General features: G+C 41.3%; 1 protein-coding gene across 2 annotated transcripts; it reads right to left on the bottom strand.

Moving 5' to 3' along the window:
* Positions 1-3,005: 3,005 nt before the first annotated feature.
* On the bottom strand, positions 3,006-41,070 carry LOC124110534 (sterol O-acyltransferase 1-like). Of its 2 annotated transcripts, XM_046469909.2 has the most exons (15): positions 41,002-41,070; positions 36,589-36,650; positions 32,991-33,118; positions 32,123-32,155; positions 22,506-22,568; positions 20,026-20,133; positions 17,327-17,475; positions 14,441-14,568; positions 13,507-13,597; positions 12,664-12,757; positions 10,817-11,013; positions 8,797-8,972; positions 8,057-8,192; positions 6,112-6,254; positions 3,006-4,441 (listed from the first exon to the last, which is right to left on the bottom strand). In XM_046469909.2, the coding sequence occupies exons 1-15, from the start codon at positions 41,057-41,059 to the stop codon at positions 4,391-4,393; spliced, it is 1,617 nt and encodes a 538-aa protein (XP_046325865.1). In that variant the 5' UTR covers positions 41,060-41,070; the 3' UTR covers positions 3,006-4,390. The 2 variants fall into 2 exon arrangements, with proteins under 2 accessions (XP_046325865.1, XP_046325866.1); XM_046469910.2 differs by lacking the exon at positions 32,123-32,155.
* Between the last annotated feature and the right edge of the window lie 19,878 nt (positions 41,071-60,948).

Genomic DNA, 60,948 nt, shown 5'->3' with positions numbered 1-60,948 from the left:
ACTAAGACTCAGCGTCTTAGACAATCCAGGTATTATATCTCCTCTCTATCAGGATTTATAAACCTCCAGTGACGTCATCCTATTGTTCTCGAGTCGGGTTAAATCTCATAAAAAGGGATGGTACAATATCCCGGGGATTTTATTAATACAACTTCCGTTACATTGTAACATATGAATGTTTCTCTTAGAATTTTATTTTGCATTTGAACAGAACGTGATGAAATGTAAAATCCAATGACAAATGTTTTCTTTATATTCCCGAGGATCAAACACACAGCCTTCGTATCTGTAGCCCAGTGAGTGTACCACTAGGCTACAGATGCGTTTTTCAAGTACCGTACGCCAGCAACAGATATTCTACGACTGATTCCTAAGGTTCATGGAAAGTATGTTTGAAACATAAAAATGTTGATAAAAGTTGGTTTAAGTTGCTTTTCTTGGTTTCTACGTTAGATAAAACAAGCCCTTCGGTTTTATCACTTGGATTCAGGTAATACATCTAAAAATCCTTTGACTTCACATCTATCCTGGACCCCCTGGCTACCAAACTGTCATGTTAGATGGGAGGAGTTTCCATATGTGTTACCAGCTGTTCAGCAACGTCTGCAAGGGTGTCCACGAGCCTACATCAAAGTCTATATGCAGTGGACACTTGTCTCAGGAAGATGGATTAACACAGTATTTTTCATGATTTTGATTGGATGCCTTTAACCTCAATTCTACTCAAAAGAAAGCCATGGGGAGGAATGAAGTCAATGGGAGAAGGTTTTATCACATTGGGGAATAATTTTCCACAGTGGTGGGAAAAACTAAGATACAAAGACTTTTTATTATTTCACGTTGGAATAAAAATTCATAACCGGCAGATGGAAAACATAGAAAAGCATATGGATAGCCTTATAATTTAAAGTGTTATCGATGCGATAAACCAATCCCAAAACTTGGCATCATGATCCGATAAATATGCAAGGAACTACTTGGAGTTAGTGAGTGAGTTGGGTCAGAGACCATATACCGATATATCAGTATATGGTCTCTGGTTGGGTTTAACGCCGCTTTTAACAGTATTCCAGTTATATCGCGGCGTGTCAGCTTAATGTGGGAGGAAAGCCCAAGTGATGCAGGTCTCAGACGTTTACCACTACCCAGCACGGGTATGTTGCTGACAAACCTAGAAACATAATCGGGGCAAACCGGGATAAGAACCCACGATCATTGGTTTCTCGTGTGCCCAAGGAACGCAACTTTGCACAGCAAATCACGGCACCTTAGACGACTGGGCCACCCGTGCCCCCTAAAGTACTTAGTTCCCTCCATTGATGCAATGTCTGCTTGGTCATTTTAAACATAAAACTCATGTTACCAACAAGTTTAGGTACCAGTTTCCCGACGTGTGGGTCAGTGTTCCCGACGTGTGGGTCAGTGTTCCCGACGTGTGAGTCAGTGTTCCCGCTGACTTTTGAAAATGCCAGTCCCAGTGGAATGGCAACGCTAAACTTACCAGCCCCTCCCCAATTTTTGTCAGTCCCAACTTTGAACAAAAAACCCAAAAACATATGAAAATTACCTGGTTTTACTTCTGTCAACATCATGTTCAATGTAGTCTGTCTTACAGTCCCTGATACAAATATATATCAAATAGAGCCCATACAAGTCTATAATGTTTGGCAAGGCTAGATCACTGCAGTATCTGAAAATGAAGAGAGTCACTGGGCTCCTTTTTATTATATTTTTATTAAGATAACTGAACAACTGTTTTTTTATGTACGATATGTTCATTTCAGAGACTAGATGTTAGTCTATATAAACATGAAAATGACCTGGTTTTAATTCTGTCAACATCATGTTCAATGCAGTGTATGTTGATGGCTGACATCTTGAATGATGTCATCCCTGAGGTAATTTAGTCAGATCTACACATCATTGACACAAAGTTCAGTCACAAGGTTCTCTTTTCCCCCCGGAATATTTCACTTTGGTTTAAGACCAAGTCTCTGCAAAATGGATATTTATTTAAACCTTGAAGAAAAACGAAATGCTATTTCCTTGCACTAAACAGACAACAGGCTTTTATTCAACAGTCCACAGGGACTGGCATTCACATGAATTAATGGTACAAGCCAAATATTACCGGTAAAAAACTGGTAATTATCGGTCAATGGGAACACTGGTCGGTGATCATGTAGACAAGAAACCCTGCAAATCACGTGGCCTATATGTCAAATAGGGCGATTCACTCAAACATTGTATTCATACACAGTTTTGAAAGTAGAGCGTGACATCACATATCTTAAACATCAATTATATTTAGAAATCATGTATCATGTTCACCACAGACTTGCATAATACAATTGTATTCCTAATACCTGATATTTATGGTACGGAAACCCATAGCTTATATTATCTATTCATAGAATAGGGATATAACAGAACAGAGATATAATACCCTGCATAAATGAGGATGAGTCATCAAAAGAGCATCAATTTTCCAACAAATTAAAGACCTAATTGTGATTGATCCCATATAAAGTGGAGTGTTTATCAAATGCTTCTACCCAAACTAAGATTGTCTGTTGCAATACTGGTGATAGTTACTGGTGAGAGTTACAAGTGTTAGTTACAAATATTGCATACGGGTAAACAAATGCCCTGGTTTTACATTGGAAGTGAAAATGCTCCGTATGTGTTATGTAATCTCCGTATGTAGGTACATGCATTTGAACTTGAATTATGTATGCTGCTATACACACAGATCATGACGTCATGATATACAGATTATACCACACGATACCATGCATATGTATACTTATGTAATCATATACCACACATCCTGTACAACACTGACATTGTATCCTGTCTATATACCTATATACATTACATGACATGGACTATACACATATATCACATGTACGATATCAGATGCTATACACAAATAACATTGGAGGCCTGACTTGTCATATTTCTTAGGTATTTTGTTTTTGTTTTTGTTTTTGGGTTTTTTTGGGGGGGTGAAATAACCTGGTTTGTTTGTGAAAAAAGACAATAAGGATGTCATTTCAGGTGTATTTATGTCAAGGTCAAGGACAGTTCAAGGGTGGGTCAAGGACAGGTCAAGGGTGGGTTAAGGGCGGGTCAAGGACAGTTTAAGGGTGGGTTAAGGGCGGGTCAAGGACAGGTCAATGGTGGGTTAAGGGCGGGTCAAGGGCAGTTCAAGGGTGGGTTAAGGGCGGGTCAAGGACAGGTCAATGGTGGGTTAAGGGTGGGTCAAGGGCAGGTCAAGGGTTGGTCAAGGGCAGGTCAAGAGTGGGTCAAGGGCAGTTCAAGGGTGGATCAAGGGCAGGTCAAGGGAAGGTCATATTAGGCCCTGATGGTGGCACATATAATTGGTGGACATATGCACACTGCTGGTCACACTATCTGCTGGCCTATCTTACTCCAAGTTATATGTAACAGTTAACTGAAATATCCAACATTTTATTTCATCATTTGGCATTTCTTCTGAAACATATTTTAATAAATGTAAAAAAAATAATCCAAACAATTTTTCTTTCTTTCTGAAGGACCTTTGAAACTTTTACTCCAATAAGCAAGTCTTTCATATATTTGTTTTAATGTTAAAAAGAAACCTGTTTTTCCAATTGTATTTTCATTTCAACCCCAAACCAATGGATGAAAAGAAATCAATATATTCTGAAAACAACATGATCATAATAAAAATACATTATTTGGAAAAATGTATGAATGACAGGTAGAATACATATTTACAAGGAGCGCAAACTGAGTGAGTGAGTGAGTAGAGAGTTTTACACCTCTTGAACAGTATTCCACTTATATCATGGAGTGTCAGCATAATGTGGGAGGAAAGCCTGAAGTGATGCAGGTCTCAGATGTTTACCACTTTGACAAAACCGAGGAACACAGGTATGGTGCAGCAATAAGGATGAAGAGGTACTTGAAGCCCCGATCATAGGTTCCTGGTCTGCCAAGGGAGACAACTCTGCTAAGCAAATTGTGGCACCTTAGACGACTTGAAAACTCATGCTCCATGATCAATGAAGAAAGAGAAACTAAAATCTTTCACACAAATTATTAAGATAAGACATTTACATAGTGAATTATGACAACATGATACAATCACATTGATAATCAGAAAACACATGAACATCGCAAAACTGAGACAGACATGATGAGTTGGACAAGAAAGACTTGATTGAAATGTATATTTATATCACAATGGTACGGTCTGACATCCTGTCATGACATTCATGGAGCAATGGTCAATGGTTCTCTACAATGGGGGTGGGGGTTCGTTGATGGGGCACGTTGATGATGATGTGAATGTCGTCGACACATTGCGCGGACATAGTTGCGCCTCTTGCACTGGCGATACTCATATCATGCACGTCCATGACCTTGGGATCAGGTAGTCGATGAAACTGTCCTGAAACAACAACAAACATAATCAGTTGGTCGTGTTTCTGGGACATCCTATTCAGTATGTTGTTTAACATTGCACTCAGCACTAATCCAGCCATATGATAGCGGCCTGTAAATAATCAAGTCAGGACATGGCAGTCCTGTGATTGATATTATGAGCAATGATCCATGCCATTGGAATACAGTGACAGGAAATCAATCAAATTAATAAGCTTGACCAAACCGTGACCAGTTGTTTGATACATCCATCAAAGGTTGCTTGGGACCTCTTCTAATCCAGAATCCCCACTGAGTTGACAGGACAGTAGACCTGTACTTACTGAGTTTGCAGGACAGTAGACCTGTACTTACTGAGTTGACAGGACAGTAGACCTGTACTTACTGAGTTTGCAGGACAGTAGACCTGTACTTACTGAGTTGACAGGACAGTAGATGTGTACTTACTGAGTTTGCAGGATAGTAGACGTGTACTTACTGAGTTGACAGGACAGTAGATGTGTACTTACTGAGTTTGCAGGATAGTAGACCTGTACTTACTGAGTTTGCAGGACAGTAGACCTGTACTTACTGAGTTGACAGGACAGTAGATGTGTACTTACTGAGTTTGCAGGACAGTAGACCTGTACTTACTGAGTTGACAGGACAGTAGATGTGTACTTACTGAGTTGACAGTACAGTAGACGTGTACTTACTGAGTTGACAGGACAGTAGATGTGTACTTACTGAGTTTGCAGGATAGTAGACCTGTACTTACTGAGTTTGCAGGACAGTAGACCTGTACTTACTGAGTTGACAGGGCAGTAGATGTGTACTTACTGAGTTTGCAGGACAGTAGATGTGTACTTACTGAGTTGACAGGACAGTAGGCAGGACAGTAGACGTGTACTTACTGAGTTGACAGGACAGTAGATGTGTACTTACAGAGTTGACAGGACAGTAGAGACAGTAGATGTGTACTTACTGAGTTGACAGGACAGTAGATGTGTACTTACAGAGTTGACAGGACAGTAGATGTGTACTTACAGAGTTGACAGGACAGTAGATGTGTACTTACTGAGTTGACAGGACAATAGACGTGTACTTACTGAGTTGACAGGACAGTAGATGTGTACTTACTGAGTTGACAGGACAGTAGACGTGTACTTACTGAGTTGACAGTACAGTAGATGTGTACTTACTGAGTTGACAGGACAGTAGATGTGTACTTACTGAGTTGACAGGACAATAGACGTGTACTTACTGAGTTGACAGGACAGTAGATGTGTACTTACTGAGTTGACAGTACAGTAGACGTGTACTTACTGAGTTGACAGGACAGTAGATGTGTACTTACTGAGTTTGCAGGATAGTAGACCTGTACTTACTGAGTTTGCAGGACAGTAGACCTGTACTTACTGAGTTGACAGTACAGTAGACGTGTACTTACTGAGTTTGCAGGACAGTAGACCTGTACTTACTGAGTTGACAGGACAGTAGATGTGTACTTACTGAGTTTGCAGGACAATAGACGTGTACTTACTGAGTAGACAGGACAGTAGATGTGTACTTACTGAGTTGACAGGACAGTAGACGTGTACTTACTGAGTTGACAGTACAATAGACGTGTACTTACTGAGTTGACAGGACAGCAGATATGTACTCACAGAGTTGACAGGACAGTAGATGTGTACTTACTGAGTTGACAGGGCAGTTCCTCCTGGCATACCACTCCATGCTGTACAAACACATAAGTAGACCGTTGCCAATGAACAGCGCCACCCACAGAAACACGTTCCAGCTCCGAGAGGACCCCTTGTCCGTCAGAAAAATAAAACCAACTGCAACAAAGATTGGAAGGTTTCTATTTATGTTGACAAAACCAATGGAATTGGAAAGGATACGATTTGTGAGAATGCTCCATAGTCATCTTTAACTGGGTCCTTAAAGGCCGTACACATCTTTAACTTAAGTATGATGGCTTACCTTCTAGTGAGTCTGTGAACATATTATGTTGCTTTTGTTTTAGCCGCATCAGCAGTATTGCAGCTATTTACGGCTAGTTACCTTCAAGGGTGATGCACTTCTCATCTTTAACTTCATCTTTAAAGGCAGTACAGACATTTTATTCAAGTACAACTGTCATCTTTAACTCAGATTTACTGGTAAGGGTAGTAGACTGTCATCTTTAACTCTGATTTACTGGTAAGGGTAGTAGACTGTCATCTTTAACTCTGATTTACTGGTAAGGGTAGTAGACTTTCATCTTCAACTCAGATTTACTGGTAAGGGTAGTAGACTGTCATCTTTAACTCAGATTTACTGGTAAGGGTAGTAGACTGTCATCTTCAACTCAGATTTACTGGTAAGGGTAGTAGACTGTCATCTTTAACTCAGATTTACTGGTAAGGGTAGTAGGGTCATGTTTAATCTGGTTTACTGGTAAGGGTAGTAGGGTCATGTTTAACTCTGGTTTATTGGTAAGGGTAGTAGGGTCATGTTTAACTCTGGTTTACTGGTAAGGGTAGTAGGGTCATGTTTAACTCTGGTTTACTGGTAAGGGTAGTAGGGTCATGTTTAACTCTGGTTTACTGGTAAGGGTAGTAGGGTCATGTTTAACTCTGGTTTACTGGTAAGGGTAGTAGGGTCATGTTTAATCTGGTTTACTGGTAAGGGTAGTAGGGTCATGTTTAACTCTGGTTTATTGGTAAGGGTAGTAGGGTCATGTTTAACTCTGGTTTACTGGTAAGGGTAGTAGGGTCATGTTTAATCTGGTTTACTGGTAAGGGTAGTAGGGTCATGTTTAACTCTGGTTTATTGGTAAGGGTAGTAGGGTCATGTTTAACTCTGGTTTACTGGTAAGGGTAGTAGGGTCATGTTTAACTCTGGTTTACTGGTAAGGGTAGTAGGGTCATGTTTAACTCTGGTTTACTGGTAAGGGTAGTAGGGTCATGTTTAACTCTGGTTTACTGGTAAGGGTAGTAGGGTCATGTTTAACTCTGGTTTACTGGTAAGGGTAGTAGGGTCATGTTTAACTCTGGTTTACTGGTAAGGGTAGTAGGGTCATGTTTAACTCTGGTTTACTGGTAAGGGTAGTAGGGTCATGTTTAACTCTGGTTTACTGGTAAGGGTAGTAGGGTCATGTTTAACTCTGGTTTACTGGTAAGGGTAGTAGGGTCATGTTTAACTCTGGTTTACTGGTAAGGGTAGTAGGGTCATGTTTAACTCTGGTTTACTGGTAGGGTAGTAGGGTCATGTTTAACTCTGGTTTATTGGTAAGGGTAGTAGGGTCATGTTTAACTCTGGTTTACTGGTAAGGGTAGTAGGGTCATGTTTAACTCTGGTTTACTGGTAAGGGTAGTAGGGTCATGTTTAACTCAGATCTACTGGTAAGGGTAGTAGGGTCATGTTTAACTCTGGTTTACTGGTAAGGGTAGTAGGGTCATGTTTAACTCAGATCTACTGGTAAGGGTAGTAGGGTCATGTTTAACTCTGGTTTACTGGTAAGGGTAGTAGGGTCATGTTTAACTCTGGTTTACTGGTAAGGGTAGTAGGGTCATGTTTAACTCTGGTTTACTGGTAAGGGTAGTAGGGTCATGTTTATGCTGGCAGTAAACAGGTGGAGGTTTCATGGACTACTCACATCCTGCTCCAGCAAACATGACAAAGAGGACAGGGTAGAAGAAGCCGAAGGAGATGATGAGGACATATTCGTGGAAGACAGCAGAGATGAGAAACACCAACGCCATCGCCGCAGCTCGGTTCTGGTGGCCGAACAGCTGCAACAAACATCACAATACCGTAACAATCATATTGGAGCTGAGTGAGTGAGTGAGTGAGTGAGTGAGTGAGTGAGTGAGTGAGTGAGTGAGTGAGTGAGTGAGTGAGTGTTGCACTCAGCAATATTTCAGCTGTATGACGGTGGTCTATAAATAATCGAAGTGATTTGACATCATGATTGGGATACGATGACATGCAACAGCGAGCCTGACCACCCGATCCTGTTAATCGCCTCTTACAACAAGCATAGTTGCCTTTTACGGCAAGCATGGGTTGCTGAAGATCTATTCTACCTGGATCTTCACGGGTTCAGTAAGTGTGAAAGTGATAGTGGCATGTACTTAAGGACTATTTGCTGAGAAAAAAGTTCCTTCTTACATTCCTGTGGATAACTCAAGTGTGTGAAAATCTAGCCTGTACAGATTCAGCCACAGAAAGGACCAAATCTGCTTTACCAAATTGTTCATGTTTGGTGAGTTTAAGTAAAATAAAATTTTTTGTGAACCACAGTCATAGAACAAGGAAATGATACTGGGGAAGTATTACAGCCACGAATCTCCATATCACAACCCTACTAGAGAAAGCATGGACTGCTCTACCTACCCTGCAAAAGTCCTTGTAGATGTAGGTGTAGAGCCAGTCGTGTACGACGACGTTCCAGGTGCGGTAGTAGTTGGAGAAGGTAGTGGAGTTCCACCAGTCCTTGTAGAAGAGACGATCCCCGAAGCGCAGCATCTCAGCAAATGCATTCAACCACGAGTGCAGGATGGCGAAGAAACCTGAGAATGAAAAGGCAAGTGAGTGAGTGAGTCAGAGATTAGAGAGCCCATGTTAGTTTATGACAGTCAGCAATATTCCACAGTGGCCATTAAATAATCAAGTTCGGGCCATGCAAACCGGTGCTTGTTATAATGATTGGTTAGTTGGTTGGTTTGTTGTTTTACGCCGCACTCAGCAATATTCCAGATATATGACGGCAGTCTGTAAATAATCGAGTGTGGACTAGACAATCCAGTGATTGACATCATAAGCATCGATCCACACAATTGGGATCTATGACATTCATCAACCAAGTCAGCAAGCCTGACCACCCGATCCCGTTAGTCGCCTCTTACGACAAGCATAGTCGCCTAATACACCCAGTATGGGTTGCTGAAGACCTATTCTACTCCACATCTTCACGGGTCTGGATATAATTAACAACATCCAACACCAACATCCCAGCCATGAGTGGAGGAAGAAACCTACCTGGAAAAGGTGAGTATGTCACAGATACTGAGTAGGTATTGTTTTACGCCGCTTTTAGCAATATTCCAGCAACATCATGGCGGGGGACACCAGAAATGGGCTTCACACATTTTACCCATGAATGGAATCGAACTTGGGTCTTTAGTGTGACGAGCGAACACTTTAACCACTAGGCTACCCAACCACCGGACAGATACTCCTGAGTGCATGCTGCCCTACTCCACAGTTAGAGGCTGTGGAGTCTTGTCATGGTGGCCTGGAAAACAATCTGTGCCAGAGGTTGATATTAGTAGGAACCTACAAGTCACCTAGCCTGACCACCAAACAACAAACAATGGAGTGCTGGGGACCTGTAAGTATTGCTCAGAATACCAAGAGTGAGTGAGTGAGAGCGGTTTTACTCCACTTTTATCGATATTCCAACAGTATCACGGGGGGGGGGGGGCACCAGAAATAGGCTTCACACATTGTACACAAGATGGGGAGTGAACTTGGGCCTTCCAATAAATAGCACCAGTGTTCTTGGCAACAAAGTTTACCGATAAATAGCACCAGTGTTCTTGGCAACATGGCTTGCCAATGAATTGCACCAGTGTTCTTGGCAACATGGCTTACCAATTAATAGCACCAGTGTTCTTGGCAACATGGCTTACCAATAAATAGCACCAGTGTTCCAGGCAACATGGCTTACCAATAAATAGCACCAGTGTTCCAGGCAACATGGCTTACTTAAAAATAGCACCATTGTTCTTGGCAACATGGCTTACCAATAAATAGCACCAGTGTTCCAGGCAACATGGCTTACCAATAAATAGCACCAGTGTTCTTGGCAACATAGCTTACCAATAAATAGCACCAGTGTTCCAGGCAACATAGCTTACCAATAAATAGCACCAGTGTTCCAGGCAACATGGCTTACCAATAAACAGCACCAGTGTTCCAGGCAACATGGCTTACCAATAAATAGCACCAGTGTTCCAGGCAACACAGCTTACCAATAAACAGCACCAGTGTTCCAGGCAACATAGCTTACCAATAAATAGCACCAGTGTTCCAGGCAACATAGCTTACCAATAAATAGCACCAGTGTTCCAGGCAACATGGCTTACCAATAAACAGCACCAGTGTTCTTGGCAACATAGCTTACCAATAAATAGCACCAGTGTTCCAGGCAACATAGCTTACCAATAAATAGCACCAGTGTTCCAGGCAACATAGCTTACCAATAAATAGAACCAGTGTTCCAGGCAACATAGCTTACCAATAAATAGCACCTGTGTTCCAGGCAACATAGCTTACCAATAAATAGAACCAGTGTTCCAGGCAACATAGCTTACCAATAAATAGAACCAGTGTTCCAGGCAACATAGCTTACCAATAAATAGCACCAGTGTTCCAGGCAACATGCAGCCGAAAGCTGACAGCATCAGGGCCTTAGGGGTGACATGGTCCTTGTTGAACTTGCGGAAATAAGGGATGCAGAATCTCTCGAAGATGTAGTATGTGTACATGAGACAGGCGAACACCTGGGTGAAGTTGCTCACCACATATTTCCATCGAATACTGTGGGTTCTGAAACATGTTCAAATACAGATTTGATCATTATGAATCTCCATCTATTACTGTGGGTTCTGAAACATGTTCAAATACAGATTTGATCATTATGAATCTCCATCTATTAAAGTGAACATTATGAATCCCCATAAAATATTGTGGGTTCTGAAGCATGTTCAAATACGATTTGATCATCATGAATCTCATTCTAATAAAGTGATCATTATGAATCTCCATCTACTACTGTGGGTTCTGAAACATGTTCACATACAGACTTGATCATCATAAATCACAATCTTATATTGTGGGTTCTGAAACATGTTCACATACAGACTTGATCATCATGAATCACAATCTTATATTGTGGGTTCTCAAACATGTTCACATACAGACTTGATCATCACAGGGTGGGTCTGTAAGTGGTGAAAGCTCGATAGATCCAACGTTATAACCATTCGGGACATAACCATCATCTTACAAGACAATATCTACCGTATTTTCTTGAGTATAGTGCGCACCCATGTATAATGCGCACCCCCCTCTAGCGGGTTTAATATTTTGGAAAAAAAGAAATTTGAATATTATGCGCAGAAAAAAATTACACCGTACCCTTTCAGCGAAGTCCGGCAAACGAACGGGTGATGAGAAACTTCGTCAGTACAAATTCGAAATTTGAGATATAATCACCAGACATGTTTATTTACCAATTAAAAAGTATTTATTGTTCTGCTAGGCATTGTTTTATATCTAGGGATTAAGATTACCTTGTGTATTGTCTCGTAAACAAAGCCGGAAACGGCAATCAGCTGTACACACATTTTCTTGGAATGGACCGGTGATTCGGTCAAGACACACCCAATGATATAACTTTATAGGATTTTTAATGCAAGGATCGGCAACAATTGTATCTGAAACTATTTTTTTTTATCAGGATCAATATAGTCCATTATTTTCTTAATTATATGCAGCCTTTACTAAACATATTTCAAATAATAATAACCCTAAGCGAAGCAGCTGATCGCTATTCCCGGGTATTATTTTTTACATGGAACCAGTCTGACCAGTCACCGTCAAGGCTCACGCGCACGTGATCGCGAGAATTTCATGTTGACATCGAACCGTCAAACAAAAACAAATATGACTTTTAAGGAGTCAAAGTATGTCATTTATGATATATGTATCCATTCTCTGTCAACTAAAGTTCGTTTCAAGGCGTCAATAGCGGTATTCTGACCGTGTTTGCTGTTAATAACGGTGAGTTGTGCGATCTTCCGATCGCTTCACACACGATTTCGCCGAAATTAATAAAAACAATATTAAAAAGAATTTTGAATAAAATTAATGAAATAAGTTACAAATATAAGTCCAGATATACAAAGAACACTTTTTATAGCCAGACAGTGTAATTACATGATTATTTTGCGTACTTCAGTATGGATTTGTTGACATGGTATTTCCGGTGTTCCGTGCTCACGGTAATGTCTTTCCATGGGGGAAAAAAACATCCAAACTCATAATACGTGTATAATGCGCACCCCCTTCTACACAGCTGTGTTTTTTCGAAAAAAAGTGTGCACTATACTCAAGAAAATACGGTAATTTCTTTATTCAATCATGGAGCTTCCAGGGTGGTCTGCAGGTGTGTCTTGTAACCATGGTAACACATACCTGGGGTAGGAGTCTCTGTAGATGAGGGTGGGGGCGAAGAGGAAGTACAGGTACTTGGAGAACCCCGGGCACCGACTCTCCGTCGTCTCCCCTCCTGACATACAAGGCAGGTTTCAGTTACATGTATAACTGTTCAGAAATATAACTTACACACATATCCTTTGCTGTTCAAATATAATTACAAGAATTCAGTTTTAAGTGATCTGTAAAGTATGGTTGGTGGGATGAACGAGAAGATCCTGAAAGAGTTTGGTGAGAACACTGTCAACAGGACAAGCGAGTCATTGTTTCAGATGCAGTAACCAAACCAAGGATCATAATTGACATTAATCCTGAATTCAAACCCACGGCTTATTTTTCCACTACCTAATCCAGATCATATCAAATCTGTACAGCAATCACATCTTATTTGATCTCAAGAGGAAAATTAACATGTTTTGATTTTTCTCTATTCAATTTTACATGTCTTAAGATATTGTTGAAATGTGTCAAATAATATTAGGCAAATGGTTGGTTGGTTGATTTGTTGTTTAACGCTGCACTCAGCAATATTCTAGCTATATGGCGGCGGTCTGTAAATAATCAAGTCTGGACCAGACAATCCAGTGATTGATATCATGAGCTTCGATCCACGCAATTTGGATTGATGACATGAGCCTGACCACCCAATCCTGTTAGTCACCTTTTACGACAAGCATAGTCGCCTTTTACGGCAAGCATGCGTTGCTGAAGACCTATTCTACCCCGGATCTTCACTGTTATTAGGCAAATGGAGTTACTTGTGGCACCATAGACAAGTCGACAGAACCTGCCATCAGTGCACATCTCCTCTCCTCCACATACCCTCATGTTCCTTGCTGTCATCCTTCTTGTGGTTCAGCAAGCGCACCATGTTTGTACGGACAAAGGCATGAGTCTTCATACACAGGCGCAACTGCAGGGCAGAGAAACAGAAGAACATAACATACGACAAGCATGGGTTGCTGAAGACCTATGGTGTTACATGCTCACGGTAATGTCTTTGCGTTTGGGGAAAAAACCATCAAAACTCATTATGGCGTGTATAATGCGCACCCCCTTCTACATAGCTGTGTTGGTTTTTTTAAAAATGTGTGCACTATTCTCAAGAAAATACGGTACACTCTACCCGGATCTTTATGGGTCTAATACGACAAGCACTATAAAATTGGCATCATACTTTCTGTATCATAGGGAAATACTGTCAGGAGCTGTAGTGACGAAGTCAAGCAGTTTTCTTATCGCGACGTTCATTGGCCAGATTGTATGTATTAATCCAATTATGAAGGGTATTGCATTGATCTGTTGTTATGGTTCGTATGGTGTTGATTTGTGAGCAGATGGCAATTCTCGTGTTTGTGTATTGGAGTGAGTGAGTGAGTTGGGTTCAACGCCTCTTTTAACAGTATTCCAGTTTTATCACAGCATGTCAGCTTAATGTGGGAGGAAAGCCTGAAGTGATGCAGGTCTCAGACATTTACCACTTTGGTGAAACCCACGAGCACGGGTATGGTGCTGACAAACCTAGAAACATAATTGAGGCGAAACAGGATTCAAACCCACAATCATAGGTTTCTGGCTTCCCCAAGGGACGCAAAACTGCACAGTGAATCACACTAACTAGGCCACTCATGCCCCCTGTTTGTGTATTTGATGGATTGATTTTTGCCATTGACTTCTTACATTTTTCAGGTCCAAGTCATTGATCTATATGCAGCTTTTGGGTCCCAATCACTGGCCAAGGGCCAGCAACACTCACCTGTTCACAGGCGATAATGAGGGTGGATGCAGGTGGCAGTTCATTCTCTGCGACGTATTTGATGGGCAGCACCAGGAACAGGCACTCATACAAGATGTACAACACCAGCCAGATGTAGTCCATCAGCCCTGAAACAACATGTACACTAGAATCGTGTTTCATTACATGCAAAACAGAGGCAGATCCGTACCCACCATCCCTGAATGCCTCGTAACGTTCCTACCATACTGACTTCACCACATCAGAGTGAGTGAGTGAGTGAGTGAGTGAGTGAGTGAGCGAGCGAGAGCTAAACACATTGTACCCATGTTGGGAATAGAACCCAAATTTTCGACGTGACGAGTGAACACTTTAATCACTAGGCTGCCTCATACCCAAAACCAGTGAGTGAGAGAGTGAGAGAGTGAGAGAGTGAGTGAGTGAGTGAGTGAGTGAGTGAGTGAGTGAGTGAGTGAGTGAGTGAGAGCTACACACATTGTACCCATGTTGGGAAACGAACCCAAATTTTCGACGTGACGAGTGAACACTTTAATCACTAGGCTGCCTCACACCCAAAACCAGTGAGTGAGAGAGTGAGAGAGTGAGAGAGTGAGTGAGTGAGTGAGTGAGTGAGTGAGTGAGTGAGAGCTACACACATTGTACCCATGTTGGGAATAGAACCCAAATTTTCGACGTGACGAGTGAACACTTTAATCACTAGGCTGCCTCACACCCAAAACCAGTGAGTGAGAGAGTGAGAGAGTGAGAGAGTGAGTGAGTGAGTGAGTGAGTGAGTGAGTGAGAGCTACACACATTGTACCCATGTTGGGAATAGAACCCAAATTTTCGACGTGACGAGTGAACACTTTAATCACTAGGCTGCCTCACACCCAAAACCAGTGAGTGAGTGAGTGAGTGGACTTCATACATTGTACCCATGTGGGGAATAGAACCCAGGTCTTCGACGTGACGAGTGAGCCCTTCAACCACTAGGCTGCCCAACACCCCTCACCACATCAGTGACAGGTGACCTAACACATGCCCAATATACAAGCAATCTTTGAAACAGAAAAGACTACGTCTCTAAATATCTTAATAACAAAGCTATTAGCACTTCCGGTTCAAGGGCATCACTTCTGGTTTTTGTTGATTTGTGAGCAGATGGCACAAGCAATGTTTGTGCAATGTTTGTGTATTGGAGTGAGTGAGTTGGGTTTAATGCTGCTTTTAACAGTATTCCATTTATATCACGGCATGTCAGCTTAATGTGGGAGGAAAGCCTGAAGTGATGCAGGTCTCAGACGTTTACCACTACGGTGAAACCAACGAGCATGGTTATGGTGCTGACAAACCTAGAAACATAATTGGGGGAAGTGGGATTCGAACCCACAATCATAGGTGTCTGGCATGCCCAAGGGACACAGCGAATCGCGGCGCCTTAGACGACTGGGCCACCCGTGCCCCCTCTGGTTTTGGAAACACACGCCTAATGCAGTACATGTTTGAAACAGAAAGTCTTATGCCACTTTTACCTTAATAACAAAGCTATGAGCACGTCCTGGGTTAAATGACCTTGACCTACAGTATCAGCCATGAACTGCCAAGAGATCATGGATATTAAGTTTCAGCAACATCCAATCACAAATGCTCTAGATATTGTGTATACACACTTCCAACGGAGTGACCCTGACCTTCAATGTCATCCAATCACATGTGAGAACATTGCTTGTTGCAAAACTATGGTTGTTTTACTTATTATTCTCACACTGAGATACACTAGGGTTGGGTTCTTGAGGAAGGCAATACATCAGGGGAGACAACCGTGTTTTTTCTCAAATTATCTCCCCTTTGACTATCATTGTGTAGGTTGGGAACATTTCAACTGTAACTGACCAGGGAAAACCTGCTGATCACCATCTGGCTAAGTATGTACTGACACAAAGTACACCAGTGATTTTATGTGTGTCGGTGTTGGTTTCAACCGTATTTTGGGTCGTGGGGTAGCCTAGTGGTAAAAGCATCACGCTCAAGCTCATCACGCCGGCATGTGAAGCCCATTTCTGATGTCCCCTGCTGTGATATTGCTGGAATATTGCTAAAAATGGTGTAAAACTATACTCGCTCACCGACTCACTCACAGTATTTCTGTGTTATCAACATTCCAGCTCAATCTGGGAGGAAAACCATGTTGATTTCAATATACAATCTACAGTTTCCAAAAACATTCTTAGTTTAAAGATTTCCCCAAAACCATATGGTTGGAGGTCAAATAATAATAATAATAAACAAATTCTGGAAACATTGTTCTTTAATGTGATCTCAAGAAGAAACTGTCAAGCAGTTGAAAAGTTTGTGAGCTAGAGATACTTCCCTTTTCACTGACCTATTTTAAGTTTATCAAAATTAGTGAACAAATTTGATGGGAAGGAAAAACATATTTTGGGTCAACAGATAAGAACTGAAAAATATTGTTAACGAGCTGCCACAAAATTTGGTGTCACTTTCAGCCATTATCAACAAGCTTGAAATACTTATATCCCTCACCAATATGAAAATCTCCGGCTATGTGCAAGGCAAGAAATAGAGTACGATTTTCAAGATTTGCTCTGGAAACGAGCACTAAAGCCATTTTCAGTCTAGGTCCAAGTCATTGCTATGGAAACTTGAAAAATAAATTAGAAAAAATCACAAACTTTCAAAAGGCACCAGTTCACCACTAGACCTATCTATGTGCCAAGTTTGGTTGGGATATCTGTCATGGTTATTGAATTCTGCTCCAGAAATGAAACGTGACGGACGGACAGACAGCACCCATTCCTATATGCCCGTTCCACTTCATGGCGGGGTATAATAACATCAATATCAGAAGATGCAAGTGGAGGAGTAATCTCCCCTAGTTTGACTCACGTGGCTTGCCAGGGACCCTGTTGGTTGACCAGTAGTAGAAGGCTGGGTACACCACCAGCAGCGTGCTCAGCTTCATGCACACCCACAACGCCATCACCTTTGGCAACTTGCCCAGGCCCCATTGTATCAGGTCAAAGTCCAGGACGAGTCTGGAGAAAATAGTACATAATAACACTGTAATAGAAAATGAGTGAGTCAGGTTTAATGTCACTTTTTGAACAGTACTGCAGTCATAACATGGCGTGTCAGACTGATTTGGGAGGAAAGCCTGAAGTGATGCAGGTCTCCGACATTGCTTGGTGCTGAGAAAACAAGAAACATTTTCACGGTGAATCCAGGAAAGTAGGTTCCTGGCACAAACATTTTACATCCCATGACCTTGACCTTCAATTAAACGTTCAATCAGGACAAAGCTCTGGATGGTCATTTACTCTTAGTGAAACAGAACTGACATGTTACATTGTTAGTCAAATCCATTTTTTTAGCCTCTGAGCTACAATAGTCATTAATCAAAACACTAAATATCTACAGCTGATCAAGTCTTCCCTGGTTGGCCCGCGCAGAAGCTTGTAGCAGTAACACGTTCAACTAACTCAAGACACAGTGTTGGTGAATGGATGACAGCCCATGGATACCATGTGGGAAAGTAAACATATATTTGTAAATTAAAAATTAAATAAAAACGCTGAATGAGCAAAGCTTAACACCGCACTCAACAATAAACCAGCCATATGTCAGTGGAATCAAGTGATGGATATAATGAGCATCGATCCACGCTGTCAGGGTACACTGCCACGCAATCAGCCAAGTTACTGACCATGATGACCCCATGCACTAGTTGCCTACTACAACCAGCATAGAGTGGTAGAAACCACGCAATCAGCCAAGTCAGCGAACATGATGACCCCATGCACTAGTCGCCTACTACACCCAGCATAGAGTGTTAGAAACTACGCATCAGCCAAGTCAGCGAACATGATGACCCTATGCACTAGTCGCCTACTACACCCAGCATAGAGTGTTAGAAAACTACGCATCAGCCAAGTCAGCGAACATGATGACCCCATGCACTAGTCGCCTATCACAACCAGCATAGAGTGGTAGAAACCACGCATATCAGCCAAGTCAGCGAACATGATGACCCCATGCACTAGTCGCCTACTACAACCAGCATAGAGTGGTAGAAACCACGCATATCAGCCAAGTCAGCGAACATGATGACCCCATGCACTAGTCGCCTACTACAACCAGCATAGAGTGGTAGAAACAACGCAATCAGCCAAGTCACTGACCATGATGACCCCATGCACTAGTCGCCTACTACATCCAGCATAGAGTGGTAGAAACTACGCAATCAGCCAAGTCAGCGAACATGATGACCCCATGCACTAGTCGCCTACTACACCCAGCATAGAGTGGTAGAAACTACGCAATCAGCCAAGTCAGCGAACATGATGACCCCATGCACTAGTCGCCTACTACACCCAGCATAGAGTGGTAGAAACTACGCATCAGCCAAGTCAGCGAACATGATGACCCTATGCACTAGTCGCCTACTACAACCAGCATAGAGTGGTAGAAACCATGCAATCAGCCAAGTCAGCGAACATGATGACCCTATGTACTAGTCGCCTACTACAACCAGCATAGAGTGGTAGAAACCATGCAATCAGCCAAGTCAGCTAACATGATGACCCTATGTACTAGTCGCCTACTACAACCAGCATAGAGTGGTAGAAACCATGCAATCAGCCAAGTCAGCGAACATGATGACCCTATGTACTAGTCGCCTACTACAACCAGCATAGAGTGGTAGAAACCACGCAATCAGCCAAGTCAGCGAACATGATGACCCTATGCACTAGTCGCCTACTACAACCAGCATAGAGTGGTAAAAACCACGCAATCAGCCAAGTCAGCGAACATGATGACCCCATGCACTAGTCGCCTACTACAACCAGCATAGAGTGTTAGAAACTACGCAATCAGCCAAGTCAGCGAACATGATGACCCTATGCACTAGTCGCCTACTACACCCAGCATAGAGTGGTAGAAACTACGCAATCAGCCAAGTCAGCGAACATGATGACCCTATGCACTAGTCGCCTACTACAACCAGCATAGAGTGTTAGAAACTACGCAATCAGACAAGTCAGCGAACATGATGATCCCATGCACGAACATGATGACCCCATGCACTAGTCGCCTACTACACCCAGCACAGAGTGTTAGAAACTATTCTATCCCGGAATACAGACAGGATGCCCAGGACGCAATCAGCCAAGTCAGCGAACATGATGACCCCATGCACTAGTCGCCTACTACACCCAGCATAGAGTGTTAGAAACTACGCATCAGCCAAGTCAGCGAACATGATGACCCCATGCACTAGTCGCCTACTACAACCAGCATAGAGTGGTAGAAACCACGCAATCAGCCAAGTCAGCGAACATGATGACCCCATGCACTAGTCGCCTACTACAACCAGCATAGAGTGTTAGAAACCACGCAATCAGCCAAGTCAGCGAACATGATGACCCCATGCACTAGTCACCTACTACAACCAGCATATAGTGGTAGAAACTATTCTATCCCAGAATACAGACAGGATGCCCAGGGAATATTTCCTTATTTCGCCTGACAATTATTGTGAATACTTCGCATTACAAAATGGCCCGATCCACATGCCCAGTACTTACCTGCCTTGCTCCACCCAGTCGAAGATGATGGTATTGAGACTAAAAACGACGAGTATTGCTACAAATATATGGTAGATTGTTCTTATATGGTTGATCTCAAACAATTCCCTGAAAAGACAAAGACACATGTTTTACCATAAATATATATGCATATAGAGAATCTCACCCGAGTGTCTGCTGATATAAAATATATCAACTCTCCTGCAAAAACTCCGAGGATTGCCGAGGGGTGTTTCCATTTTTATCAACAAGTGTTGATATATTAGATAACAAAATACATGAGGGTGAGATTTTATTTATCATCCAACATCATTCTTCCAACTTTTTCAGTTTGTAGACAGTAATAAGCAGTGTCTTAAGTGTAAAAGGTACTGCCTACAGCTTCAGTAGCAGAGCCATTAGTGATGTCATTTGATTGTGACGTCATGGTAACCAATGTAGATATCGCTTGATCTCACCCAAGCCATTCTAGTCATATCACAATGTGCCAGCTTAATGTGGGAGGAAAGCCCGAAGTGATGCAGGTCTCAGACGTTTACCACTTCGGTGAAACCCACGAGCACGGGTATGGTGGTGACAAACCTGGAAACATAATCGGGGCGAACCAGGATTCAAACCCACAATCATAGGTTTCTGGCGTGCCCAAGGGACGCAACTAGGGGTGACTATTGGTCTGGAAATCACTATTGTGATAACTATTGATGTTGAAAGAAACTATTGCAATAAATATCAATAGTCACCATTTTAGACAGATTCTAGAGTTGAATTAAACCTTGGAACTGAAGTTTCCTTTGAATGTGATAACCATAATGACAAATAAAAAGTAAAGTTTGAGATATGACTGATTTGTTGTTTCTTTACCCTAATTTTTTACTCTAAGAAAGCCTGGTTGCTAAGCATCAAGGGCAGTTAACTCTTATCCTCACTCGGCTGCATTCGAGAGCGTGTTTCGGTGACTCAATCGTATGATATGGTAAATACAATCGAAACTATCGCTATTCCTAACTGAAATCGAGACTATTGATCGGAAGCTGATTTAATAATCGATTTATTGACTTTAAGTGCTAACCAATAGCAATATATCGATATTTCGATACATCGTGACACCCCTACACACAACCTGCACAATTGTGGCACTTAGATGACTGGGCCACCCATGACCCCGAATATAATCATGATAAGTGAATATGTGTATTTTCATTAACATAATCAAATCAAATATAAAACAACCTGAATATCTCCAAACATCATTCAGAACATGAATATTATCATTGTATAACTTCTTTGAGTGGCATTTAGAAGTTGGAGTGATAAAGTAAGACGAGTTCTATGGATGAACAACTTCTTTATTACAATTGGTGCGACGTTTCGGTGTAGATCCTAACACCTTTATCAAGCAAGTGATGGCCCTCTCTGTGCCCATCAACTAGTCACTGTAACAACCTAGATGTCAATAAGTGTATATATACCTATGTTGTTTAGCCCTATCCATCACTTGCTTGATAAAGGTGTTAGGATCTACACCGAAATGTCGCACCAATTGTAATAAAGAAGTTGTTCATCCATAGAACTCGTCTTACTTTATTATCATTGTTTGTTATCATGAAGCATTTATTCATGTGTGAACTGATCTGTATCATAGGCATAAACATGGTCTACTGAATAATCCATATCTTAAACGTAATAGTAATTTCAGGTGATGTCAGAAACTTATAGCAATAATGATCGGATGTAGAAGGTCCGTGGCATTTGTTACATATGTATTTATCCCAGACTGATGACAATCTGGAGACTCTCATCCATGTAGACCATGGTGCCTTTAATGTCAGTGTGTGAGTGAGGGTGTTGGGTTTGATCCTGTGTGAACGGTGTGTCAGTTGCATTCGGTGTCAGCTTGATGTGGGAGCATAGTGATGCAGTTCCGAGATGCTACCACTTTGGTGAAACCAACAAACAGGGTATGTTGGACAAACCCAGCATCTTGATCAGGGCAAGGCTTTACTATTAATATTCAGGGTTTTACCTTGACTTAGAAAAGGGGGGTCCAGGTTAAGGTACTGTACATTTACATAATTACTCGAGAGCCTGGCATGAATCAGTGATCCTCTGGACAGTGGTCATGATTGATGGATGAGTGAGTGAGTGAGTATGGTTTTACACCCCTTTTAGCAATATTCCAGCAATATCACGGCGGGGGACACCAATATGGGCTTCACACATTGTACCCATGTCGGGAATCGAACCCGGGTCTTCGGCGTGACGCGCGAATACTTTAACCACTAGGCTACCCGACTGCCTGATTGATGGATGAAATGACAGACACTCATAACTGCTCTTGATGTGCTATTACAATCAATATTATTTGTGATGCAGTATATTCTTTTTCTGCATCCATTCTCTACGTTTGTGCATCGCATAAAACCCTGATTGTTCAAGACGCAAGGTGGTTTCTGTTGTGACCCAACAACTCCTATACTCACGTTAATACTGATCGACGATTTACAAACACCTTATCTGGCAGATCCCCATCTTTCCTTCTTTTACTGAAAAATTCAATGTAGCTGTTATAACCATGGTAACAAATATATATTAATACATAACAACATTATGGGACTATCACACACAATGTTTGACATTTTAGAAGTAGAGACAGTACGTGGCATATGTTAACATGAGACGACAGGCGAAGTGCACTATCGGTTAACATTAACATGATTAAGGCAGAAATACAGTTTTCAATTAAAACCAATGTTGCTATGTATATCTGAAAATATGTCATTCGATACCATGAATTCTGACTGTAAATCACATGAGCACTTTGATTAATAACATGAAATGATTTGGGAAATACCTGTCAACGCCCAGTTGACAGTACACATCCTTTGCAAAATGCTGTAAGCAAATGAGATGAGGTGAAATGAGGTTTAACGTCGCGTCCAAGATTATTGCACTCATATTGCGACGTACATGCGCATGTGTGTTTGTAGCGGCTTGTACTAGTCTGGACTGATGCCGATTTATAGTGCTAGCCCACTGAGATACCATGCTGCAGTTTAACATGAATACCCACTCAGACACAGTATTCTGACTCCGAGCCGACCAGTCCTTGTTTTAGCCCTTTAATGCCGAGCGCCAGACAGGGTAACAACAAGTACCATCTTTGAACATCTTTTGGTCTGACATGGACGGGGATCGAACCCTGGACCTTCCGTTCTCCGGAACGCCGCTTTGAACAGTATTTCAGTCATATCCCGGTATGTCAGTTTGATATAGGAGTGAGTGAGTTGGTCTAACGCAGCTTGAAGAGTATTTCAGTCATATCCCGGTATGTCAGTTTGATGTGGGAGTGAGTGAGTTGGTCTAATGCTGCTTTGAACAGTATTTCAGTCATATCCCGGTATGTCAGTTTGATGTGGGAGTGAGTGAGTTGGTCTAATGCTGCTTTGAACAGTATTTCAGTCATATCCCGGTATGTCAGTTTGATGTGGGAGTGAGTGAGTTGGTCTAATGCTGCTTTGAACGGTATTTCAGTCATATCCCGGTATGTCAGTTTGATGTGGGAGTGAGTGAGTTGGTCTAACGCAGCTTGAACAGTATTTCAGTCATATCCAGGTATGTCAGTTTGATGTGGGAGTGAGTGAGTTGGTCTAACGCAGCTTGGACAGTATTTCAGTCATATCCCGGTATGTCAGTTTGGTGTGGGAGGGAGGAATCTAAAAGTATCACGGGTCTTGGTTGTTTAACACCCAGGTGCACGGGTATGGTGCTGACAAACCTAGATACATAATCAGGACAAATGTGGGATTTGAACCCATGATCACAGGTTCCTGGCATGCTCAAGGGAAACAACTCTGCACAGCAAATTGTGATGCTTTAGATGATAGGGCCACCTACGTTTCAAATGCGCTTCTGTTGAAACTGAGACAATCATGGTTAGGGCCAAAAGGACTTCATGTCCTGCTTTAGTGACAGCAAGTTGTCTCATGCTGCAGCCAGCAATATTCCAGCTACACCACAGAGTGAGTGAGTGAGTGTGTGATTCTCCACCGCTTTTGGCAATATTCCAGCAATATCACGGTGGGGGACACCAGAAATGATCTTCACACATTGTACCCATGTGGGGAATCAAACCCGGGTCTTTGACGTGACGAGCGAACGCTTTAACCCCAGCTACACCACAGCATCCTGAGCTTGAATTTGGGACAGACAAACCAGTGCTTCATATATTGTACAATCATACATGCCATCAGGTTACCATGGCAACAAAAGCACAAACTAGCCAGAGCTCCATTTCCCAAAGAGATCTGTTGCTACGACAGGCATACCTCCCATACTTTAACAAAGACTTATGACAGTCGTGGCCCTCGACAGCTTCGTGAAATGGGGCATGGAATACCCAGATCCCCTTGGACCTGTTCTGATACAGAATCACCTCAGGGTAACCATGGTAACATGCTCAAAAAAGGGAAGTTCTAATGAAACTGTCTGAGGGAAAAAGGGTGCAAAAACAATGGACTGAAGATCCTGCTTCAACAACATGTTTAAAAAAATATTTCAGACAAAAAAGGTCCCTTGACCAAAAATAAACTAATATCTCAACCGGACATGAAAATAAAACCAGCTAAAGATTTCATTGCCATAATTTCCATAAACACCATGATAAAGCCATCTTTAAATCATATTAGAGAGTACGGCTAAAAAGTTCTGTAGCTCACCTGCATGTGTAGTCAACAGTTTAAACTATCAACAAAGATCAACACGTAACAAGTTGCTGTCAGCAGTGATATTCAAATATTGTCTGCGTAAATACAGACATCTAATGATTTGTCAAAAGTATGATGACATCAGAAAGAGAAACTTACAGCTCCCTCAGAGCAAAATATGAATTTTTGGAGAATAAAAGAGCATAGTCAAAACAGGATCCACATATAAACAGAACATATATGTTGAACCCCTCTACTAACTTCACGCGAAGAAAATAATTTCCAAACATTTTTAACAAATAATGGCCTATCAACAGTTTTTCCAAAAAGGGCTGCTGTGGCGGCCATATTGAAAATGGTATTCGAACATCTTGAATACATTCATGTGTCATCATTGGATGGAATTGTTGAAGTTACTGCTTCATTGGTGTGAAGAGGAAGAGAGAATTTAGGTGCATCGCCAAAGCGCAAAGATCTAAGGTCAGAATTTAAAATATTGCCAACAAGGTAACCAAAATGTGTTGCTCCCCACTACACAGTGACACAATCCCCACTACTGAATGACAATGGCAGAGAAATAGCCATAGCAGTATCAGCTTCTAATATGGTCAAATCAAGGCCAAAAGTATTGTGAAAAAATGGAACATGAGTCCCACTACTAACATCACATGCACCAAATTTTATCATTATTTTTTATGATGATTGAGTAATGGCCATGAAAAGTTTTTTCAATATGGCTGCCGTGGTGGCCATATTGAAAATCGGATTCGAACATCTTGACCAAATTGAGGTGTCCACAAATATATGATGCAGTACTCAGAAGAATAAATCCAGGCCATCCACCAATGTGTTCTTCACATTCAACCATTCAGCCGATATGATCCCCATTCTCTCACAACAGACACAGGACAAGGTGCTGCCCATATGATCCCCATTCTCTCACAACAGACATAGGACAAGGTGCTGCCCATATCATCCCTCTTCTCACACAATAGACACAGGACAAGGTGCTGCCCATATGATCCCCATTCTCACACAACAGACACAGGACAAGGTGCTACCAATATGATCCCCATTCTCTCACAACAGACACAGGACAAGGTGCTGCCCATATGATCCCCATTCTCACACAATAGACACAGGACAAGGTGCTGCCCATATGATCCCCATTCTCACACAACAGACACAGGACAAGGTGCTGCCCATATGATCCCCATTCTCTCACAACAGACACAGGACAAGGTACTGCCGATATGATCCCCATTCTCTCACAACAGACACAGGACAAGGTGCTGCCGATATGATCCCCATTCTCACACAATAGACACAGGACAAGGTGCTGCCCATATGATCCCCATTCTCTCACAACAGACACAGGACAAGGTGCTGCCCATATGATCCCCATTCTCTCACAACAGACACAGGACAAGGTGCTGCCCATATGATCCCCATTCTGTCACAACAGACACAGGACAAGGTGCTGCCCATATGATCCCCATTCTCTCACAACAGACACTGGACAAGGTGCTTCCCATATGATCCCCATTCTCTCACAACAGACACAGGACCAGGTGCTGCCCATATGATCCCCATTCTCTCACAACAGACACAGGACAAGGTGCTGCCCATATGATCCCCATTCTCTCACAACAGACACTGGACAAGGTGCTGCCCATATGATCCCCATTCTCACACAACGGACAAAGGACAAGGTGCTGCCCATATGATCCCCATTCTCACACAACAGACACAGGACAAGGTGCTGCCCATATGATCCCCATTCTCTCACAACAGACACAGGACAAGGTGCTGCCCATATGATCCCCATTCTCACACAACAGACACAGAACAAGGTGCTGCCCATATGATCCCCATTCTCTCACAAAGGACACTGGACAAGGTGCTGCCCATATGATCCCCATTCTCTCACAACAGACACAGGACAAGGTGCTGCCCATATGATCCCCATTCTCTCACAATGGACACAGGACAAGGTGCTGCCCATATGATCCCCATTCTGTCACAACAGACACTGGACAAGGTGCTGCCCATATGATCCCCATTCTCTCACAACAGACACAGGACAAGGTGCTGCCCATATGATCCCCATTCTGTCACAACAGACTCTGGACAAGGTGTTGCGGCCTCTTCCCACATAAAACTCCACTATTTCCACATTGCAGACCTTGACCTTGACTCTTACTGCTGACAGAAACCAGTTGCATGTTCAGATGCATGCTGTAAAAGGCGACTTAGCTTGTCGTAAGAGGCGACTAACTTGTGTGTTTGTTTGTTGTTTAACACTGCACTCAGCAATATTCTAGCTAGCGATCTGTAAATAATCGAGGCCCAGGCAATTGGGATCAATGACATGCATCAACCAAGTCAGTGAGCCTGACCACCCGATCCCGTTAGTCGCCTCTAACGACAAGCATAGTCGCCTTTTCGGCAAGCATAGGTTGCTGAAGAGCTATTCTATCCCGGCTCTTCATGGGTCTGCTTTGTTAAGGAGTGTGCCTGGTTTGTTAAGGAGTGTGAACAGTAGTTTAAAAACCTTCAGACGTATCGCATTGAACAATGTTGGTCAAACATTGATGGCCAATTATCAGAACAGAATTCAAGTTACAATCTGAAAAATATTCAATTTTCCTACTTCTTTTTCTTATAACATTTTTAATTATTTTTTTAATTTTTATTTTTCCTACTTTGTTCATGTTGTAGGTCAACCAAATTTACAATCATTTCTGACACATGCATCATTATATTCAGATTTGATTATATTTTTCGGGAAATGGGGCAAATCGAAAACAGGATCTGAAATTCCATAAGTTAAGCAACAAAATGATGAAATAACGAAGTGCATGAGTTACCTCCCCTTGATAGTTTTTAATAAATCAAACAACTGTTTTATGGCATGAAATGGGAACAGGAAGTTAGAAAATGCTGGGCAGAGAAATTCAACAGTGAAAACAACGGGGCCAGGTCCCTTTCATGTTAGTCATGCAGTGGACGAGTCAAGAAACAATGCCTTTCTAAATAAACAATATTCACCAGATACACAATGCCTTTCTAAATACACAATATTCACCAGATACACAATGCCTTTCTAAATACACCATATTCACCCGATACACAATGCCTTTCTAAATACACAATATTTACCCGATACACAATGTATTTCTAAATACACAATATTCAGCCAATACACAATGCCTTTCCGAATACACAATATTAACCTGATACACAATGCCTTTCCGAATGCACAATATTCACCCGAAACACAATGTATTTCTAAATATACAATATTCACCCGATACACAATGCCTTTCTAAATACACACTATTCAACCTATACACAATGCCTTCCTCAATACACAATATTCACCCAATACACAATGCCTTTATAAATACACAATATTCACCCGATACACAATGCCTTTCTCAATTCACAATATTCATCCGATACACAATCCCTTTCTAAATACACAATATTCACCCGATACACAATGCCTTTCCGAAAGCACAATATTCACCCGATACACAATGCCTTTCTCAATTCACAATATTCACCCGATACACAATGCCTTTCTAAATACACAATATTCACCTAATATACAGTGTCATCTTAAATACACAATATTCACCCAATACACAATGCCTTTATAAATACACAATATTCACCCGATACACAATGCCTTTCTAAATACACAATATTCACCCGATACACAATGCCTTTCTAAATACACAATATTCATCCGATACACAATGCCTTTCTAAATACACAATATTCACCCGATACACAATGCCTTTCTAAATACACAATATTCACCCAATACACAGCTGACTCATAAATGACAGTGATAAAACAAATTTATTTTACCTGTCCCGGGATATAATAAAACTACCATATTAGACGTAATAAGCACCCAGGGTGCTCTCAAAATTAGAAATAGGGGGCTCTTATTAGAATTTAATTTTGGTGAGAAAGATCGTAAATTTTATGGTTTATGCTGACAGCCTAAAATGATAAAAAAGAAAAGTCTGTGTGTATTATACATGACAGATATATTTTCCAGAGATTAATTGCCCATAATTAAGGGCGCATATAACACACGAGTGCATATTATACACAAATAAATAAGTGTACACTGACCAATCGGAAGGGTGCTAATTGGGATCGTTCACTAGCCAATATATTTGCAAATATCGCTGTGGGCGCTTATTACCCGGTACGTTGAATACGGTACATATACCCTCTTCTTGATAGTCAAATACCCCTGAAACTTATCCCCAAAAGATACTGCACAGGAAGCATCATATCAATCGAATTAATATAATAATTCCTAAAATATAATGCATTTTTTTGTCCTCCATATGCACCAAAAACGGTATTGCCTTTTTCAAACAATGATTCATTAAATTTTAATTGGGTTGCAGTTTGTTTGTGTGTTTAATACATAATTATGGCATACAATTGAGGTTATTCTGTCTCCAAGAATTTTCATAAAAAAATGTCAATCTATAAGAAGTAATGAAAATCAGTGTTAGAAAATCAACTCCATGACAAAGTCACAGAAAGATGAGTTTAATCCATCAAACTGCCTGTCCCAGCAACAAGCATCCCTTCTCCGATTGCTGTATCCCAAACCTACAGATATGAATAAACATTGACAACACTATAGTATCTGCCACTACAACAGATGTTCACCAAGTATTCGGCCATGTGCAACAGGATCCTGCTTCTGTTTACTAAACACAACAGTTACACATCAAGCAGTTGAGACCGGTGGTCATGAGGACTGTAGCATTCTTATAGTCTCCACAAAACGGCTATTGAAAACAAATGTAACTATAAAACACGCTGAGAAAACTCTCACAAGAATTTTACAACTAAATGGATTATATTCTTTGGTAAATAATCTGGTAGATGTTACAATGTGAATAATTGATACTGGCCTAAAATGAAATATTGTATATGACTCTCAATTAACCTGTCTCAAATCCAACTTGATAGTTTTATAGAAAGAATGCTAACTTTCTGCTAGCATAATGATCAATTTCTCAGTTCTGGGAACAACTTACATCACGTTGTGTGAACACCTTACATACGTTGTGTGAACACCTTACATAACGTTGTGTGAACACCTAACATCACGTTGTGTGAACACCTTACATAATGTTGTGTGAACACCTTACATAACATTGTGTGAACACCTTACATAATATTATGTGAACACCTTACATCACGTGGTGTACACAGCATTGTTCTGGGAACACCTAACATCACGTTGTGTGAACACCTAACATCACTTTGTGTGAACACCTAACGTCACATTGTGTGAACACCTAACATCACGTTGTGTGAACACCTAACATCACGTTGTGTGAACACCTTACATCACGTTGTGTGAACACCTAACGTCACATTGTGTGAACACCTAACATCACGTTGTGTGAACACCTTACATCACGTTGTGTGAACACCTAACATCACTTTGTGTGAACACCTAACATCACGTTGTGTACATGGCATTGTTCTGGGAACACCTAACATCACGTTGTGTGAACACCTAACATCACGTTGTGTGAACACCTAACATCACGTTGTGTACATGGCATTGTTCTGGGAACACCTAACATCACGTGGTGTACATGGCATTGTTTTGGGAACACCTAACATCACTTTGTGTACATGGCATTGTTCTGGGAACACCTAACATCACGTTGTGTACATGGCATTGTTCTGGGAACACCTAACATCACGTTGTGTACATGGCATTGTTCTGGGAACACCTAACATCACGTGGTGTACATGGCATTGTTCTGGGAACACCTAACATCACGTTGTGTACATGGCATTGTTCTGGGAACACCTAACATCACGTGGTGTACATGGCATTGTTTTGGGAACACCTAACATCACATTGTGTGAACACCTAACATCACGTTGTGTGAACACCTAACATCACGTTGTGTGAACACCTTACATAATATTATGTGAACACCTTACATCACGTGGTGTACACAGCATTGTTCTGGGAACACCTAACATCACGTTGTGTGAACACCTAACATCACTTTGTGTGAACACCTAACGTCACATTGTGTGAACACCTAACATCACGTTGTGTGAACACCTAACATCACGTTGTGTGAACACCTTACATCACGTTGTGTGAACACCTAACGTCACATTGTGTGAACACCTAACATCACGTTGTGTGAACACCTTACATCACGTTGTGTGAACACCTAACATCACTTTGTGTGAACACCTAACATCACGTTGTGTACATGGCATTGTTCTGGGAACACCTAACATCACGTTGTGTGAACACCTAACATCACGTTGTGTGAACACCTAACATCACGTTGTGTACATGGCATTGTTCTGGGAACACCTAACATCACGTGGTGTACATGGCATTGTTTTGGGAACACCTAACATCACTTTGTGTACATGGCATTGTTCTGGGAACACCTAACATCACGTTGTGTACATGGCATTGTTCTGGGAACACCTAACATCACGTTGTGTACATGGCATTGTTCTGGGAACACCTAACATCACGTGGTGTACATGGCATTGTTCTGGGAACACCTAACATCACGTTGTGTACATGGCATTGTTCTGGGAACACCTAACATCACGTGGTGTACATGGCATTGTTTTGGGAACACCTAACATCACATTGTGTGAACACCTAACATCACGTTGTGTGAACACCTAACATCACGTTGTGTGAACACCTAACATCACGTTGTGTGAACACCTTACATCACGTTGTGTGAACACCTAACATCACTTTGTGTGAACACCTAACATCACGTGTGAACACCTACATCACATTGTGTGAACACCTAACATCACATGGTGTACATGACATTATTCTGGGAACACCTAACATCACGTTGTGTACATGGCATTGTTCTGGGAACACCTAACATCACGTGGTGTACACAGCATTGTTCTGGGAACACCTAACATCACATTGTGTGAACACCTAACATTACGTTGTGTACATGGCATTGTTCTGGGAACACCTAACATCACGTGGTGTACATGGCATTGTTCTGGGAACACCTAACATCATGTGGTGTACACGGCATTGTTCTGAGAACACCTAACATCACATTGTGTGAACACCTAACATCACGTTGTGTACATGGCATTGTTCTGGGAACACCTAACATCACGTGGTGTACATGGCATTGTTCTGGGAACACCTAACATCACGTTGTGTGAACACCTAACATCACGTTGTGTACATGGCATTGTTCTGGGAACACCTAACATCACGTTGTGTACACGGCATTGTTTCTTGGCTCGTCGTTAGGTTATAATGAAACTACCAAAGCATCCTGGGTAATACAAAGCCACCCGGTGATACATACTGCATAATTAGAGTCTCTTCTTTATTAATGACGCTGAGGTAAAGAGAAAACTGCCTTGTATTCACCAGGTACAACTTAGGTTTGCTTGTTGCTAAATGCTACACTCAGCTGCACTCAGCAATATAACAGCTATATTATGACAGTCTGTAAATCATCAAGCCTGAACCAGACAATCCAGTGATTGACATTGTGCACAGAAATCCACACCATCGGGTACGATGAAACGTTATCAACAAAATCACTGAGTCTGGCCCCCCAACCCATTTGGTCGCCTTCTATGACAAGCATGAGTTGAGAGTGAGGGAGGATGGTTTTACTCCGCTTTGAGCAATATTCCAGCAATATCACAGCGGAGAACACCAGAAATGGGCTTCACACATTCTACCCATGTCGGGAATTGAACGCGGGTCTTCGGCGTGAAGAGCGAACGCTTTAACCACTAGGCTACCCCACCGACCCCTGTTATGTCTGTGATATCCATGACACCATAATGATAGTAAAAAAAATTAAACTCTAACGTCGCATCGGCTTTATTTCAGCCATATAGCGACGCATAATGATGAAGAATAGGACTACAAGAGCAGCAATTCTGTTATCATATTTGTGATTTGTCTAAGGTCTGAAAATATAAGTATGGTTAAAAACGTTTAAAATATTAAAAATGGTATACATGATAAAAGACATTTGTGAATCAATATTCTGCAAATATCAAAACTTCAATCATATTTGTACAGCTGTACAGATGAAGCAGAGTATGAAACTCGACCAAAGATTGTAATTCTTGTTCCTGGAGGAAAATTAATCAGCAAATATGTATTATTAATCAGTCATTATGTATAACTTCCTTGATGTGGGAGTAAATAAATACCTTTTGGACGAGACTGGAAACCCATTACTTGTGCTTCCTTGTTCAATAAGCTCGACTTCAGCGACGAACGACTCAAATAATTCATCTAAATGCTTGTTCAAATTCTCGTGAAGTTCCCCTTTCAAACGCTGAAAAAATAATTCACGTCATGAATGTTTTGTGAAGAATAATTCACATGAAAAATATTTCATCTGAAAAGAGACACTCTTCTCTAGATCTTCAAAATGCTGACACAAAATTTTATCCAGTGTTCGAAATTACAGGGAAACTGGAACACTTTCTTCTTTGCTTTTAGAATCCATGGACCTCCAACTTTTGACATTAGGATTCGGACAAAGACCCTTTCACTTCTTTGCTTAATGTCAAACACTAAACACTCTAATCTAAATTTTCAACAAATACAAAAATTTTTTTGTGTATGCAAGTTTAATTTCAAACACTGAACTCTCTAATTCAAATCCTCAACAAATATGATTTTTTCCCCTTGTATTGCATGTATTAGAAAGGACATTCACTAAGAGAAACCCTTGCAACACCAAGGAATTTGATCAAACTAATTCTGCCCTTTTGTACATGGTTCATTCAAAACTTGAGAAACCAAATGTATTCAGCACTATTGTACAGGGTTCTTTCAAAACTTGAGGAACCAGACTTAGGAATATGTTAGAGCCAGAGGACCTGGTGTCTAATCATTGAAATTGCTAGTTAGATTCTAAGACGTGGAGCGGATCTCTAACCTATTTAACCATGGCCAACATTCAACATGTTCAAGGAACCTTTGCACCTAAAATATTTAAACAATAGTGTTTTGATGGGATTGTCGGTCTTTGCCAAGTGGTTACCAAACAATTCATTTTTTCAATGCCTAACCCTGTCTAATTGATATGCTTACAAAACAAGCTGACATTAAAAAATGAATTAAGATACAAACCACATATGTCTCCTCATCACAAACCACACGATACGACTTCATTTCGGCGAAAACAACCGACAAATATTACAGTTGGGACAGGACTTAAGAATAAACATGATTAAAATAAGTACTCTCTAAAATCTTAAAGATAACTTTATCAGCCACACTTAAAAACACATCTGTTAATCTTCTCTGTAAACATCACAGCCCTTCCATGTGTAGGGCATGTCAGATACAATCATATCTCACAGACGAGCATGTGACCCAGAAGGCCATCTTCCCGGGGCAAGAGAGTTAACTACCTAAAAGTCCAGTTTCCACATTTGCCAAACTGGCCTGGAATTTCTGAGCTTGATCGTAGCGCCACCAGTGGCCATTACGACTTATGACCCTTTTACGTCCCTTCTACTGACCAATCAGATTCCACCTCTCATATCACTTGCATTTGCTTCAAACAAAATGGTGGCCACCAGTCAAGACGATCTGATCGATAATAAAGATCTATATTGTAATAAGGCGGGTCTTGCCTCGTGAAATGTATCAAATCATGTGAGCACCTTGATTAAAAACATGAAAAGATTTGGAAAATATCTGTTGACAGAGAGCTGGCGATACACACGCTTTAAAAATCCAGCAATCGACCGAAATCTGCAGGGCAGTTTACAAACCGGATGTCTAGTTTGTTACGCGGTTTTAATTGACTATGCATAGACTGGTTAGTCCAGCCAAAACAAAAACTCCTAGTTCGGCAAGGGTGGAAACTGGACTTTTATAGTCAGTTAACTCCCTTGCCTTGGGAAGATGCCTGCTGGTAGACGGCTGTAGTTAGCCAGGGGCCAGTTCATAAATGGGGTAACCGTCGGCCCAGTCATCCGCGGTTTGCTGTGCAGAGTTGCGTCCCTTGGGCACGCCAGGAACCTATGATTGTGGGTTCGAATCCTGGTTCGCCCTGATTATGTTTCTAGGTTTGTCAGCACCATACCTGTGCTCGTGGGTTTCACCGAAGTGGTAAACATCTAAGACCTGCATCACTTTGGGCTTTCCTGCCACATTAAGCTGACACGCCGCGATATAACTGGAATACTGTTAAAAGCGTGTGAAACCCAACTCACTCACTCACTCAGTTCATAATAATGGGAATTTTGGTGGGTTGGTTACAAGGACAACTCACAGGATGTAATTAGTGTTTGAATGACATTGTTTATATACTCTTACAAGTGCTGCTCAATAAACAGTGGTGTGGAATACATAGTTGTTTGTTTTCAGCGTATGTCTAAGTTGGTATTTCTGCTATCCAAAATGTCTTATTGTTGTATAAATGCAATGTTTAATAATGCGAGCAATGACCACTCATTTCACCACACATTTCAAGGTTTATAGTATACAGCAACATGTATGCACGTGTGTGTGTGGCTGCTTGTACTAGTCCGGACTGATGCCGATTTTATAGAGCCAGCCCACTGAGATACCATGCCGCAGTTTAACATGAATACCCCACTCGGACACAGTGTACTGACTCCGAGCCAACCAGTCCTTGTTTTAGCCCCTTAATGCCAAGCGACAGGCATGGAAACAACAAGTTAACGTCTTTTGGTATGACACGGTGGGCATCGAACCTACGACCTTCCCCTTTCCGACGGACCCTCTACCGCTAAATCCTGGAGGGTGTCCGGTCAATAAAGAGGATCAAAAGACATACTGACTTAGTTTTACCCTATTGCATGGAATGCACTGTTAAAATACCCCCTAATTTATGAAAATATGAACTTTAACCCAAATCCCCCAAAATGATGAGTTTTAACAAGGTTGCAATGCCTGCCAAGGACACTTTGTTTAGAATCCTAGACACGTCCCTGGGTTAACATTAGCGTTATTAGAATCAAAGTAACAAAATAGCAGAGGCACAAGGGTCCGCAGGTCACCTGAATTATGAAACAATAATGTTACAATGCTGCAACCATATTATGGTGAGAAATTTAAATCGTGACTTAAATGAGTGAGTCAGTATGGTTTTTACGTCCCTTTTAGCAATATTCAAGCAAAATCATGGAGGGGGACACCAGAAATGGGCTTCACACATTGTACCCATGTGGGGAATTGAACCCAGATCTTCGGTGTGACTAGTAAACGCTTAAACCACAAGGCTACCACACCGCCCCTAAATATAGTGACTTAAATATGGTGACTTAAACAAATTTAGTCCACAGTGATACCAATATAAGTAAAAACAAAACCTTTGCAACACTTGATGTTCAGTCAGGTGAGGAGGTGAGGTGAGGTGAGATGAGATGAAATTGGGTTTAACGTCGCGTCCAAGATTATTGCACTTATATAGCGACGTGCATGTACGTGTTTGTATTTGTGTGGCTGCTTGTACTAGTCCGGACTGATGCCTATTTATAGTGCTAGCTCACTGAGATACCATGCTGCAGTTTAACATGAATACCCCACTCAGACACGGTATACAGACTCCGAGCCGACCAGTCTTTGTTTTAGCCCCTTAATGCCGAGCGCCAGACAGGGTAACAAGAAGTACCATCTTTTAAGGTCTTTTGGTCTGACATGGCCGGGGATCGAATCCCGGACCGCTCTCCCACTAGACCATGGAGGCGGTCAGTCAGGTGAGGAAGAAAAAGACATTAGAACGACGACAGTGACACAAAAATTGAGCAATTTGTTGCTCACCTGTGCCTGATCCCTGATTCTCTGGAGATTCACTTGGCGCTGAGCAGCAGTAGGGGTAGTTTCTGGAGAACAGAAAAAAAGAAGAAATAATTGTTACCATGGTTACTAAAGGTTATAATGTGCTGTTTGTGCCATGCTAACCACACATTAACGTGAACCTCGGCAAGATATAACACTGAGTCAATTATATATGTAGTTTCATATTAATTATTATGAAATCAGAAATGAAAGAATATTGATCAGTTCCAGTTTGTAAACAATCTGTCATTTCTCACTGGTCAAAATTAAAGAGGATCGAGGGACTGGAGTTTTCCTCGTGTTTAAACTTGTCCTACAGTGCTGACCGATGGTCAAGGTTCTCAGAGGTCCAGCAGAAACTACATACTGTTATCCTATACAAGGGAAATCTAGGTTGTTGTCACATTTACATGTGACAGATGTTAGTATAGACCTGTCTGTTGAGTCATCTTTCACAATATGTTGTAATTCAGTCTGGTGACTTGCTGTTAACTGATTCGAATCAAAAGTACCCTATTCCTTGAAATGAGCAAAACGGAAAATTAAAACAACTATCAAATCTTTTACTCTGTCGGCTAAATCACCATAGAATATCATTTGCAGATTTCAGTCGATTGCAGGATATGTAATGTGTGCCGTCAACTGGCTGTCAACAGATATTTTTCAAATTTTATCATGTTTTAATCAACATGCTTAAGTGATTTGGAGCACTTCGCGAGATAAATCTCGTTTTAATGTGATAAAGATCTTGATTATCGATCAGATTGTCTTTACTGGGCACTGCTATTTTGTCTGAAGCAAATGCAAGTGATATGAGAGGTGTAATCTGATTGGTCAATGGGAGGGACATAGAAGGGGCATAACTCGTAATAGCCACTGGAACAATACGATCGAGCTTGGAAATTCCAGCCTAGTTCGGCACGGGTGGAAACTGGACTTTTATAGTCAGTTAATCCCCTTGCCTCAGGAAGATGAGGAACAATTACGAATGGTGAATACTATTGAAAGGATTGCATGAACCTATCAGCGGGAACTATCGTGACAAACTCTGATGCTGTGTTCTCCTCCATCAGGACATCTCCATCTCCCCCCAGCCACGTTGCCATGGTTCCCGTATGAGGATGAGGATACAAGCTTATACCCCTCCACATTATTCCACATCTTGCCCCTAGTGACCACCACCTGTTTCCAAATTGGAAAAAAACCACTCACACATGCATGGTCGTTTGTTTATCAGGGACCAAGAATGGGTTGCAGCTGTGGAGGACTGGTTGACCACAATTTGACCTACACAACTGACCAGGAGAAGAGATGGTACAAGTGTTCAAAACTAAGGGGACTTTGTTGAAAAATTATTGTAGATTATTCAGCCGTCTAAGTTCGTTTTTTGCTAGGCAGCCAAACGGTTCCTGACATGAATATTTTAGGAGCCAAACCTCAGTTTATAGGAACCAACAGATATCTTAAAAATATATTGTCACCAGTTATGTTGACTTTTTGATAGCCAAGTGACGAGCAGTAGATAAATTTAGGTCACCAATCATAGATTTAAGTCGCATTTGGCCATCAAAATGGTCACTACTTAGAGGGCTGACTCATGATAGTTTTTTCAGTTCTGTGTATGCTAGGCTCAAACCTTCTGATACGACCTCGTATATACCACAAGAACCAGTAGCTACCTCTTTCCGCCATAGTATGTAGGCGACTTTGCTTGTCGTAAGAGGCGACTAACAGGATCGGGTGGTCAGGCTTTTTTTATGCATGTCATCGTATCCCAATTGCATGGATCGATGCTCATGACATCAATCACTGGATTGTCTGGTCCTGATTTGATTGTTTACAGACCGCTGTCGTATTGCTGAGTTAGGCATTAAACGACATACAAACAAACCTCATATACATGTATACCCGTGATATAATGTCAATGTTTTTTTAATTAGTAAGTTAAAATTGTTTTGCTTCATATGACGTATATTGCAATGTGCACTTTGAAGCAGCGACAGCTGTTAAATGTACCAGATTGCTTTTCTCGAATAACGATCTTCTGTACATAGTTACCACTGGAGAGTTATCATTATCTGTTTTGTACTTGACTACAGATGGCGCTCATTGATGGCGGCTTGTAAATAGTTGAGCATGGACCAGGCAGTGATTAATATAATGAGCACCAATCCACGCTGTCATCAAGACTGACACAGATAAGCTGCATATTTGCGTAAAATACCCATCAAAACTATTCAAAACCGGATTACTTTAAATTAACTTGCATACAGAAACGCATGCATTAAATGAAAAACTCAATTGTATGAAAACAGCATGCGTAAATATCCAATGAAGCTTTTTCAGCATGCGTACAACAGAGCTAATTTCCGAAACACATTTACGAGCTTACGAATTTACTTTCCGAGTCAAGACTATATTTAGAACCGTTATATACATTTAAGACATTATTTCATTATTTTAAAACTCAAAATGCTTACTCATTTTGGGAAAACCCCAATAGTCATGAATAGATGAGTGAAAAATATTGGTTACCCAATGAAAAATGTAATAACCCAATTAAAATAGAAACCTTCGAGTAAAAACTCAATTGCTCAAAAAGTTATCTGGAGCTCTGCTGCCACCCAATCCTGTTGCAACGAACAGGGTTGTTGGCCGCCTATCCTAACCCGGAATACTGTGTCCGGGAAACAGGAAGATGTGCCTTTGAATCATGGGAGTTGCCATGCATAACTTTTGTTTCCTAAAAGACTGAAGACTTTTCGTAAAGTAGTGGTTTCACTTATATTTCTTACATAATTGTAATAACCATGACGACCCTGTGACAGTGGTACTTGATATCGAACACTGATCATCAAACAGTTTGTGAAACAAAACATGAATCATAATTCATTATCATCTCTGAAAGGCAAGGGGTTCTTGTCACGACCCTAACGTCAAAAGTTAAATATGGAGAGTCGCTAGATTCAGGTAACCACGAGAACACCTCAAAGACCCAAGACCCCCTCTAGTTTCAAACACTGATTATCATGCATGCTCCTGTATACTGACCATGGTAACTGTATGTCATGATGTTTTTTTGTTCATGTTTAGGAAAGACATCTTTGAGACAACTATGGCAGTTGAACCATTACAGTTATTGCCTGCCGCACAGGTTTAAGTAATTAGCACATGTTTTTTGGCTGTTTAGTGAAGCTATATACAGTATGCTAGTAGCTGACTCCGGTCCAACAGTGCTTGTTTATCCCCTTAATGTTTAGCGCAGGGTAACAAGTACCATATTGTAACATCTTTTGGTATATCATGGCCAGGAAGAGAACCACTGACATTCCGCTCTCCTGGCAGATGCTCTATTCACTAGACCATGGATGCTGTCTGTCAGTTTTTAGCAGATCTCTATCCTGTTTCATGGCTTGGACATTTGGATGTTTTATATACAACCAACTCTGTGATTAACATGATTAATACTGCCATCATAACAGGACAAAGTCTAATTTTCTGTATTTATTCTGAGTCCAAAACACACCATTCATAGATACAAAATACCATCTATTGCACTAAGTAAGCTATGTTTACATCCTGGTTGGTTGGTTTGTTGTTTAACGCTGCACTCAACCATATTCCAGCTATATGACGGCGGTCTGTAAATAATCGAGTCTGGACCAGACAATCCAGTGATTAATATCATGAGCATCGATCCACGCAATTGGGATCGATGACATGTATCAAACAAGTCAGCGAGCCTGACCACCCGATCCCGTTAGTCGCCTTTTACGACAAGCATAGTCACCTTTTACGGCAATCATGGGTTGCTGAAGATCTATTCTACCCCTGATCTTCACAGGTCCAGGACTGTCATTCACAAACAAAGAATATAAAAATATGTTCTCAATGTGTTGTAAGCAATATCTTATAAGCAGCCAGCTGTTGGGCTTGAAAGACCAACTGATGAACATGACAACCGTGTAACATAGATCTACTGCTGTTAACTGCTGATAAAACCTTGCCTCTTGAACTCTATTGATTGTACATACAGTGGTCTATAAACGTTGAGTTCAATACGATTTATGAGTCATGACGCAATCTGCTAATCTACGTAGCATTCATCAATGTTATTATCATGGACGTAAAGTGTTATTTACGACCATCCTTTTCTGCAGTGCCGAGAGAGGTGACACTACATATGTGAACATAAACACTCACAAACAGCAACACATGTTCTTCCCACTTGCACGCGAGCGCTAACCATTGTGCCACGATTCGTGTGTTTACCTAAACATTCTGAGCCACCGGAGAATAATTTAAGTTCAAATCGTGCTTGATCATAGATATAAGAGGTATGTTAGTATTCTCGTCCCATTTCTGAAATCTTCTCCACTTGAAAAATTATCTTACCAGCGTTTTTAAGGTCTCCATTCGCTCCTGGGGGCTGCGAAGGTCCGTTCGACGCCATGTTTACAGAGCGGTGACGTCACACTTCCGGGTCATGGGATACCAAGGTTATAGACTGGCTTTTAATAAAGAGAGAAATTGGGGCAAGTTTAGCATTTCGGCTGGCAAAAATTACACCATATTTGAGAAATATTTAATAATTAAATTATGCAGTCGATGTTTGTTTGTATCTAAACTGATAAAAGACAGGACTCTAAATTTGTTCAGCAATCGAAAAAGAATTAGTCATTCACTTAAAAAAAATATATCGTGAAATTGTATTTACTATAACTAATATAAAAAAAGTCGTTCTTATGTTTCAATAAAATAATCAAATCTAATTTAAAATTGTAAAGAAAAACAAAATTTCTTGAACTGTTAAATATCACGATAATAATTTAAAGCTTCAGTTTGTGTAGAAAAGTATATTTAAACTATAAGTGCAATTATATTTTTGATGTAGTTTAATAAAGTTTGGCACTATTATATCAACTTACAAATGAGGTCACACTTGTTGACGATGACCTGCTTCTGGTTGCTGCGTTTCTGGCGTCACGTGATCAGTGGTCAACGAAAGGTCACTGTACGAATAGCCATGTTTTACTTCACTTCATATGCCGTTATATATACGCAGCTTGAAACACAATAACATTCTGCTGTGATAACATATCAGACTAATGGGTGGATGAGTGAGTGAGGATGGTTTAACGTAGCGTTTAGCAATATTCCAGCAATATGACGACAGAGGACACCAGAAAAGATCTTCACACATTGTACCCATGTGGGGAATCGAACTCAGGCTTCGGCGTGACGAACTAACACTTTACGTGAGTGAGTGGCCCGTCAGCATTGTGTAAATGCGATTTGTTTTTAATTTTAATCTGATTTAATCAATTCATTTAAAAAAAAGTTAAACCGCGTAAAGGTATTCTTTGAGAGCTGACTATGCGCCAGTACAGTTCATTTGGATATAATTTCATTATTTTCATTTGAAAATCAAACATATGATAAAAAGGTATAGTTTCTTTGGCTCCTCAGTTTATACTATTTCATAATTTTTATATTTGCTATTTTAGCAAACCCAGATTCGCTACAATGATCCAGCACGATCAAAAACTACAAATAGAAGACATTCTCTGTGATTTCCGATCAGATTTTAGTACTGGACTTTTCCACCGGTAATCATCAGCACAGGTAATCCACGCAAATAATAAAAATAGTGCCTGTTCGAATATTTTTTTTAAAGCTAATTTAAAAAGTTCTAATTGTAACGAGATATGAAATTTTCATCACTGAATCAACTAGCAATAACGTTGACTAGAAAAATTAATAATGTTTGATTATTTTTTTTAATTTAAAAAACAACAATAATACTTGTGCAAGTCTACGTTGAACGTAAAATATGTACTAAACAGTTTGCATTGATTCATAATAAAGTGACTGTGGCACTACACAGTGATCTATTACAACTACAGCACTACAACCTACTAGTGCAGAAATTCAGTAATTATAAATGCACAGGTTGTGGAGGAATTCCGATACAAAACACATGGTGCAGAAAGCTCTTAACAGCGCAGCTGACGTTTCCCAATCTGTTTACAACTCAATCAGGAAAACTATGAGTGGTCACATGCGGTGCCTGGAGCATGACCCAGCGTGGGTGCTTACGTGACGTAATGGTATATTTGAGGGCAAATTGGATCACATGACCTATTGTGCACTTTCACATACAGTCAAATGAGGTCAGAGTATATGTGACACGCAGTTGTATGAAGAGGGGTTGAGGTATTGATTGGTGGATAGATGGATCTGACTAGACGAGTGGCCAATCTAAGTCGTCAATATACACGCTGCAATTGTGAAATAAACATGATTTAGAGTGAAATACATAGACACGTCTAAAGGTGTGTCAAACATTGACGTGGATCAAATTGCAATAACTAACAACACAATAAATACACATATCTACGGTGGCCCATAAGGGACATGGAGTCTGTTTAGTTTTTGACATTTTCGCTTCACATTTCAGCGATTCAATAGCTACTTGAAAGTACATTTTCCATGTTTTCGGTTGTTTTTATACATGATTTATCACATATTTGTATGACAAATTTTGTTAATTTGCAAAAGGTTATGATAAAAGTAAGTGAAATATCAAAATATTGAAAAGCAGATTCCATGTCCCTTATGGGCCACCGTACATATCCGACTGGGATGTCTACACATCTCGAAAATATACACATTAAACTCGTTTTTTCACTGAATGTATTTTTTTCAAATTAGCACGCGTACATACAACCGTAGCGCAAGTGTCAAAACGTGTGGTGTCGACCTGGGCAAGTGACTTTGTTCAAATGTGCCTCTGTTCACCCAGCAGGGAATGGGTACCCGATGTGTGAGGTGATGGTAAAAACCCTCTAGCGCCTCTGGGCAGCTTGGTTGCATACTCCCCAGGGAGTTGGGAATGATAACTGGAATGCAAACGGATCCACTGGTCGGGGAACAAATTAGACCCCTTTTGCGCGGTTACTAGTACCTGGATACCTGCAGTATAATAATAATAATAATAATAATAATAATAATAATAATAATAATAATAATAATAATAATAATAATAATATTAATAATAATAACAACAACAACAACAACAACAAAAGCAATAATAATCATAATAATAAATAACTATACATGTTTGTTTGTTTGTTATTTGATGCCACACTCAGCAATATTCCAGCTATATGACGGCGGTCTGTACATAATCGAGTCTGGACCAGAAAATCCAGTGATTGATATCATGAGCATCGATCTACGCAATTGGGATACGATGACATGCATCAACCAAGTCAGCGAGCCTGACCACCCGATCCCTTTAGTCGTCTTTTACGACGAGCATAGTCGCCTTTTACGACAAGCATGGGTTTCTCAAGACCTATTCTACCCCGGATCTTCACGGGTCAAGTATACATATAATCTGTGGGAGAGGCCGATTTAAGCTGTGATGACCTGTACCCAATGCTTGTTTAATGTGAATAAAGTACGTATTAAACTAAATACTTAAAGATCTGAACAGATAAGACTGAACGAATAAGAACGTATGATGGAGCTAGATGTGAATCACGTGGATGACAATGCTTGAAATAGACAACGGAAGGAAATGACATCGAGTGGACTGTGATACATCGTGCAGTGTGTATGTTATTAACCTTTAGACCGTGCAATTCATGGAGAGATAAACATGCGTTGATCAGCTTCCTGTGTGACCCAGAATTGAAAGTGACATGCCTGTTTTTGAAAATTGAGTTCAATACATATGAATGTATTAATATGAATGTTTACTGATTTCCTTTCATGAATATATGCGCATTAAACATTAAACTAACCATGACATTTTAATGATTTACATCTTTCCCTGAATGTAATTTTCTCGGTATAGGGTACCCCCAAACAAACACACACATACCCCACCCCACCCCACTCCCACCCCACTCCCACCCGGAATCCCCACCTCCTCGCGTCTATCAATCCTCTTCTCCTGTTTCCTATTGTCTTCCCATGTTTGTATCTCATCTCATATTCCCCCAACCCCCATCGACCACCCCTAAAACAAAGAAGACATACCCGATACACCCGCATACACACTTATACACAGCTATAGACGGCCTTCTAGAGGTCTCGTGGATAGAGCGTCTGACCGAGGAGCGGACGGTCGTGGGTTCGATCCCCGGCCGCGTCTTAGCAAATGACGATAAATAATGATATGGTTTTATTGTTTCCCAGTATGAGGCCTTGCATTGTACATACGTAAAAACTTCTTCACGTGACGTTAAATCTCCGTATGTGTATACAACGCTACAACGTATAGCATCTAACTCCGTATGTGTATACAACGCTACAACGTATAGCATCTAACTCCGTGGATGTATACAACGGTACAACATATAGCATCTAACTCCGCATGTGTATACAACGCTACAACGTATAGCATATAACTCCGTATGTGTATACAACGCTACAACGTATAGCATCTAACTCCGTATGTGTATACAACGCTACAACGTATAGCATCTAACTCCGTGTGTGTATACAACGCTACAACGTATAGCATCTAACTCCGTGGATGTATACAACGCTACAACGTATAGCATCTAACTCCGTATGTGTGGACAACACTACAACGTATAACATCTAACTCCGTGTGTGTATACAACGCTACAACGTATAGCATCTAACTCCGTGTGTGTATACAACGCTACAACGTATAGCATCTAACTCCGTATGTGTAGACAACGCTACAACGTATAGCATCTAACTCCGTATGTGTAGACAACGCTACAACGTATAGCATCTAACTCCGCATGTGTATACAACGCTATAAAAACTTCTTCACGTGACGTTAAATCCCATTTCAACTCACCTCAGCCTTGCTATGAGACGTGCTCTCTAATATTTGTTTGTTTGTATGTGACTTCAGTATAGCTGATGACGCCATGAAACCCAATTCAAGCGCTGTAACAGTTTCACACTGTGGGTATATGGCTTCCTGAGACCATTCAGCAAATCAAGTATGTCACGGGAGTCGAAGAAATGTGTGACCTAGCGGCTTAAGTGCTCATGCTATCAATAACTGGCTTGTCTTAAACAGACTCGTTGACTTGGTTGATGCATGTCATCGTATTCCAATTGCGTGGCATGCTGGTATCCATCATCAATCAGGAATGGCCCATGAAGACCCTGGTAGAGAATACCGGTAGGTCTGCAGCAACCTATGCTTGTCGTAAGAGGCGACTATCAGCATCGGGCGGTCAGACTTGGTTGATGTATGGCATCGTATTCCAATTGCGTGGCATGCTGGTATCCATCATCAATCAGAAATGGCCCATGAAGATCCTGGTAGAGTATAGGTCTGCAGCAACCTATGCTTGTCGTAGGAGGCGACTTTCAGGATCGGGCGGTCAGACTTGGTTGAGGTATGTCATTGTATTCTAATTGTGTAGATCGATCTGCATAATGTCAATCACTGGATTATCTGGTCCAGACTCAAATATTTACAGACCGCCGTCATACAGCTGGAATCTTGCTGAGTGCGGCGTTAAACAACAAACAAAACAAAAAAATGAACATAGACTGACGACAGTAGTGGCGCTGAGATCGATTTGTGGAAGGACGCCCTCACCTTTTACTTTTACGTCACCAGGGGGCACGGGTGGCCCAGTCGTCTGAGGCGCCGCGATTCGCTGTGCAGAGTTGCGTCCCTTGCGCACGCCAGAAACCTATGATTGAGGGTTCGAATCCCGGTTCGCCCCGATTATGTTTCTAAGTTTGTCAGCACCATACCAGTGCTCATGGGTTTCACCGAACTGGTAAACGTCTGAGACCTGCATCACTTTGGGCTTTCCTCCCACATTAAGCTGACACGCCGCGATATAACTGGAATACTGTTAAAAGCGGCGTTAAACCCAACTCACTCACTCACTCACTTTAACGTCACCACAAATTGTTACTTGTCACTGCCCAAATCCAGTATGAATCCTAGGTTTTCCATTTTGGAATGCCTTTTGCAGAGTGATGGTAAGATAACCCTGACAGCAGCGCCAGTAGAGGTCAAGGACACTGCGACGTCAAGGACATGGAACTGAGGAAACGGAACAAACAAACAAACAACAAACAAACAAACAAACAAACAAACTTCTCCTTTGTGTAAAACAAGGCACAGGGTGTTTGGTCGTCAACGGACCTGTGAATGAGGTGTCGATATTCCTAGTTTTATTATCAATATACAGTAAACTACGGTTATAACGAACACGCTTATAACGAACTGACGGATATAACGAACTTACTTTTTGGTCCCGACTATTTGCTGTAGTTATGCTGTATATATGCTTATAACGAACTACGGTTATAACGAACTAAAATTAGTAGTCCCTTTGAGTTCGTTATAACCGTACTTTACTGTATGCTATAATTAATCATTATATATATTGTATATATCAGTGACAGACACGTGTGTTCGCTATGAGGTCAGATAGGCTCTGTTGTCGATACCAGCCTATCTGGCCTGTCTGCATACGATGATGTTGACAATAGAGCGTATCGGACCTCTCAGCGAACACGTGGTCTGTCTGCATTGAATGAGGGCAGGTTGTCGCAGGTAGATCATAGGTCACACACAAGGTCAAGGTCACCGTATCAGCAGTCTCGCCAATGATTATAGCTATGTATTCGTGCTTGTTTTGTTTTTTTAATTAAGCTAACATGAACTAACTGCACTAACTTTTATATAACATTCAGATCGATTTATTTTTTATATAGCGAGATTTTTATACAAAAAGTCAAACCCCATACAACAACTCCCCATTTACAAGGTTGTATGTGTATACAACGCTACAGCGTATAGCATCTAACTCCGTGAATGTATACAACGCTACAGCGTATAGCATCTAACTCCGTATGTGTATACAACGCTACAACGTATAGCATCTAACTCCGTATGTGTATACAACGCTACAACGTATAGCATCTAACTCCGTGAATGTATACAACGCTACAGCGTATAGCATCTAACTCCGTATGTGTATACAACGCTACAACATATAGCATCTAACTCCGTATGTGTATACAACGCTACAACGTATAGCATCTAACTCCGTGTGTGTATACAACGCTACAACGTATAGCATCTAACTCCGTATGTGTATACAACGCTACAACGTATAGCATCTAACTCCGTATGTGTATACAACGCTACAACGTATAGCATCTAACTCCGTGAATGTATACAACGCTACAGCGTATAGCATCTAACTCCGTATGTGTATACAACGCTACAACGTATAGCATCTAACTCCGTGTGTGTATACAACGCTACAACGTACAGCATCTAACTCCGTATGTGTATACAACGCTACAACGTATAGCATCTAACTCCGTATGTGTAGACAACGCTACAACGTATAGCATCTAACTCCGCATGTGTATACAACGCTACAACGTATAGCATCTAACTCCGTATGTGTAGACAACGCTACAACGTATAGCATCTAACTCCGTGTGTGTATACAACGCTACAACGTACAGCATCTAACTCCGTATGTGTATACAACGCTACAACGTATAGCATCTAACTCCGTATGTGTGGACAACGCTACAACGTATAGCATCTAACTCCGTATGTGTAGACAACGCTACAACGTATAGCATCTAACTCCGCATGTGTATACAACGCTACAACGTATAGCATCTAACTCCGTATGTGTAGACAACGCTACAACGTATAGCATCTAACTCCGTGTGTGTATACAACGCTACAACGTACAGCATCTAACTCCGCATGTGTATACAACGCTACAACGTATAGCATCTAACTCCGTATGTGTGGACAACGCTACAACGTATAGCATCTAACTCCGTATGTGTGGACAACGCTACAACGTATAGCATCTAACTCCGTATGTGTAGACAACGCTACAACGTATAGCATCTAACTCCGTATGTGTAGACAACGCTACAACGTATAGCATCTAACTCCGTATGTGTAGACAACGCTACAACGTATAGCATCTAACTCCGTATGTGTATACAACGCTACAACATATAGCATCTAACTCCGTATGTGTAGACAACGCTACAACGTATAGCATCTAACTCCGTATGTGTAGACAACGCTACAACGTATAGCATCTAACTCCGTGTGTGTATACAACGCTACAACGTATAGCATCTAACTCCGTATGTGTATACAACGCTACAACGTATAGCATCTAACTCCGTGTGTGTATACAACGCTACAACGTATAGCATCTAACTCCGTGTGTGTATACAACGCTACAACGTATAGCATCTAACTCCGTGTGTGTATACAACGCTACAACGTATAGCATCTAACTCCGTATGTGTATACAACGCTACAACGTATAGCATCTAACTCCGTATGTGTATACAACGCTACAACGTATAGCATCTAACTCCGTATGTGTATACAACGCTACAACGTATAGCATCTAACTCCGTATGTGTATACAACGCTACAACGTATAGCATCTAACTCCGTATGTGTATACAACGCTACAACGTATAGCATCTAACTCCGTATGTGTATACAACGCTACAACGTATAGCATCTAACTCCGTATGTGTATACAACGCTACAACGTATAGCATCTAACTCCGTATGTGTATACAACGCTACAACGTATAGCATCTAACTCCGTGGATGTATACAACGCTACAACGTATAGCATCCAACTCCGTATGTGTATACAACGCTACAACGTATAGCATCTAACTCCGTATGTGTATACAACGCTACAACGTATAGCATCTAACTCCGTGGATGTATACAACGCTACAACGTATAGCATCTAACTCCGTATGTGTATACAACGCTACAACGTATAGCATCCAACTCCGTATGTGTATACAACGCTACAACGTATAGCATCTAACTCCGTATGTGTATACAACGCTACAACGTATAGCATCTAACTCCGTATGTGTATACAACGCTACAACGTATAGCATCTAACTCCGTATGTGTATACAACGCTACAACGTATAGCATCTAACTCCGTGGATGTATACAACGCTACAACGTATAGCATCTAACTCCGTATGTGTATACAACGCTACAACGTATAGCATCTAACTCCGTATGTGTATACAACGCTACAACGTATAGCATCTAACTCCGTATGTGTATACAACGCTACAACGTATAGCATCTAACTCCGTATGTGTATACAACGCTACAACGTATAGCATCTAACTCCGTATGTGTATACAACGCTACAACGTATAGCATCTAACTCCGTATGTGTATACAACGCTACAACGTATAGCATCCAACTCCGTATGTGTATACAACGCTACAACGTATAGCATCTAACTCCGTATTTGTATACAACGCTACAACGTATAGCATCTAACTCCGTATGTGTATACAACGCTACAACGTATAGCATCTAACTCCGTATGTGTATACAACGCTACAACGTATAGCATCTAACTCCGTATGTGTATACAACGCTACAACGTATAGCATCTAACTCCGTATGTGTATACAACGCTACAACGTATAGCATCTAACTCCGTATGTGTATACAACGCTACAACGTATAGCATCTAACTCCGTATGTGTATACAACGCTACAACGTATAGCATCTAACTCCGTGGATGTATACAACGCTACAACGTATAGCATCCAACTCCGTATGTGTATACAACGCTACAACGTATAGCATCTAACTCCGTATGTGTATACAACGCTACAACGTATAGCATCTAACTCCGTATGTGTATACAACGCTACAACGTATAGCATCTAACTCCGTATGTGTATACAACGCTACAACGTATAGCATCTAACTCCGTATGTGTATACAACGCTACAACGTATAGCATCTAACTCCGTATGTGTATACAACGCTACAACGTATAGCATCTAACTCCGTATGTGTATACAACGCTACAACGTATAGCATCTAACTCCGTATGTGTATACAACGCTACAACGTATAGCATCTAACTCCGTATGTGTATACAACGCTACAACGTATAGCATCTAACTCCGTATGTGTATACAACGCTACAACGTATAGCATCTAACTCCGTATGTGTATACAACGCTACAACGTATAGCATCTAACTCCGTATGTGTATACAACGCTACAACGTATAGCATCCAACTCCGTATGTGTATACAACGCTACAACGTATAGCATCTAACTCCGTATGTGTATACAACGCTTTAACGTATAGCATCTAACTCCGTATGTGTATACAACGCTACAACGTATAGCATCTAACTCCGTGGATGTATACAACGCTACAACATATAGCATCTAACTCCGTATGTGTATCACAAAGTCGGAACGTCAGCCCGCCAAACCCGGATACAGCGAACATCAACCCTGGATACAGTGAACATCTACCCTGGATACAGTAGACATCAACCCTGGATACAGTGAAATTCAACCCTTGATACAGTGGACATCCACCCTGGATACAGTTAACATCAACCCTGGATACAGATAACATCAACCCTGGATACAGTGAAAATCAACCCTGGATACAGTGGACATCAACCCTGGATACTGTGAAATTCAACCCTTGATACAGTGGACATCCACCCTGGATACAGTGAACATCTACCCTGGATACAGTGAACATCTACCCTGGATACAGTAGACATCAACCCTGGATACAGTGAAATTCAACCCTTGATACAGTGGACATCCACCCTGGATACAGTTAACATCAACCCTGGATACAGTAAACATCAACCCTGGATACAGTGAAGATCAACCCTGGATACAGTGAAAATCAACCCTGGATACAGTTAACATAAACCCTGGATACAGTGGACATCAATCCTGGATACAGTTAACATCCACCCTGGATACAGTGAACATCAACCCTGGATACAGTAAACATCAACCATGGATACAGTGAACATCAACTCCGGATACAGTGAACATCAACGCTGGATACAGTGGACATCAACCCTGGCTACAGTAAACATCCACCCTTGATACAGTGGACATCAACCCTGGATACAGTTAACATCAACCCTGGATACAGTGAAAATCAACCCTGGATACAGTGGACATCAACCCTGGATACAGTTAACAACAACCCTGGATGCAGTGGACATCAACGCTGGATACAGTGGATATCAACCCTGGATACAGATAACATCTACCCTGGCTACAGTAAACATCAACCCTGGCTACAGTGAACATCAACCCTGGATACAGTGAAGATCAACCCTGGATACAGTGAAGATCAAGCCTGGATACAGTGAACATCAACCCTGGATACAGTGGACATCAACCCTGGATACAGTGAACATCAACCCTGGATACAGTAAACATCAACCCTGGATACAGTGAACATCAACCCTGGATACAGTTGACATCAACCCTGGATACAGTGGACATTAACCCTGGATACAATGGACAACCCTGGATACAGTGGACATCAACCCTGGCTACAGTAAACATCCACCCTTGATACAGTGGACATCAACCCTGGATACTGTAAACATCCACCCTTAATACAGTGGACATTAACCCTGGATACAGTAAACATCAACCATGGATACAGTGAACATCAACTCCGGATACAGTGAACATCAACCCTGGATACAGTGGACATCAACCCTGGATACAGTAAACATCTGCCCTTGATACAGTGGACATCAACCCTGGATACAGTTAACATCAACCCTGGATACAGTGAAAATCAACGCTGGATACAGTGGACATCAACCCTGGATACAGTTAACATCAACCCTGGATGCAGTGGACATCAACGCTGGATACAGTGGATATCAACCCTGGATACAGATGACATCTACCCTGGATACAGTAAACATCAACCCTGGATACAGTGAACATCAACCCTGGATACAGTGAACATCAACCCTGGATACAGTGGACATCAACCCTGGCTACAGTGAACATCAACCCTTGATACAGTAAACATCAACCCTTGATACAGTGAACATCAACCCTGGATACAGTGGACATCAACCCTGGCTACAGTAAACATTAACCCTGGCTACAGTAAACATCAACCCTGGCTACAGTAAACATCAACCCTTGATACAGTGGACATCAACCCTGGATACAGTGGACATCAGCCCTGGATACAGTGGACATCAGCCCTGGATACAGGGAAATTCAACCCTGGATGCAGTGAACATCAACCCTGGATACAGTGAACATCATTTCCGGATGCAGTGAACATCAACCCTGGATACAGTGAACATCATTTCCGGATGCGGTGAACATCAACCCTGGATTTAGTGCCCATCAACCCTGGATACAGTGAACATCAACCCTGGATACACTTGCAGGGATACAGGTACAGGACTTTACGGATTATCAACATAAATGATCTCATGTAACATGGGCATCGGTCGTGGGATCCCTGGTTGTAATTGGTCCCCAGCAACCTGTGCGTGTCGTAAGAGGCAAGATAATAGATCGGGTGTTCAGGTTCGACGTGTCATCCTACCCTGACGGCGTGGATCGTTGATCACAATTTTAATCACTGGATTGTCTGGTCCAGACTCGATTTACAGACCGACGCCATAAAACTAGAATACTGCTGCGTTTGGCGTTAAACAAAAGAGACACAGATACATAGGCATATTTACAGACAGACACACAAGTACAGATAAACACGGACACACATACGTACACAGAGGTGCGCACAGAGGCGCAGACACATACATGCGCAGACACACACAAGTGCAGACACATACAGAGGCGCAGACACACATAGGCGCAGACACACACAGGCGCAGACACACACACAGGCGCAGACACATACAGGTGCAGACACACATAGGCGCAGACACACACACAGGTGCAGACACATACAGGTGCAGACACACATAGGCGCAGACACACACAGGCGCAGACACACACACAGGCGCAGACACATACAGGTGCAGACACACATAGGCGCAGACACACACACAGGTGCAGACACAAACCGGGGCAGGCACAAACACAGGCGCAGACACATACAGGTGCAGAAACACACATGCGCAGACACATACATATGCGCAGACACACATACAGAGGCGCAGATACACACAGAGGCGCAGACACACACAGGTACAGAAACACACATGTGCAAGACATACAGGTGCAGACACACACAGGCGCAGACACACACAGGTACAGAAACACACATGCGCAGACACATACATATGCGCAGACACACATACAGAGGCGCAGATACACACAGAGGCGCAGACACACACAGGTACAGAAACACACATGTGCAAGACACACAGGTGCAGACACACACAGAGGCGCAGACACACACAGAGGCGCAGACACACACAGAGGCGCAGATACACACAGGTACAGAAACACACATGCGCAGACACACACATAGGCGCAGACACACATAGGCGCAGACACACATAGGCGCAGACACAAACCGGGGCAGGCACAAACACAGGCGCAGACACACACAGGTACAGAAACACACATGCGCAGACACATACATATGCGCAGACACACACACAGAGGCGCAGACACACACAGAGGCGCAGACACACACAGAGGCGCAGATACACACAGGTACAGAAACACACATGCGCAGACACATACATATGCGCAGACACACACAGAGGCGCAGGCACACACAGGTGCAGACACACATACAGGTGCAGGCACACACAGAGGCGCAGACACATACAGGTGCAGACACATACACATGCAGACACATACACATGCGCAGACACACACATAGGTGCAGGCACACACAGAGGCGCAGACACACACACAGGTGCAGACACATACACATGCGCAGACACACACAGAGGTGCAGACACACACATGCGCAGACACATACACATGCGCAGACACACAAAGGCGCGGACACAAACCGTGGCTCGTGACGGCGAGGCTCGTAGCTCACAATTTCAATCACTGGATTGTCTGGACTCGATTTACAATCATATAATTAGATTACTGCTGTGTGTGGCGTTTAGCAAAGGAGACGCAGATACATACTCACAGCCACAGGCATACACACACGTACAGACACACACAGACACACACAGGCGCACACACACATAGGCCGGAGCAGCGCATGTATGTGAAGTAGAGGTGTTAAACTAGCGACAACACTCGAGGCAAAGGGGATACTGTTCATTTTGAAATTCTGGCAATGCATTTCCCTTCTTCTTATTTTTGGGGCGGTCGGGCAGCCTAGTGGTTAAAGCGTTCGCTCGTCACGCCGAAGACCCGGGTTCGATTCCCGACATGGGTACAATGTGTGAAGCCCATTTCTGGTGTCCCCCGTCGTGATATTGCTGGAATATTGCTAAAAAAAGCGGCGTAAAACCAAACTCACTCACTCACTCTTCTTATTTTTATGGGCGCTGCCGAAATTAACCTGCTGTAAAACAATCTACACAATATCACCTGCGACAATGATATCCGGTCAGTACAAAGTTGATGAAGAGGAAAGATGCATTAAAATCAATTAAAATTGTAGTTAACAGCTCAACATTGTATTTACCCTTGCCCGTGACAACGCTGAGAATTGTGCTTTGAACAGATCCACGTAAAATATGTGTCCCCAATATCGTTGATGGGGAAAAGACTTTATCAAATTCCAAAATTTCGCGGCATGTCCAAATGCCAGTCAGTTCTAGAGTCAAGTAGGATTTATCTCCCTTACACTGCTCCCGCCTGTCTGTTTCTTTGACTTGGCGTTAACCGTTAAGCCAGCTGCAGCAACTCACACACCCATCACCCTGCTACGGCGGATGCTACTTATCGGCGCAGTCATCTCCACTTTGAAGAAGCGGAGTCCAAGTCGTATTTATAGCAATTAATGCTCATTTTAATTGATAGTTACCCAACATTTTGCAGGTTTCACAAAGAATACAGCATGAATAGATGTTATTTGCACCTTTAGTTATGAGCCTAGTGGGTAAAGCGTTCGCTCGTCACGCCGAAGACCCGGGTTCGATTCCCGACATGGGTACTATGTGTGAAACCCATTTCTGGTGTCCCCCGCCGTGATATTGCAGAATATTGCTCAAAGCGGCGTAAAACCACACTCACTTACATATAAAAGGATAGATTTAGACATATCTTAAGTCATTTGATTCTGTGCCAAGCCAGTGAACCATTGAAGTACAGACCAGTAGAACTGGATTCGAACACTGGAAAAAATGGTTACAGAACTTAGAATGAGTGAGTGTGGTTTTCCGCCGCTTTTCAGCACTATTCCAGCAATATCACGGCGGGGACACCATAAATAGACTTCACATATTGTACCCATGTCAGGAATCGAATCCGGGTTTTCGGCCTGACGAGCGAACGCTTTAACCACTCGGCATCCCTATGGAGATATGAAAATGTATTGCCGTGTGAAAACAGTATATCTGTAACAGACAACCACTTGATCATTCCTAAAGGTGAAATAACATCTGTGCATGCTGTATTTTTGTGAAACCTGCAATATCTTGGTTTAAAATCCATAAAGCCGAGTATTAATTGCAATAAAAACGAGTGTTAGCTCCGCCGATTCAGCAGTCTTACTCCGACGAGGGTAGTTGCTCGCTCCGCCGTAAGCAGTCGCTAAATTAATACCAGTACCTAGAAATAAGTAGATAAAAGATACGTTTCTAAACTTTGAGTGATGTGGACGCGAGGATCTGTTTGTGAAAGAGTTTTATAAAAGTGTTTTATATCGGTTGAACGTAGGCTGCAGTAATAAATACGCAAATAGTATTTGGAGAGCGAAATTTACGAAAGTTGCACTCGAAGTAATATCTTGATTGTATGTATTTGCACGTTATCAGGTCAGGCATGCTCAGAAATGGTTCTGGTGTCTGCTTAACTGTCAGATGCGTAATACTGCTTCAAAATGTTCAACATTTTATGTCTTAAAATCCTTTAATGAACCATTCTAAAAACAACAACATCACCATCTACGATTTGGCCTTGTAAGGGAATGTGAGGGAGTGAAAGGGAGTTACTCCGCTTCGAACAGTGAGTGAGTGAGTGAGTGAGTGAGTATGGTTTTAGGCTGCTTTTAGCAATATTCCAGCAATATCACGGCGAGGACACCAGAAATGGGCTTCACACATTGTACCCATCGAACCCGGGTCTTCGGCGAACGCTTTAACCACTAGGCTACCCGACCCGCTTCGAACAGTACTTCAGTGATAGTCCGCTCAGTGTGGGAGGAAAGAGTGAGTTAGTGAGTGAGTTGGTAAAACGCCGCATTTAACAGCATTCCCGTTATATCACGACGTTTCAGCTTGCTGTGTAAGGAAAGCACGAATTACTCTTGGTCTCAGACGTTCACTTTGGTGAAACCCACGAGCACGCGGTGTGCTGACGAAACCTAAATATATTTGGTGTGAACCGGGATTCGAGATCTTATTCAAATACCTGATTCTGTCACACTATTCTGTATAGTGAACGGTGGCGTATGAGACAACTTGGCCACCCGTGCCCCCTCACTGGATAAAACATCGCAGCAGGTGTGTGTACGTATAGGGTAAGTGATGTTGAAGACTGAGATGGAGTTTATGCCGTCCACAACGGTTCAGCAACCTGACCTAGTCTTTCTCCTGGGCCCTAGATAATATATAACAAACTGAATCCAACTCAAGTCTAGAATGAGGATTTTGTTTTGTATTTTGTAGATATACATCAACTGGGCGGCAAAAGAAAGTATAGGTCGAGTTCAATGATCGATAAAAAAATAACAAGAAGAGGTTTTGTTGTGAATTATAATATAATATAGGGAGGGGTAACAAATGATTGATCAACCACAGTTTGAATGAAATTGTGCAATCTTTTGCCGCTTAGTTTATAATAAATAAGATAACTTTATCGTATTTATTCACGGATGATGGAGGAACTTGTCAAGTATTGACGAAAGTCACTGATAGTATGAAGATGTGAAGTCATTAAAGGCGTTGGCAGAGAATGTCAAGGGTATACGAAGTCATTGATTGGGGATATAATACCCAGAGTATGTGTAATGATTGATTGGGGATACAATACCCAGGGTATTATTAATGATTGATGGAGATATAATACCCAGGGTATTATTAATGATTGATGGAGATATAATACCCAGGGTATTATTAATGATTGATGGAGATATAATACCCAGGGTATTATTAATGATTGATGGAGATATAAGACCCAGAGTATTATTAATGATTGATTGGGGATACAATACCCAGGGTATTATTAATGATTGATGGAGATATAATACCCAAGGTATTACTAATGATTGATTGGGGATACAATACCCAGGGTATTATTAATGATTGATGGAGATATAATACCCAGGGTATTATTAATGATTGATGGAGATATAAGACCCAGAGTATTATTAATGATTGATTGGGGATACAATACCCAGGGTATTATTAATGATTGATGGAGATATAATACCCAAGGTATTACTAATGATTGATTGGGGATACAATACCCAGGGTATTATTAATGATTGATGGAGATATAATACCCAGGGTATTATTAATGATTGATGGAGATATAATACCCAGGGTATTATTAATGATTGAACGTAGATATAATACCAATGGTATTTTTAATGATTGATGGAGATATAATACCCAAGGTATATATATAATGATTGAATGGTTCACAGTGCCGAGCAATATAAGTATTAGTAGTAGCCATATTTCGACAAGTCCTTACGGTAATGCAATAGTCCTAAATGAAGCAACATAAGATTTTTATCCCACTGGGGCTTCTTTTCAAATTAAGTTTAGTTTTTTTGCGTCTACCAATTATATATATATTTCAGGGACTAAGGGACTAAGTTTTGTTTGTTTGTTGTTTAACGCGGAACACAGCAATATTCCAGCCATATGGCTACGATCTGTAAATAATCAAGCCTTGACCGGACAAACCAGTGATTGATACCACGAGCCATTGGACAGAAACTAAGGGTTAGTCTAAATGGGGGATATATACTGCCCTGGATATGGCGAGGATGAGACATAGACAGGATTATCCATCTGTCGTGTTGCCCCGAGACAATGGACAGAGTAACCCCACAGACCGACCGAGATTTACAACCATCACGACAGAGCGTGAAACAGACATGAAACATTTCCCATGAGGAGAACCCTACCCAATCTGAATAACCTCAACAGCAGAAAACTCTCCATTAAAATGCACGGGCAATGTACCATTGGTGTAACATACTAAAACCGTCGAACCATGAAATATAGCACTAATAATTTTGATTTTAGGAATATTAAAAGGACATATTTCTTTTGAGGACGTATTCTATCATGTTGATAGAATCAGAATGAAAATTGCGGTGCGACTCTTGAATGGGTTTTAGATTTAAGCCAAACTACGCACTACTTCGATTCAAAAGCACTTTTTCATCATAAAAGCTATCGTTTTCAAATAATGTTAAGTGCTCCTTGCAATGATGGCGAGTAAGAAGCGACCCTTCAAAATGACGACCAACCACCAGTAATTTTATGATATTTACATTACATTTAACAAGAAAATAGCTTATCGATTATACGCCGAAAGCTCGGCGATAAAAACATTTATCAGTCATGTTCGGAAAACTGCTTCTTTTGTGAATAGGTCCCTCGTAACTTGAAAATGATTTTCCTCCGGAAAATTAAGTTTGTGGAATTTTTCCAAATATCTGCTTAATCCAAACATTGGTTGGTTTGCCACAATGGGGAGGCGTGTCTGTTGGCCTATCATTATCCAGTTTTTGTACAACGGTTTTGACGTCTGTGTGGTGATATTCTGCATTAGGTTATAAAGAGGCCGTTTAACCAAGTGTTTGTATCTGTCCCGTGTAGGATGCCGTTGTTTTCCTCTGCAGTTGAAGTGTTTTTACTTCACAGACATATTGCGGAAAAGTGTCTCTAAAAATATGAATCTGCATCGGGAGTCACCTTATCATTCAAATTCAGAATTTATGAAAATAGAAGGCTCTAGATTGCTGTGAATCTGAATTTATAAGGATAACAAGATCAACAGTTATTTACGATTCCATTATAAAAAGCGCATATCTAAATGCATATATCAATGAAATTATTCAAATATTGATATTTAAGTGCTTATATCAATGAAAATATTCAAATATTAATCTTTCAGTGCTTTATCAAAGTAATTATTTAAATATTAATATAATTAAGCTTATATCAATGAAATTATTAAATATTAATATTTAAGTGCTTATCAAGGTAATTATTCAAATATTAATATAAAAAAAAGCTTATATCAATGAAATTATTCAAATATTAATATTTAAGTGCTTTATCAAAGTAATTATTTAAAAATTAATATAAAAAAGCTTAAACCAATGAAATTATTCAAATATTGATATTTAAGTGCTTTATGAAGTCATTAGTTTAATATAAATATTTAAAAATTTATATCAATAATTAGATCATGAATGATTTTTTTAGATCTTTGAATTATGTACTTCAATGTAGACAACTATTTTATATTGAAATTGACCTGATACTTTATCGATAATATATAATAAAGGCATACTTCATCTCGAAACAGTGATTGCTTGAACCATAGGCATTGTGGTATGGGCATTGCGTGTGAACCAAAGGCGAAATGTAACCACAGAACCACGACCCAGGCCGTTTCCAAGCGTAACAAGTAGCCGAGATGAAGGTAGTACGAACATCCGCAACCCCTTAATAAATAGAGGTCACAGCATCCCCTACTACTCCCCCCAATCATCAGACAGGTCACCATGCGAGTAGCACTCATTACACATAACTAACACAGACGTCAACCCGTAAAGCATTCACTGAGTGAAGGTGTTGGGTTAACGCCGCTTTTAACAGTATTCCAGTTATATCGCGGCGTGTCAGTTTAATGTGGGAGGAAAGCCCGAAGTGATGCAGGTCTCAAACGTTTACCACTTCGGTGAAACCCACGAGCACGGGTATGGTGGTGACAAACCTAGAATCATAATCGGGGCGAACCGGGATTCGAACCCACAATCATAGGCTTCTGGCGTGCCCAAGGGACGTTGTCAGGTAAAAAACAATTATTTTACAATTATGAAATTGATATCTCAAATCACTGTAATTAATACTGTTTAGACGCTGTGGTGAGTGAGTGAGTGAGGGACACATGCTCATACTGTAGCCACACCTTAATCAACCTAAAACATAATATTCAATGACTCTTTCCCCCAGATGAAATTGATATTAATTATGTAGCAGAGTCGCCACACGTCCAGCGCGTGGACCTTAAGTAGCGTCTCGTGTATATGTCATGTGACTGACCGGTCAACGTGACCTCTGATTGATCTCCGGTCAGCTGCGGACTCCGGCACGTCACAATCGACGTCCACGTGTCAAAGATCAACCACGCTCGTCATGG

Source organism: Haliotis rufescens, unplaced genomic scaffold (genome assembly GCF_023055435.1).
Source record: "Haliotis rufescens isolate VD_foot unplaced genomic scaffold, xgHalRufe1.0.p SCAF_43, whole genome shotgun sequence".
Lineage (NCBI taxonomy): Eukaryota > Metazoa > Mollusca > Gastropoda > Lepetellida > Haliotidae > Haliotis > Haliotis rufescens.
This window is presented reverse-complemented; position numbering and strand designations above follow the sequence as displayed.

Bases quoted from the DNA above. Each gene is read 5' to 3' on its own strand.
- LOC124110534 (XM_046469909.2), bottom strand. From the start codon at position 41,059: ATGGCGTCGAACGGACCTTCGCAGCCCCCAGGAGCGAATGGAGACCTT. The intron at 33,119-36,588 runs GTGAGCAACAAA...TTATTTTTTCAG, and splicing joins GAATCAGGGATCAGGCACAG to CGTTTGAAAGGGGAACTTCA. The intron at 17,476-20,025 runs GTAAGTACTGGG...TATTTTCTCCAG, and splicing joins GACTGGGTGGAGCAAGGCAG to ACTCGTCCTGGACTTTGACC.